General features: G+C 46.6%; 1 protein-coding gene across 1 annotated transcript; it reads left to right on the top strand.

Annotated features, from left to right (window-relative positions):
• Positions 1–13,635: 13,635 nt before the first annotated feature.
• On the top strand, positions 13,636–62,585 carry LOC135568760 (MICOS complex subunit MIC19-like). The gene is made up of 7 exons (XM_065015462.1): positions 13,636–13,674; positions 13,857–13,871; positions 15,441–15,524; positions 35,687–35,757; positions 55,907–56,042; positions 56,260–56,312; positions 62,000–62,585. The coding sequence occupies exons 1-7, from the start codon at positions 13,636–13,638 to the stop codon at positions 62,007–62,009; spliced, it is 408 nt and encodes a 135-aa protein (XP_064871534.1). The 3' UTR covers positions 62,010–62,585.
• Positions 62,586–72,089: the final 9,504 nt, after the last annotated feature.

Genomic DNA, 72,089 nt, shown 5'->3' with positions numbered 1-72,089 from the left:
TTATGTGGAGGTTGCAGGGTGTACACCAGAGGTATTGGAACCATATGGAGAGGGTGAAGAAGTGCTGAGGTATTGAGTGATGGATGGGAGAAGAATGGACAGGTGTAGAAGGGAGGGAAACCAGAGGAGGTGAGTAAGTAACGTGGATGAACACACAGCAAGCGAGTAAGAAGAAAGTGGAGGTCTATTGAAGCGGTCAGCCAGCCAGTGGAGGTCTATTGAAGCAGTCAGTCAGTGGAAGTCTATTGAAGCAGTCAGCCAGTCAGTCAGTGGAGGTCTATTGAAGCAGTCAGCCAGTCAGTCAGTGGAGGTTTATTGAAGCAGCCAGTCAGTGGAGGTTTATTGAAGCAGTCAGCCAGCCAGTGGAGGTCTATTGAAGCAGCCAGCCAGTCAGTGGAGGTCTATTGAAGCAGCCAGCCAGTCAGTGGAGGTCTATTGAAGCAGCCAGCCAGTCAGTGGAGGTCTATTGAAGCGGACAGACAGCCAGCCAGTGGAGGTCTATTGAAGCAGTCAGCCAGTCAGTGGAGGTCTATTGAAGCAGCCAGCCAGTCAGTGGAGGTCTATTGAAGCAGCCAGCCAGTCAGTGGAGGTCTATTGAAGCGGACAGCCAGTCAGTGGAGGTCTATTGAAGCGGACAGCCAGCCAGTGGAGGTCTATTGAAGTGGACAGACAGCCAGCCAGTGGAGGTCTATTGAAGCGGACAGCCAGCCAGCCAGTGGAGGTCTATTGAAGCGGACAGCCAGTCAGTGGAGGTCTATTGAAGCAGACAGCCAGCCAGTGGAGGTATATTGAAGCGGACAGCCAGCCAGTGGAGGTCTATTGAAGCGGACAGACAGCCAGTGGAGGTCTATTGAAGTGGACAGACAGCCAGCCAGTGGAGGTCTATTGAAGCGGACAGACAGCCAGCCAGTGGAGGTCTATTGAAGCGGACAGACAGCCAGTCAGTGGAGGTTTATTGAAGCGGACAGCCAGTCAGTGGAGGTTTATTGAAGTGGACAGCCAGCCAGTGGAGGTCTATTGAAGCGGACAGCCAGCCAGCCAGTGGAGGTCTATTGAAGCGGACAGCCAGCCAGCCAGTGGAGGTCTATAGAAGCAGTCAGCCAGTCAGTGGAGGTCTATTGAAGTGGATAGCCAGCCAGTGGAGGTCTATTGAAGCGGACAGCCAGCCAGTGGAGGTCTATTGAAGTGGACAGACAGCCAGTCAGTGGAGGTCTATTGAAGCAGTCAGTCAGCCAGTGGAGGTCTATTGAAGCAGTCAGCCAGCCAGTGGAGGTCTATTGAAGCGGTCAGCCAGCCAGCCAGTGGAGGTCTATTGAAGCAGTCAGCCAGTCAGTCAGTGGAGGTGTATTGAAGCAGTCAGCCAGTCAGTGGAGGTCTATTGAAGCGGCCAGCCAGCCAGTGGAGGTCTATTGAAGCGGTCAGCCAGCCAGTCAGTGGAGGTCTATTGAAGCAGTCAGCCAGTCAGTGGAGGTCTATTGAAGCAGTCAGCCAGTCAGTGGAGGTGTATTGAAGCAGTCAGCCAGTCAGTGGAGGTCTATTGAAGCGGCCAGCCAGCCAGTGGAGGTCTATTGACGCGGACAGCCAGCCAGTCAGTGGAGGTCTATTGAAGCGGACAGCCAGCCAGTCAGTGGAGGTCTATTGAAGCGGACAGCCAGCCAGTCAGTGGAGGTCTATTGAAGCAGTCAGCCAGCCAGAGTTGTGGAGGTCTATTGAAGCAGTCAGCCAGCCAGTGGAGGTCTATTGACGCGGACAGCCAGCCAGTCAGTGGAGGTCTATTGACGCGGACAGCCAGCCAGTGGAGGTCTATTGAAGCAGTCAGCCAGCCAGTGGAGGTCTATTGAAGCAGTCAGTATGGTGTTTTTTTCAGTAGCATATTGTGAAATAATGATGTAATGAAACAGAATCATTAAAAGTTTTAAAGGAACCTGTAACCACACCTGTATAGCATAAAAAGGCCAATATACAAAAGAAATAGACACCCATTGTAATCCAGATGCATGCATGGATAAGAAATGTCATAATCAAAAAATGAATGTACTTATGACTATAGCCTGGTGGGTGCTGATATAATCTATATAATGAATTTCCTTGTGACTGCAGCCTGGTAGAGGCCCCTATAATTTTTTAAACCAAACTGTCAGTTGCGCCACAAATATAATTGGTTCAGTGATTTGTTGAGGCGGGAAAAAGCCTGCCTCAAAGAAGAATTTAGGGTGTGGGAACAATAGTGGCGAGAAGGAAAAAAGAATTGATCATTAACATAAAGAGGAGTAACTATGTGATTTAAGGATGAAAACTGTATAAAAGGAGTGTGCCGAGCCTGGGAAGACAGTTGATCCATGAACCAGCTCGGCTTGTTACTTTGTAATAAAGTCTCTTTTGAATTCACAAGTTCCGGTATCTGAGAAATATTATTGGACCAATATTTCTACGACATCAGCCAGTGGAGGTCTATTGAAGCAGTCAGCCAGCCAGCGGAGTTCTGTTGTAGGGGCCGGCCGGCCAGCGGAGGTCTGTTGTAGGGGCCGGTCGGGCCGGCCAGCGGAGGTCTGTTGTAGCGGCCGGCCGGCCAGCGGAGGTCTGTTGTAGCGGCCGGCCGGCTGCTACATCGGCAGCACCAGCGTGAGGTCCCAATGTCACCAAATCAAATCAAATATATTTATATAGCCCTTCGTACATCAGCTGATATCTCAAAGTGCTGTACAGAAACCCAGCCTAAAACCCCAAACAGCAAGCAATGCAGGTGTAGAAGCACGGTGGCTAGGAAAAACTCCCTAGAAAGGCCAAAACCTAGGAAGAAACCTAGAGAGGAACCAGGCTATGTGGGGTGGCCAGTCCTCTTCTGGCTGTGCCGGGTGGAGATTATAACAGAACATGGCCAAGATGTTCAAATGTTCATAAATGACCAGCATGGTCGAATAATAATAAGGCAGAACAGTTGTAACTGGAGCAGCAGCACAGTCAGGTGGAAGTTGAAACTGGAACAGCAGCATGGCCAGGTGGACTGGGGACAGCAAGGAGTCATCATGTCAGGTAGTCCTGGGGCATGGTCCTAGGGCTCAGGTCAGTTGAAACTGGAACAGCAGCATGGCCAGGTGGACTGGGGACAGCAAGGAGTCATCATGTCAGGTGGTCCTGGGGCATGGTCCTAGGGCTCAGGTCCTCCGAGAGAGAGAAAGAAAGAGAGAAGGAGAGAATTAGAGAACGCACACTTAGATTCACACAGGACACCGAATAGGACAGGAGAAGTACTCCAGATATAACAAACTGACCCCAGCCCCCGACACATAAACTACTGCAGCATAAATACTGGAGGCTGAGACAGGAGGGGTCAGGAGACACTGTGGCCCCATCCGAGGACACCCCCGGACAGGGCCAAACAGGAAGGATATAACCCCACCCACTTTGCCAAAGCACAGCCCCCACACCACTAGAGGGATATCTTCAACCACCAACTTACCATCCTGAGACAGGGCTGAGTATAGCCCACAAATATCTCCACCATGGCACAACCCAAGGGGGGGCGCTAAACCCAGACAGGATGGCCACAACAGTGAATCAACCCACTCAGGTGACGCACCCCCTCCAGGGACGGCATGAGAGAGCCCCAGTAAGCCAGTGACTCAGCCCCTGTAATAGGGTTAGAGGCAGAGAATCCCAGTGGAAAGAGGGGAACCGGCCAGGCAGAGACGGCAAGGGCGGTTCGTTGCTCCAGAGCCTTTCCGTTCACCTTCCCACTCCTGGGCCAGACTACACTCAATCATATGACCCACTGAAGAGATGAGTCTTCAGTAAAGACTTAAAGGTTGAGACCGAGTTTGCGTCTCTGACATGGGTAGGCAGACCGTTCCATAAAAATGGAGCTCTATAGGAGAAAGCCCTGCCTCCAGCTGTTTGCTTAGAAATTCTAGGGACAATTAGGAGGCCTGCGTCTTGTGACCGTAGCGTACGTGTAGGTATGTACGGCAGGACCAAATCAGAGAGATAGGTAGGAGCAAGCCCATGTAATGCTTTGTAGGTTAGCAGTAAAACCTTGAAATCAGCCCTTGCTTTGAAAGGAAGCCAGTGTAGAGAGGCTAGCACTGGAGTAATATGATCAAATTTTTGGTTCTAGTCAGGATTCTAGCAGCCGTATTTAGCACTAACTGAAGTTTATTTAGTGCTTTATCCGGGTAGCCGGAAAATAGAGCATTGCAGTAGTCTAACCTAGAAGTGACAAAAGCATGGATTAATTTTTTTGCATCATTTTTGGACGGAAAGTTTCTGATTTTTGCAATGTTACGTAGATGGAAAAAAGCTGTCCTCGAAATGGTCTTGATATGTTCTTCAAAAGAGAGATCAGGGTCCAGAGTAACGCCGAGGTCCTTCACAGTTTTATTTGAGATGACTGTACAAGCATTAAGATTAATTGTCAGATTCAACAGAAGATCTCTTTGTTTCTTGGGACCTAGAACAAGCATCTCTGTTTTGTCCGAGTTTAATAGTAGAAAGTTTGCAGCCATCCACTTCCTTATGTCTGAAACACATGCTTCTAGCGAGGGCAATTTTGGGGCTTCACCATGTTTCATTGAAATGTACAGCTGTGTGTCATCCGCATAGCAGTGAAAGTTTACATTATGTTTTCGAATAACATCCCCAAGAGGTAAAATATATAGTGAAAACAATAGTGGTCCTAAAACAGAACCTTGAGGAACACCGAAATTTACAGTTGATTTGTCAGAGGACAAGCCATTCACAGAGACAAACTGATATCTTTCCGACAGATAAGATCTAAACCAGGCCAGAACATGTCCGTGTAGACCAATTTGGGTTTCCAATCTCTCCAAAAGAATGTGGTGATCGATGGTATCAAAAGCAGCACTAAGGTCTAGGAGCACGAGGACAGATGCAGAGCCTCGGTCCGATGCCATTAAAATGTCATTTACCACCTTCACAAGTGCCGTCTCAGTGCTATGATGGGGTCTAAAACCAGACTGAAGCATTTCGTATACATTGTTTGTCTTCAGGAAGGCAGTGAGTTGCTGCGCAACAGCCCTCCTAAAATTTTGAGAGGAATGGAAGATTCGATATAGGCCGATAGTTTTTTATATTTTCTGGGTCAAGGTTTGGCTTTTTCAAGAGAGGCTTTATTACTGCCACTTTTAGTGAGTTTGGTACACATCCAGTGGATAGAGAGCCGTTTATTATGTTCAACATAGGAGGGCCAAGCACAGGAAGCAGCTCTTTCAGTAGTTTAGTTGGAATAGGGTCCAGTATGCAGCTTGAAGGTTTAGAGGCCATGATTATTTTCATCATTGTGTCAAGAGATCTAGTACTAAAACACTTGAGCGTCTCTCTTGATCCTAGGTCCTGGCAGAGTTGTGCAGACTCAGGACAACTGAGGTTTGGAGGAATACGCAGGTTTAAAGAGGAGTCCGTAATTTGCTTTCTAATAATCATAATCTTTTCCTCAAAGAAGTTCATGAATTTATCACTGCTAAAGTGAAAGTCATCCTCTCTTGGGGAATGCTGCTTTTTAGTTAGCTTTGCGACAGTATCAAAAAGGAATTTCGGATTGTTCTTATTTTCCTCAATTAAGTTAGAAAAATAGGATGATCGAGCAGCAGTAAGGGCTCTTCGGTACTGCACGGTACCGTCCTTCCAAGCTAGTCGGAAGACTTCCAGTTTGGTGTGGCGCCATTTCCGTTCCAATTTTCTGGAAGCTTGCTTCAGAGCTCGGGTATTTTCTGTGTACCAGGGAGCTAGTTTCTTATGAGACATTTTTTTTAGTTTTTAGGGGTGCAACTGCATCTAGGGTATTGCGCAAGGTTAAATTGAGATCCTCAGTTAGGTGGTTAACTGATTTTTGTCCTTTGGCGTCCTTGGGTAGGCAGAGGGAGTCTGGAAGGGCATCAAGGAATCTTTGTGTTGTCTGTGAATTTATAGCACGACTTTTGATGTTCCTTGGTTGGGGTCTGAGCAGATTATTTGTTGCAATTGCAAACGTAATAAAATGGTGGTCCGATAGTCCAGGATTATGAGGAAAAACATTAAGATCCACAATATTTATTCCATGGGACAAAACTAGGTCCAGCGTATGACTGTGACAGTGAGTGGGTCCAGAGACATGTTGGACAAAACCCACTGAGTCGACGATGGCTCCGAAAGCCTTTTGGAGTGGGTCTGTGGACTTTTCCATGTGAATATTAAAGTCACCAAAGATTAGAATATTATCTGCTATGACTACAAGGTCCGATAGGAATTCAGGGAACTCAGTGAGAAATGTTGTATATGGCCCAGGAGGCCTGTAAACAGTAGCTATAAAAAGTGATTGAGTAGGCTGCATAGATTTCATGACTAGAAGCTCAAAAGACGAAAACGTCATTTTTTTTTTTGTAAATTGAAGTTTGCTATCGTAAATGTTAGCAACACCTCCGCCTTTGCGGGATGCACGGGGGATATGGTCACTAGTGTAGCCAGGAGGTGAGGCCTCATTTAAAACAGTAAATTCATCAGGCTTAAGCCATGTTTCAGTCAGGCCAATCACATCAAGATTATGATCAGTGATTAGTTCATTGACTATAATTGCCTTTGAAGTAAGGGATCTAACATTAAGTAGCCCTATTTTGAGATGTGAGGTATCATGATCTCTTTCAGTAATGACAGGAATGGAGGTGGTCTTTATCCTAGTGAGATTGCTAAGGCGAACACCGCCATGTTTAGTTTTGCCCAACCTAGGTCGAGGCACAGACACGGTCTCAATGGTGATAGCTGAGCTGACTACACTGACTGTGCTAGTGGCAGACTCCACTATGCTGGCAGGCTGGCTAACAGCCTGCTGCCTGGCCTGCACCCTATTTCATTGTGGAGCTAGAGGAGTTAGAGCCCTGTCTATGTTGGTAGATAAGATGAGAGCACCCCTCCAGCTAGGATGGAGTCCGTCACTCCTCAGCAGGTCAGGCTTGGTCCTGTTTGTGGGTGAGTCCCAGAAAGAGGGCCAATTATCTACAAATTCTATCTTTTGGGAGGGGCAGAAAACAGTTTTCAACCAGCGATTGAGTTGTGAGACTCTGCTGTAGAGCTCATCACTCCCCTAACTGGGAGGGGGCCAGAGACAATTACTCGATGCCGACACATCTTTCTAGCTGATATGCACGCAGAAGCTATGTTGCGCTTGGTGATCTCTGACTGTTTCATCCTAACATCGTTGGTGCCGACGTGGATAACAATATCTCTATACTCTCTACACTCGCCAGTTTTAGCTTTAGCCAGCACCATCTTCAGATTAGCTTTAACGTCGGTAGCCCTGCCCCCGGGTAAACAGTGTATGATCGCTGGATGATTCGCTTTAAGTCTAATACTGCGGGTAATGGATTTGCCAATGACTAGAGTTTTCAATTTGTCAGAGCTAATGGTGGGAAGCTTCGGCGTCTCAGACCCCGTAACGGGAGGAGAAGAGACCAGAGAAGACTCGGCCTCTGACACCGACCCGCTGCTTAATGGGGAAAACCGGTTGAAAGTTTCTGTCGGCTGAATGAGCGACACCGGTTGAGCGTTCCTACAGCATTTCCTTCCAGAAACCGTGAGAAAGTTGTCCGGCTGCGGGGACTATGCCAGGGGATTTATACTACTATCTGTACTTACTGGTGGCACAGACGCTGTTTCATCCTTTCCTACACTGAAATTACCCTTGCCTAACGATTGCGTCTGAAGCCGGGCTTGCAGCACAGCTATCCTCGCCGTAAGGCGAGTACAGCGGCTGCAATTAGAAGGCATCATGTTAATGTTACTACTTAGCTTCGGCTGTTGGAGGTCCTGACGAATCGTGTCCAGATAAAGCGTCCGGAGTGAAAAAGTTGAGGAAAAAATAAATAAATATATGAACGGTAATTAAAAAGTGAAAACCGTAAAGTTGTCAGGTAGCAAAATAGGTTGGCAACAAAACGCACAGCAACTCGAAAACAAGCCTGCAAATTGTGACCGGAAATCACACATCCGGGTTTGTCCTCTCCCTCACCAGCAGATTCTCCACATCCATCTCTTTTGCCATTTGCTTTTCTCTTTCTCTCTTTTTTTCTTTCCCTGTCAACCCCTTCCATTGTCTTCCCTCCCTGCATCACTTTGACCCTCTCCGGATTGTTTTCCCCTCTTTCTTTCTGTTGTTCCCAGTCCCCCAGGGGAGTCTGTCCTCTGAAGGCAGTAAACCTGTTCCTTCACGTCACACAGTGTGTCCTCTACACTCAGGTCAAGGCCTGCGTCCCAAATGGCACCCTATACCCTACATTTTCCACGAGGGCTCAGGCCCAAAGTAGTGTACTTTTTGGTGGATGTGCTGCCATTTGAGACGTAACCGGGGAGTTTTCTGCCTCCCACCACTCTGTATCCTCGTGTCTTTTTCTCCCCATTGTTGTAGATGGCTCCATAGAGCCCTGGCTCTAGTTTGGTCTTTGTGTGGTTGTTGTCCACACTTCAGGACCATGGAGGTAATGAACGACCAGGGCCTCCTCAGACACTAGCGCCTGCTGAAAGTGACAGATGGGTAGGATCCTCCTGAGGTTCTCCCCCCCCCTTTCCACAAGCCCCAGGGGAGCCGAGACGGAGATGAAGGCAACTCAAACACAGGATTATCAATCAGCCAGGATTATCAATCAGCCAGGATTTTCAATCAGTCGGTTTACAACACGAGCTGCTGATCAGCTAATGAATCAATGTAATATTGATCATTTTACCAAGCATGAGCAGTTCAGTGATATTCCTTAAATGATTCCAAATGGATGGAAATGAATTGAGTTATGTTCCTAACTAGCCTAGACGTTTTAGTGGAATGTTTTAGTTCTGGTGTTCATTAGGAACACGGCACCTTGCTGAAAAGCAGTCCTCTATCAATACCAAGGCACATATTTCTCTTTAAAAATGTCTTTATTTTTACCATGTTTTGCATTGTGGAATAATAGTGAAGACATGAACACTATCAAATAACACTAATAGTGTTAAAAAATAAGTGTTAAACAAATCCAAATATATTTTAATACTTCAAAGTAGCCACCCTTTGCCTTGACAGCTTTGTCTTCACTATTATTCTCCAATGTAGAAAATAGTCAAAGTAAAGACAAACCCTTGAGAGTGTGTCCAAACTTTTGTCTGTCACTGTGTGTCAAACATATTCCATTTGCTCCATTGCTATCTTTTATTATGATCCGTTCTCCCCTCCGCAGCCTCCTGTGGTCTGTATTGATCTTAATGTCACATAGACACTAGGGGCAGCAGGGTCTAGGTGAGACCAGGGGTGGGGGGGTAACATCTTTCATCAGTGATTTAAGGACAGCTGCTGTAGACCAGGCCTAATGTGAGCTCTACTCACAGCCATTGAGCTAGTGACTTATGAGTGATGAGCGTCTTTAAACAAGCACACACACAAAAGCACACACGCCCTCTGTCCTGCCCAGGTCTGCCCTTTGACCTCCAGAGGCATCCTTATCCATTAATCACTGCTCCAGACAGACACACACGGTGGGACAGACACTTAGGCCTGTGGGTCTCTGCCACACCTCGATGACGTTCAAGTGTGTGTTCGTGTGTGTGTGTGTGTGTGTGTGTGCGCGCGCATCCGTGGCGTGCTTGCATATATCGAGAAAGTTGAATGAATTAAATGTAACTCTCCTTTGTGTGTGTGTGAGAGGGGCAAAGGGAGTTTCCGCTGATTACTGGCTATCGTATACCTGCCATCATTATAGGTGTCCTATATAACCTGTCCTAGAGAGAGTAATAGCTGGTGATGAACTTCACTGCTCCTCTGTAGAACTCTGCCTCTTAAGTCTAATTAGCAAGGTGGTAGAATGACTAGTGGGGAGAGCCAATGGACTCCTAACAGAAGGGCTGCTCTCTCCTGATGTTTAAGAGCCACTCAGTGTAATATGTTGCTGTAATGCTGCCAGTAAGAGAGACATCGTATCCTCTGCCATCATTTTGATTTGATCTGTGGATGATACCATTAAAGATAGTGGTGGGTGATGTGGCGTATTGGGTTTAGGAGGTGGTTTGTGTGTGTGTGTGTGGGTGGGTGGATTTATGTCTAGTGAATGGCGTGTGGGAAGTGTGTGTGTGTGTGTGTATGCATGTCTCTGCATGGTGAATGAAGTGTGTGTGTATGCATGTCTGTGCATGGTGAATGAAGTGTGTGTGTGTGTGTGCATGTCTGTGCATGGTGAATAAAGTGTGTGTGTGTATGCATGTCTGTGCATGGTGAATGAAGTGTGTGTGTGGTAGTGAAGTTGTTTGCCGGCACTGCTTGTTTGTTATTGATTGACTAGTCTTCAAATATTCACCTCGTCCAAATTTGACAACACAAATTCACCTCTCTTTCTGCCATGTTCATCCATATTCATTTACCTGCACTGGACACCCTCTCTCTCTCTCTCCCTTAATCTCTCTCTGTCCCTCTCCTCCCTCCATCTCTCACTTCCCTCACACCACCTCTGTTCCTCAGCCATTTGACACCAGCCAGCGGTCACATTGGCCTGACCCCTGACCCTTTGCCTGCTGGAGCGGACAGTGCACCGCATCAGAATGAGTTTGTCACCTGGCCCTGTCAAGCAGCTCTGTGATGTATGGGCCCCACCGTGCAACTCTGACCTGTGTGTTGTACCGGCCATTTAGATGGGCTGCCTGAGTGAGAGAGCATTGATTATGATGTAGTGAGGGATGGGGCCAGTCATAGACAGGCTCAGGTAGGGTCAAAGACTGAGAGAAGGTTGTGGAAGAAGTGGTTCCAATTTAGTGTGCTTTGTTTGCAATGCCATCATATGCAAGGATGTCATCAAAGCGATATGTTAATTAGTTCTGTAATTGTAGCTAAACCGAGTGAGTTATCTTTCAGGGTGTGCAAAAGTTGGGAGAGCGTATGAATCCTGACTAGAAATTGTGTGTACATGCGTATGAGGTAATGCAGTTCTCCATCATCACATTCCCCAACACTCTGAGCTCTCACAATGCTGCAGTTATTTTTATTTCTGCTCTTTACCTTCCGTTTGAAGTCTTTAAAGAGTGAGGGAGTTGGAATGAAAGTCTGCTCCTGACACAGCACATTGTGCTTGTGTCACACACACACACACACACACACACACTGTTTGCATTTTTGCTCCCTTCACACAGCGGCCAAACTGCAGCACTCTGCTAATTAAAAAACATGGCTGCCGCTTATTTATTCGCCGGCAGCTAATTGATATTCAGCGAGACGTTCAGCCCCCTAAACGATGTGTTTAATCTGACGGTAGGGTCTCGAAGGCCTGCTCTGTCAGCCAGATGCAGACAGTATGAGAAAAGTTTGTGTAACTACAGTACTTTTACTTTGGTGTAATGTCCAGGGCTGGTTTCCCAAACGCATCGTAGCACCTAGATCACCTTTCATCCATTTAGATTAGTAATTAAGAGGATCTTAGTGCTACGAGGCTTTTGGGAAACCAGCCCTGGACATGGTCCCAAACATGAGAGGATTTGTCTATTTTAGTGCCTCTTGGTCTTTACTTTTCTCTCTCTTTATTTCTTTCTCTCTCTTGCTCTCTTTGTTCTCACAACTTCCTCTCTGTCCCTCCTGAGGGCCACATGTCAGAGGAACGGTGGCCTGCCTGACTGCTCACTATGAGGGCCACGTGTCAGAGGAACGTTGGCCTGCCTGACTGCTCACTGAGGGCCACATGTCAGAGGAACGTTGGCCTGCCTGACTGCTCACTATGAGGGCCACATGTCAGAGGAACGTTGGCCTGCCTGACTGCTCACTATGACTGCTCACTATGAGGGCCACATGTCAAGCCTGACTGCTCACTATGAGGGCCACGTCAGAGGAATGGTGGCCAGCCTGACTGCACATCACTGCCTGACTGCTCACTATGGGGCCACGTCAGAGTGGCCAGCCTGACGGCTCACTATGAGCCAGCCTGAGCCTGACTGCTCACTATGAGGGTCACATGTCAGAGGAACGGTGGCCTGCCTGACTGCTCACTATGAGGGCCACGACATGGCAGAGGAACGGTGGCCAGCCTGACGGCTCACTATGAGGGTCACATGTCAGAGGAACGGTGGCCAGCCTGACTGCTCACTGAGGGCCACATGTCAGAGGAACGTTGGCCTGCCTGACTGCTCACTATGAGGGTCACATGAGGGTCCAGCCTGATCACTGAGTCACATGAGAGAACGGCCTGGCCAGCCTGACAGCTCACTATGAGGGCCATGTCAGAGGAACGGTGGCCAGCCTGACGGCTCACTGAGGGCCACATGTCAGAGGAACGTTAGCCTGCCTGACTGCTCACTATGAGGGTCACATGTCAGAGGAACGGTGGCCAGCCTGACGGCTCACTATGATAAATCACTTTTTATCCACCCTTTTCATTCTCTCTCTCTTCCCTTTTTCAAGTTCGCTTCCCTTTTCTTTTTGTCTCCACTTTCACCCCCTCTCTCCCCCCTACAGCCTCTTCATTAGGGGAACAAAAGTGGGTCGGTGGTCATGGAAGGCTGTCCCATTGTTTGGGCTTTAGTATGATTAGATTATCTTTAGGGCCACTGAATGGGGTTAATCAGTGGGAAGAAATCCTGACAGTGTGCAGTGTGTGTGTGTTGTCTGAATTAGACCATATGAACTACTGTAGTCCAAAGAGAAACTCTTAACACCTGCTACACGATCAGACACACAGAGAAGAAAAACAAAATCCCTGGACACATTTGTGTCACTGCCTCCCTTTCTTAATGTCCCTTTAGGTTCCCTTTTACTACACAGTTCTGTCTCCCCACTCTGTGAGTACAGCTGCTCTGCTGTGTGTGTGTTTGGGATCAGTGTGTGTGTTGACGTGTCTGAGCCATGTTTGTGTCTGGGCGTGTGTTTCTTTTGTCTTTCTCCATCTGTAATCATGGTGATACAAAGTCCTACCCGCCCCTGTCAGAGATGTTCTGTTTCAAGCTTGATTGAGCTGTGGAAGGGAGACAGTTTTTTGGCACACAGGGTCACCGTTTGGGCTGCCCAGTACACTATTAGATTTCATGGAGCCAGTCTTCTAACAGTCACGCATAGCACAGCTCAGTCAGTCAGTCAATTTAGTTCAGTTCAGTTAGTCCATATGTCTTTCAATGCGTACATAGATGTAGGATCTTAATTGAATGACTTTTGTTGCTGAGAATTTGCAGGAAATGCAGATGAGTTTCGTGATTACCATAAATGAAAGATGCTCCATGCAGAAATTGTTCCGCCATTTCCTGGTGTCTACATTTCTCATAGAACGTCCAAGTTCAGTTAATGTGACAAAACGAGCAAGTATAGTATACAGGCCTCAAACTCAACTCTGGAAGTCAGTTCCATTGCATGTTTTAATTGTTTCCCTCTAATCAGGGACTGCTTTTAGACCTGGGACACCAGTAGTGTGGAGTTAATGACCAGATAGAATAGAAAACCAGCAGGCTCCAACTCTCCTAGGGTGAGATGAATACCCCTGGTGAAGACAGGAACAGTTACTTATTGCAGCTTTAACTGAAAACTCACACTAACACACGGTTATATTATTGCACTTTTCATGTAGCCTACTTTTGTCCAGCTAATAGCCTAACCACCAATCAAGCAACGTCATGGACTAAACGTTCACAGGGATGATTTTAGCTGTGACTATAGATCAAATGAAGATCCTACATCTATGTGTGAAAGATGGAGAGCGAGTGAGTAAACATGAGTTTGTGTTTGCTCAAGCATAAAGTGTTGTGGCGGTCAGTCACTCCCAGCTTTTGAATACTTAACCAGTTGAAATGTCATTTTGAAGATGTTCAACGTTTTCTCAGCACTCTGCTCTGTCTTTCTTTCTCTCTTCCTCTTGTTCTCTTTGAATGCTTTCTGTCTTCAGGAGATTACACGGAAGGTAAGACTGGAGCGCTGAGCTCCCCATCTCTCGCTCTTTCTCTCTCTCTCGCTCTCTCTCTCTCGCACCCCATCTCTCTCTCTCTCGCACCCCATCTCTCTCTCTCTCGCACCCCATCTCTCTCTCTCTCGCACCCCATCTCTCTCTCTCTCTCGCACCCCATCTCTCTCTCTCTCTCGCACCCCATCTCTCTCTCTCTCTCTCGCACCCCATCTCTCTCTCTCTCGCACCCCATCTCTCTCTCTCTCGCACCCCATCTCTCTCTCTCTCGCACCCCATCTCTCTCTCTCTCGCACCCCATCTCTCTCTCTCTCGCACCCCATCTCTCTCTCTCTCTCGCACCCCATCTCTCTCTCTCTCTCTCACCCCATCTCTCTCTCTCTCTCTCTCACCCCATCATCTCTCTCTCTCTCTCTCGCACCCCATCTCTCTCTCTCTCTCTCGCACCCCATCTCTCTCTCTCTCTCGCACCCCATCTCTCTCTCTCTCGCACCCCATCTCTCTCTCTCTCTCGCACCCCATCTCTCTCTCTCTCTCGCACCCCATCTCTCTCTCTCTCTCGCACCCCATCTCTCTCTCTCTCTCGCACCCCATCTCTCTCTCTCTCTCGCACCCCATCTCTCTCTCTCTCTCGCACCCCATCTCTCTCTCTCTCTCTCTCGCACCCCATCTCTCTCTCTCTCTCGCACCCCATCTCTCTCTCTCTCTCATTCCTCTGGCAGTTTAGTGTATAGGGTCTTGTGTAGGCTCTGAAGTTGATTTCCTCAGAGCTGACAGTCTTGTATCATAGGGGAGATCAGCTGGAGTCAGATGGGTGTTTATTGAAGGTCACTGTAGAAAAGAGTAGTACTGGTATCACAGGGTCATAAATAAAGAGAGCAGGCCTTCCATTGTCCTGGTCTGATGCTATCTCCCCTGTCAGACTGCAGTGTGGCTACACACACGCGCACACACACACACGCACACATTTCTGCAGATACACACACACATTTCTGCAGATGCACACACACACATACCGATGTCCTTGAAAGTAGCAGAAGGCAATGAGTGAGAGGGCTGTCTCTTGGCATCCCCCATCACTTCCCAATAACCCATGCCCCAATACCCCACGTCCACATCCACTCATGGCTCTGGTAATGGAAAGTGTGTTGTCCATTTTTTGTGTTCTCTATCCCCTGTAACTGCTGTTGACTGAGTTATCCCGAGTGTGTCCTGTGTCTCTTCTGTGTCCATGGTTGACTGAATGCTCTAGTAATGTGTCCTCTCTTCTCTCTCCTCCTCTCTCCTTTCTCTCCTCCTCCTCTTCTCTCTCCTCTCTCCTCCTCTCTCCTTTCTCTCCTCCTCCTCTTCTCTCTCCTCTCTCCTCCTCTCTCCTTTCTCTCCTCCTCCTTTTCTCTCTCCTCTCCCCTCTCTCTCCTTTCCCCTCTCTCTCCTTTCTCTCCTCCCCTCTCCTTTCTCTCCTCCTCCTCTTCTCTCTCCTCTCCTTTCTCTCCCCTCTCTCTCCTTTCTCTCCTCCTCTCTCCTCTGATCTCTCTTCTCTCCCCTCTCCTCTCTCTTTCGTGTGTGTAGGCCAAGCAGCTGGAGCTCAGAGACCAGGAACTGAAGAAACAGGATGCCTTCTACAGGGAACAGGTTGCCAGGCTGGAGGACAGGGTAAGGGAACACTATCAACCAGCATACTACTTAGTACACTACACAGCATCCAGTAGTGCTCTATACAACCCACTACACAGCACATTATCCAGTAGTGCTCTATACAGCCCACTACACAGCACATTATCCAGTAGGGCTCTATACAGCCCACTACACAGCACATTATCCAGTAGTGCTCTATACAGCCCACTACACAGCACATTATCCTGTAGTGCTCTATACAACCCACTACACAGCACATTATCCAGTAGTGCTCTATACAGCCCACTACACAGCACATTATCCAGTAGTGCTCTATACAGCCCACTATATTAGCCCACTACACAGCACATTATCCAGTGCTCTATACAACCCACTACACAGCACATCCAGTAGTGCTCTATACAGCCCACTACACAGCACATTATCCTGTAGTGCTCTATACAACCCACTACACAGCACATTATCCAGTAGTGCTCTATACAGCCCACTACACAGCACATTATCCAGTAGTGCTCTATACAGCCCACTACACAGCACATTATCCAGTAGTGCTCTATACAGCCCACTACACAGCACATTATCCTGTAGTGCTCTATACAGCCCACTACACAGCACATTATCCAGTAGTGCTCTATACAGCCCACTACACAGCACATTATCCAGTAGGGCTCTATACAGCCCACTACACAGCACATTATCCAGTAGTGCTCTATACAGCCCACTACACAGCACATTATATCTCATCAGCATACACCCTACTTAAAACAGCTTGTTTCACTCCACTCAGCCTTACACTGTAACACAGACTCCATACGGAGTCTGCATCACACCTCACACTATCTCTGCTGCCTGAGGGAACTTTTGATAGAGAAACAGTTTTCTCTGCAGCTCTGCGTCCTCGCTCCCTCCTCGCTCCCTCCTCGCTTCCTCGCTCCCTCCTCGCTTCCTCCCTCCCTCCCTCCCTCCCTCCCTCCCCTCCCTCCCTCCTCCCTCCCTCCCTCCCCCCTCGCTCCTCCCTCCCTCCCTCGCCTCCCTCCCTCCTCCCCCCTCCCTCCCTCCCTCCCTCCTCCCTCCCTCCCTCCCCCCCCTCCCTCTTCGCTCCCTCCCTCCCCTCCCTCGCTTCCTCCCCTCCCTCCCTCCCTCCCTCGCTCGCTCGCTCCCTTCCCTCCCCCTTCTCGCTCTACACCATAAGCCCCTACGGTGTTATCAGACTAAAGATGAGGGGAAACATCTTAAGACTTTCTCTCCCTTTTTCTCTGCCACTGCTGTCAAACTGGCCTTGGTATCCATCCTCCAAGTGGAAACCTCACGCTGCTGCCAGTGTGATCTTTTGCACTCTTTTTCCCCCTCCTGCTAAAGATGAGAGGTCAAATCACACACACAGAGAGAGAGAGACACACCGTACACACAGTGTGAGATCTGGCCTGTACAGACAGACTATGCTGCTGTTCTCAGTCAGATATGTCCCCTAGGGAGGGTACGAGGGGTCAAATACCTTGTTTAGTCCACTTAAACTGACACCCCCAAGCTGTTTCCCAATGTGTTGTCCCCTCTAGATAGGGAGGAGAGGTTTAATACTTAGATTTTAGGGGACAAACTTATACAAAGCAATCTGACAATTATTCTTCACACTTTTCCCAGTTGGGTTAGTGTCTTTAATGAAGGGAATAGGGGTCCAACCGGTTTGTCTCCTTCTGTACAATGTCATAGTGGAATAAGTCAGATATGCACTCTAATGAATAAGGAAGCCCACACATGCACGCACATTCACAATCTGCATCGTAGTGGTGGGAACCGGGGTCAAACACTTTGTCTGCTAAAAAGATTTGTCTCCCTACCGACAAGCTCACTCAACTCCATAAGACATCTCTTCAAGCTGGGAAAGAATAGAGCAACAATTTGGATGTACCAACACCTTCACAGCAGCCAAAGACGACCCTAAAGGAGTTGGTGGTCAAACTATTTGTTTACCAAATGCTAGAGCCAGGTGTTGTTCCTGGTCGCATCACGTACATATGACAAGTCCTGGTCCGATGGACAGTTGGAACAGTTGACAGTTACTTGGAGTATGTTAGTGTCTCTGTGAAGTAGTGAAGTGGAGAGGTCTTATTTAATGACGCTTGACAAGTCTGGCCATCAATAAATCATTAAAAAAGAATAGCAGATCAATATCAACACTGTTTTCACTTGCAACCTCTCTCTCCCTTGGAAACACTATAGTAACAGAATAATAAACCTGTAGTTAGATATACTATAACAACAACATAATAAACCTGTAGTTAGAAATACTATAGCAACAACATAATAAACCTGTATTTAGATATACTATAGCAACAACATAATAAACCTGTAGTTAGATATACTATAGCAACAACATAATAAACCTGTAGTTAGATATACTATAGCAACAACATAATAAACCTGTAGTTAGATATACTATAGCAATAACATAATAAACCTGTAGTTAGAAATACTATAGCAACAACATAATAAACCTGTAGTTAGAAATACTATAGCAACAACATAATAAACCACTAGTTAGATATACTATAGCAACAACATAATAAACCACTAGTTGAAATACTATAACAACAACATAATAAACCTGTAGTTAGAAATACTATAGCAACAACATAATAAACCTGTAGTTAGATATACTATAGCAACAACATAATACACCACTAGTTGAAATACTATAACAACAACATAATAAACCTGTAGTTAGAAATACTATAGCAACAACATAATAAACCTGTAGTTAGATATACTATAGCAACAACATAATAAACCTGTAGTTAGAAATACTATAGTAACAGAATAATAAACCTGTAGTTAGAAATACTATAGCAACAACATAATAAACCTGTAGGTAGATATACTATAGCAACAACATAATAAACCTGTAGTTAGAAATACTATAGCAACAACATAATAAACCACTAGTTAGAAATACTATAGCAACAACATAATAAACCTGTAGTTAGAAATACTATAGCAACAACATAATAAACCTGTAGTTAGATATACTATAGCAACAACATAATAAACCTGTAGTTAGAAATACTATAGCAACAACATAATAAACCTGTAGTTAGAAATACTATAGCAACAACATAATAAACCTGTAGTTAGAAATACTATAGCAACAACATAATAAACCACTAGTTAGATATACTATAGCAACAACATAATAAACATGTAGTTAGAAATATACTATAGGCCCATGTCCATGTGATGATACTCGTAGGAATAAGAGAAACCTGAATTAAACTGTTAGGGGGAAGACATTTTCTCACAGTGACTACAGAAGAATTTGTTTTAGCTTTATTTTAAGGCCATTGTGGACTTTCCTTATCTGGTACAATGTTTGAAAACATTGTAATAATGTTGGTTAGATTGGTTGTTAGATTACTACAAGACTAGTACACAGTAAAGGCTGCAATGCTGATGGCACGAAGACATGAGCAGAGATGAGTTGATGAAAGTCATGAGAAATCCAGCTGACTGGAGAACAGTTGGTGCCATGCTGCTGTGTGTGGGATCCAGTGGGAGCTGTCATCATAGAACTGATCTGAGACTAGTGCTACTACTAACGTAAGCTCTTATTGACCCGACAGGTGGTCATCCATCAGCTATATGGTCCCAGCTCAATATCCCCACGCTGTGACAACAAATCACCTTCACACATCATGAGGAGAGGGAGACAGAGAGAGGGATGAGGGGGGAGAGAGGGGAAAAGAGGTAGGGAGAGGGTGGATATAGGGTTGAGCGAGAGGGAGGGAGGGATAGGGAGTGAAAGGGGGCTGGAGGGATAGGGAGTGAAAGGGGGCTGGAGGGAGAAGAGGGGACAGGGGACTGGAAGGAGAAGAGGGGACAGGGGACTGGAAGGAGAAGAGGGGACTGGAAGGAGAAGAGGGGACTGGAAGGAGAAGAGGGGGACAGGGGACTGGAAGGAGAAGAGAAGGGACAGGGGACTGGAGGAGAAGAGGGGACAGGGGACTGGAGGGAGAAGAGGGGACAGGGGACTGGAGGGAGAAGAGGGGACAGGGACTGGAGGGAGAAGAGGGGACTGGAGGGGACTGGAGGGAGAAGAGGGGACAGGGGACTGGAGGGAGAAGAGGGGACAGGGGACTGGAGGGAGAAGAGGGGACAGGGGACTGGAGGGAGAAGAGGGGACAGGGGACTGGAGGGAGAAGAGGGGACAGGGGACTGGAGGAGAAGAGGGGACAGGGGACTGGAGGAGAAGAGGGGACTGGAGGGAGAAGAGGGGACAGGGGACTGGAGGGAGAAGAGGACAGGTGACTGGAGGGAGAAGAGGACAGGTGACTGGAGGGAGAAGAGGGGACAGGGGACTGGAGGGAGAAGAGGAGACAGGGGACTGGAGGGAGAAGAGGAGACAGGGGACTGGAGGGAGAAGAGGGGACAGGGGACTGGAGGGAGAAGAGGGGACAGGGGACTGGGGGAGAAGGGGACAGGGGACTGGAGGGAGAAGAGGGGACAGGGACTGGAGGGAGAAGAGGGGACAACTGGAGGGAGGACAGGGACTGGAGGGAGAAGAGGGGACAGGGGACTGGAGGGAGAAGAGGGGACAGGGGACTGGAGGGAGAAGAGGGACAGGGGACTGGAGGGAGAAGACTGGAGGGACAAGGGGGACTGGAGGGAGAAGAGGGGACAGGGGACTGGGGGACAGGGGACTGGACTGGAGGGAAGAGGGGACTGGAGGGAGAAGAGGGGACTGGAGGGAGAAGAGGGACAGGACTGGAGGGAGAAGAGGGGACAGGGACTGGAGGGAGAAGAGGGGACTGGAGGGAGAAGAGGGGACTGGAGGGACTGGAGGGAGAAGAGGGGACTGGAGGACTGGGAGGGAGAAGAGAAGAGGGGACTGGAGGGGACTGGAGGGAGAAGAGGGACAGGGGACTGGAGGGGACTGGAGGGACAGGGGACTGGAGGGAGAAGAGGGGACAGGGGACTGGAGGGGAAGAGGGGACAGGGGACTGGAGGGAGAAGAGGGGGGACAGGGGACTGGAGGGAGAAGGGGGACTGACTGGAGGGAGAAGAGGGGACAGGGGACTGGAGGGAGAAGAGGGACTGGAGGGAGAAGAGGGGACTGGAGGGAGGGAGGGAGAAGAGGGGACTGGAGGGAGAAGAGGGGACTGGAGGGGAGGGAGAAGAGGGGACTGGAGGGACTGGAGGGAGAAGAGGGGACTGGGGACTGGAGGGAGAAGAGGGGACTGGGGGGACTGGAGGGAGAAAGAGGGGGGACTGGAGGGAGAAGAGAGGGGACTGGAGGGAGAAGAGGGGACTGGAGGGAGAAGAGGGACTGGAGGGAGAAGAGGGGACAGGGGACTGGAGGGAGAAGAGGGGACAGGGACTGGAGGAGAAGAGGGGACAGGGGACTGGGGGAGAAGAGGAGGGGACTGGAGGGAGACTGGAGGAGAAGAGGGGACTGGAGGGAGAAGAGGGGACTGGAGGGAGAAGAGGGGACTGAGGGAGAAGAGGGGACTGGGGACTGGAGGGAGAAGAGGGGACTGGAGGGGAAGGGAGGGGACTGGAGGGAGAAGAGGGGACTGGAGGGAGAAGAGGGGACTGGAGGGAGAAGAGGGGACTGGAGGGACTGGAGGGAGAAGAGGGGACTGGGGGACTGGAGGGAGAAGAGGGGACTGGGGGGACTGGAGGGAGAAGAAGGGGGACTGGACTGGGGAGAAGAGGGGGACTGGAGGGAGAAGAGGGGACAGGGGACTGGAGGGAGAAGGGACTGGGGACTGGAGGGAGAAGAGGGGACTGGGGACTGGAGGGAGAAGAGGGGACTGGAGGGAGAAGAGGGGGGACTGGAGGGAGAAGAGGGGACTGGGGAGGAGGGAGAAGAGGGGGACTGGAGGGAGAAGAGGGGACAGGGGACTGGAGGGAGAAGAGGGGACAGGGGCTGGAGGGAGAAGAGGGGACTGGAGGGAGAAGAGGGGACTGGAGGGAGGCTGAGAAGGGGGACTGGGGACTGGGGGAGACTGGAGGGACTGGAGGGGACTGGAGGGGGAGAAGAGGGGACAGGGGACAGGGGACTGGAGGGAGAAGAGGGGACTGGAGGGAGAAGAGGGGACTGGAGGGAGAAGAGGGGACTGGAGGGAGAAGAGGGGACAGGGGACTGGAGGGAGAGGGGAAGGGGACAGGGGACTGGAGGGAGAAGAGGGGACTGGGGACTGGAGGGAGAAGAGGGGACAGGGGACTGGAGGGAGAAGGGGGACTGGGGGAAGAGGGGACTGGAGGGAGAAGAGGGGACTGGAGGGAGAAGAGGGGGAGGGACTGGAGGGAGAAGAGGGGACTGGAGGGGAGGGGACTGGGGACTGGAGGGAGAAGAGGGGACTGGAGGGGACTGGAGGGAGAAGGGACAGGGGACTGGAGGGGACAGGGGACTGGAGGGAGAGGGGACAGGGGGCTGGAGGGGACAGGGGACTGGAGGGAAGAGGGGACAGGGGACTGGAGGGAGAAGAGGGGACAGGGGACTGGAGGGGACAGGGGACTGGAGGGAGGGGGGACTGGAGGGGAAGGGGACTGGAGGAGGAGGGAGAAGAGGGGACTGGAGGGAGAAGAGGGGACTGGGGACTGGAGGGAGAAGAGGGGACTGGAGGGAGAAGAGGGGACTGGGGACTGGAGGGGAAGAGGGGACTGGAGGGGAAGAGGGAGACAGGACAGGGGACTGGAGGGGACAGGGGACTGGAGGGAGAAGAGGGGACAGGGGGCTGGAGGGACTGGAGGGAGGGGGGGACTGGAGGGGACAGGGGACTGGAGGGGACAGGGGACTGGGGAGGGGGACTGGAGGGAGAAGAGGGGACTGGAGGGAGAAGAGGGGACTGGAGGGAGAAGAGGGGACTGGACTGGAGGGAGAAGAGGGACAGGGGACTGGAGGGAGAAGAGGGGGGGACTGGAGGGAAGAGGGGACTGGGGACTGGAGGGAGAAGAGGGGACTGGGGACTGGAGGGAGAAGAGGGGACTGGGGACTGGAGGGAGAAGAGGGGACTGGGGACTGAGGGAGAGGGGGACTGTGGACTGGAGGGAGAAGAGGGACTGGGGAGGGGGAGAAGAGGGGACTGGGGACTGGAGGGAGAAGAGGGACTGGGGACTGGAGGGAGAAGAGGGACTGGAGGGAGAAGAGGGGACTGGAGGGAGAAGAGGGGACTGGGGACTGGAGGGAGAAGAGGGGACTGGGGGCTGGAGGGAGAAGAGGGGACTGGGGACTGGAGGGGACTGGAGGGGAGGGAGAAGAGGGGACTGGAGGGAGAAGAGGGGACAGGGGACTGGACAAGGGGACTGGAGGAGGGAGAAGAGGGGGGACTGGAGGGAGAAGAGGGGACAGGGGACTGGAGGGGACAGGGGACTGGAGGGAGAAGAGGGGACAGGGGACTGGAGGGAGAAGAGGGGACAGGGGGAGGGAGAAGGGACAGGGGACTGGAGGGAGAAGGGGACTGGAGGGGACAGGGGACTGGAGGGAGAAGAGGGGACTGGAGGGAGAAGAGGGGACTGGAGGGAGAAGGGGGACTGGAGGAGAAGAGGGGACTGGGGACTGGAGGGAGAAGAGGGGACTGGGGAGGAGGACTGGAGGAGGGAGAAGAGGGACTGGAGGGGAAGGACTGGAGGGAGAAGAGGGGACAGGGGACTGGAGGGGACAGGGGACTGGAGGGAGAAGAGGGGACAGGGGACTGGAGGGAGAAGAGGGGACAGGGGACTGGGGACAGGGGACTGGAGGGAGGGAAGAGGGGGACTGGAGGGAGAAGAGGGGACAGGGACTGAGGGACAGGGGACTGGGGACTGGAGGGAGAAGAGGGGACAGGGGACTGGAGGGAGAAGAGGGGACTGGGGAGGAGGGAAAGAGGGGGGACTGGAGGGGACTGGAGGGAGAAGAGGGGACTGGAGGGAGAAGGGGAGGAGGAGAAGAGGGGACTGGGGAGGAGGGAGAAGAGGGGACTGGAGGGAGAAGAGGGACTGGAGGGAGGGGACTGGGGGAGAAGAGGGGACAGGGGACTGGAGGGAGAAGGGGACAGGGGACTGGAGGGGACAGGGACTGGAGGGGGACAGGGGACTGGAGGGAGAAGACTGGGGACTGGAGGGAGAAGAGGGGACTGGAGGGGAGGGGAGAGGGGACTGGAGGGAGAAGAGGGGACTGGGGACTGGGGGACTGGAGGAAGAGGGGACTGGAGGGAGAAGAGGGGACTGGAGGGAGAAGAGGGGACTGGAGGGAGAAGAGGGAGAGGGAGAAGAGGGGACTGGAGGAGAAGAGGGGACAGGGGACTGGAGGGGAGGGGACTGGAGGGAGAAGAGGGGACAGGGGGAGGAGGGAGAAGAGGGGACAGGGGACTGGAGGGAGAAGAGGGGACAGGGGACTGGAGGGAGAAGAGGGGACAGGGGACTGGAGGGAGAAGAGGGGACAGGGGGCTGGAGGGAGAAGAGGGGACTGGGGACTGGAGGGAGAAGAGGGGACAGGGGACTGGAGGGAGAAGAGGGGACAGGGGACTGGAGGGAGAAGAGGGGACAGGGACTGGAGGGGACAGGGACTGGAGGGAGAAGAGGGGACAGGGGACTGGAGGGAGAAGAGGGGACTGGAGGGAGAAGAGGGGACAGAGGACTGGAGGGAGAAGAGGGGACAGGGGACTGGAGGGAGAAGAGGGGACAGGGGACTGGAGGGAGAAGAGGGGACAGGGGACTGGAGGGAGAAGAGGGGACTGGAGGGAGAAGAGGGGACAAGGGACTGGATGTGCTGAACACCAGTGAGCTTCAGTCCTATACATTTATAGAACGGTATTAATATGATCAATGCCACCGGCCCCAAATGCTTGCTTCCATTTCACAGACCTGTCACATACAGAGCCTTCAGAAAGAATTCTCACTCCTTGACTTATTATGTTTCGTTGTTTCAAATTGGGATTTAATTGTCGTTTTCTTTATAATACAAGAATAATTGTAACATTTGTAAAACATTTATGAAAAATGAAACACCATCTTCATTAGATAAGTATTCAACCCACTGAGTCAATGCATGTTAGCATGACCTTTGGCAGTGATTACAGCTGTGAGTCTTGCTGGGTATGTCAAAGAGCTTTGCACACCTTGATTGTACAATATTTACACATTTATTCTTTAAAACATTCTTGAAGCTCTGTCAAGTTAGTTGTTGATTTGAGTCATTTTAGCGGACAGTCTGTCCCAGAGAGACTTACAGTAGTGAGTGCAGACATTTCCTTCCTTTTTCATACTGGTCCCCCGTGGGAATCAAACCCACAGCTGGCGTCGTCAGTGCCATGCTCTACCAGCTGAGCCATGTTCATGTCTTGCCATAGATTTTCAAGCTGGTTTAAGCTACAACTGTAACTAGGCCACTCAGGAACATTCAATGTCGTCTTGGTAAGCAACTCCAGTGTATATTTGGCCTTGTGTTTTAGGTTATTGACCTGCTGAAAGGTGAATTTGTCTCCCAGTGTCTGTTGGAAAACTCCCTAGTTCTTGCCGAGGACGGGCATACCCATAATATGAAGCAGTCACCACCATGCTTGAAAATATGAAGAGTGGTGCTCAGTGATGTGTTGGATTTGCCCCAAACGTAACACTTTGTATTCAGCACATAAAGTTCATTTCTTTAGTTTTACTTTAGTGCCTTATTGCCAACAGGACAAATGGTTTGGAGTATTTCTATTCTGTACAGGCTTCCTCCTTTTCACTCTCATTTAGGTTAGTATTGTGGAGTAACTACAATGTTGTTGATCCATCCTCAGTTTTCTCCTATCACAGCCGTTTAACTGTTTTAAAGTCACCATTGGCTTCGTGGTGAAATCCCTGAGCGGTTTCCTTCCTTTCCTGAAGGGTGTATTGATACACCATCCAAAGTGTAATTAATAACTTCACCATGCTCAAAGTGATATTCAATGTCTGATTATTATTCTTTTTTTTACCCATCTACCAATAGGTCTCCTTCTTTACGAGGCATTGGAAAACCTCCCTGGTGTTTGTGGTTGAATCTGTGTTTGAAATTCACTGCTCAACTGAGGTACAGAGATGAAGTCATTCAAATATTATGTTCAACACTGTTTTTGCACACGCAGTGATTCCATGCAACTTATTATGTGACTTGTTAAGCAAATTTTTACTCCTGAACTTATTTAGGTTTGCCATAACAAAGGGGTTGAATACTTATTGACTCAAGACATTTCACCTTTTTTAAATTAATTTATAATAAATTTAAAAAAGCATGTTTCTACTTTGACATTATGGGGTACTGTGAGGGGAAAAAAATCTAAATTAAATCATTTTTAAATTTGGGCTGTAACACAACAGAATGTTGTCAAGTCAAACAAGTCAAGGGGTGTGAATACTTCCTGAAGGCACTGCACAAGCAGCATACATGCTTGTTTTGGGTCATTTATTGAATAGCTTCATTGGGGGTATTTTATTTCAAGGTCACTGAAATGGTGGCACACTAGACTAGAACTGTCAGAAAAACAAAGGTGAATGTATTATGTGTTTGTGTGTGTGTCGTTATGAGAGTTTGTGTTATTCTGTGTGTGACTTGTGGATCAATGGCGTATTGCATGTTGTCATGCTGTGAATCGCTCAGGGAAACTGCTGGAGTTGCTGTTGGTTAGAATCTTCTTAACAGCCTCTCTATTCTTCCTTTCTCATCTCTGTCTTGGTCTCCTACCTCTTTCATCTCCCTCTCTCCTGCTGTCTCTGTCACTCGCTCATATTCTTCTGTCATAACCTTTAGCCCCCTCTCTCTCTCGCCCTCTCCTCCTCACATCTCTCTCGCTCTATTCTCACAACATCTCTCTCTCTCTCTCCCGTACACACACACACCCTCCGAACCAAACGCACACAGAGAGAATAAAAGTCTGATATATATTACATGTCTCTTTCAATTCAACACAGCCATTCATCAGAGGGTTCCTAGTGACAGGCCATCACTAGGGCCTGGACAGCTCAGCGCACCATGGCTGTGCTCATTGGCCACAGCGGCCAAATTGACTCTGAAAACAATATATATATAGATTACATTTTCACTCAATATCTGCTGTAAAACAATCTCATATTTAACAATCTGCACTCTGTTTTTTTTCTCTTTGTCTTTCCCTGTTTTTCAGTTCCCCGTGTTGAGAATGAGCCTCTCATTCCTTTTCCTTTGTCTCTCTCTTGCTCATCTCACGTTTTTCTTCTTCATTTTCATCTCTTTTGCCCGCTCTAGTCCATGTCTATTGATGGAATTGGATTTTCCTCTCGCCCCGCGTTGGGGGGACAATCACCGTTACAATTGCCATCTCACAGTCCTTGAAGTAAAGTAAAACTCCTGTATGAAAGAGATACAGAGATGGAGTGTTTAGTCTCAGTAATAGCTCCTATTCACCGCCTGATCAATACTTTGTCTAACTGGGAGCAGAAGCATTGCAGTCATGGCATGACAATGTGTCTTTTACTTTTCAACGACGCCCAGCCTTCTGTGAGTCTGAATCATACTGAGACTCAGGCAGTGGAAAGACTAGACCAAATGATTGAAAGGACTTTTAAAATGTATGTGGAACGAACAACAACAGAGCAACTAGGTGTGTTACCTGCTGGAATCGGTGGTGTGGTCTTAAACGCTGGTCTGGTCCGTTGGCTGGTCCTTCTCAGCAACAGGAGCTCTTGTTACTTTTTACCCTCCAAAGCCAAATGTATGATGTCCCCATTCCCCTAACTAAACCATTTTAGATGTGAACACATTGCATATTAGTTAAATAGCAGCTGCTCTGATCCAAAACTCAAGTGGATCTGAATAACTTGTCTAAAACCATCACATAATAGGAGCTTCTTCCAAGTCAACAAGATCACACAGTAGGCCAGGACGATCCCTTAACCGGTCAAGTCAACAAGATCACAGAGTAGGCCAGGACATACCCTTAACCAGTCAAGTCAACAAGATCACAGAGTAGGCCAGGACGTTCCCTTAACCGGTCAAGTCAACAAGATCACACAGTAGGCCAGGACGTTCCCTTAACCGGTCAAGTCAACAAGATCACACAGTAGGCCAGGACGTTCCCTTAACAAGATCACACAGGGCCAGGACGTCAAGTCAAGTCAAGATCACACAGTAGGCCAGGACGTTCCCTTAACCGGTCAAGTCAACAAGATCACACAGTAGGCCAGGACGTTCCCTTAACCGGTCAAGTCAACAAGATCACACAGTAGGCCAGGACGTTCCCTTAACCGGTCAAGTCAACAAGATCACACAGTAGGCCAGGACGTTCCCTTAACCGGTCAAGTCAACAAGATCACACAGTAGGCCAGGACGTTCCCTTAACCGGTCAAGTCAACAAGATCACACAGTAGGCCAGTAACCGGTCAACAGATCACACAGTAGGCCAGGACGCGTCCCTTAACCGGTCAAGTCAACAAGATCACACAGTAGGCCAGGACGTTCCCTTAACCGGTCAAGTCAACAAGATCACACAGTAGGCCAGGACGTTCCCTTAACCGGTCAAGTCAACAAGATCACACAGTAGGCCAGGACGTTCCCTTAACCGGTCAAGTCAACAAGATCACACAGTAGGCCAGGACGTTCCCTTAACCGGTCAAGTCAACAAGATCACACAGTAGGCCAGGACGTTCCCTTAACCGGTCAAGTCAACAAGATCACACAGTAGGCCAGGACGTTCCCTTAACCGGTCAAGTCAACAAGATCACACAGTAGGCCAGGACGTTCCCTTAACCGGTCAAGTCAACAAGATCACACAGTAGGCCAGGACGTTCCCTTAACCGGTCAAGTCAACAAGATCACACAGTAGGCCAGGACGTTCCCTTAACCGGTCAAGTCAACAAGATCACACAGTAGGCCAGGACGTTCCCTTAACCGGTCAAGTCAACAAGATCACACAGTAGGCCAGGACGTTCCCTTAACCGGTCAAGTCAACAAGATCACACAGTAGGCCAGGACGTTCCCTTAACCGGCCACGTCAACATGTTCACACAGTAGGCCAGGACGTTCCCTTAACCGGTCACGTCAACAAGTTCACACAGTAGGCCAGGACGTTCCCTTAACCGGCCACGTCAACAAGATCACACAGTAGGCCAGCTCCAGTTGATGGGGGTGTTGGCAGCCATAAGTCACAGTAAGAGAAGTGACATTATTGGGGGACTGCAGTAGAAGTGCAGTGAGGACATTATCAGTCAGGTCCTTCAGTCACGTTGTGTAGCAGCGGGAGCCAGGTGTGTGTGTGTTTCTCTCTCTCGCTCTCCTTTCTCTCTCATTTAATTACTGTTGCATTATCAGCGGATAGGACGACGCAGCAGGAGCTGTCCCCACTCTCTCTCACTCACTCACTCACTCACTCACTCACTCACACACACTGACCCTCAGAGAGTGTGAGAGATACAAGTATTGTAGTCTAACACATGCATGCCTACACATACATGCAAAGGGCCTAACCTGACATAGAGAAAAGTTCTGCATTCAGATCAACCTGGGAGCCAACTTCCATAAACATGTCCCTGATGTATCCCTTTTGATGTGAAATGGCTAACAGTGTAACAATCAGTGGCTGACGGCGTTACAGCAGGCTGACGGCGTTACAGCGGCTGACGGCGTTACAGAGGCTGACGGCGTTACAGAGGCTGACGGCGTTACAGAGGCTGACGGCGTTACAGCGGCTGACGGCGTTACAGCGGCTGACGGCGTTACAGCGGCTGACGGCGTTACAGAGGCTGACGGCGTTACAGAGGCTGACGGCGTAACAAGCTCATCAACTTGTGAACTTTTCTCTCTGAGTCCTTAATTCACCGTAGCAGAGCTAGCCGTCTCATGTCTCCGCGGTGCCTCCCGCCGTCCCTAGGATGTTAGAGGGATGGACTCAACAGGCCGCCGTCCCCCTGTTTCCCCATGTCAGTCCCCATGTTGGCCAGTCTCAGGGTTTTATATGGTGGCGCTCCCTCGAGTCATTCCTTTAGTAACAAGCCGCTGGGCCGTCCAACGCAGCGGGGTCTTCCCCTCACCTCCCTGCCAGGGAACAGATAGCCATTAACCAAGCGCTTTTGTTTTGCTCATTAAAAATGTTGGAGAGGGCTTTTTAATTGGACACGCCAGTTCTGTTCCTTACTCTTCTCTATCCTCTCTGTATCACCCGAGTGCATTAGCCATAATGACTTCATTTGTCTCTGACACCCCCACCGGCCTTATTTACCACCAGACAAGGTAAAGCTCTCCCAGGCATGTAAATAGAAATCAAAAGGATGAGGGTGCTCTGTGAACAGTCCAGGTAGTCTGTTTTGCAGACCAAAAAGGACCGATTTATAGCTTAGAAACCACGAGAAGCAGGCTATTCTAAAATAGACTGCTTATTTCTGTTTAGTGTGACACCAATCAAGCCCAATTGGCCCTGAATCATAATAGAAGTATTTTTCTCCCAAAATAGTAGATTTTTGGGTTGGTGAAGTGTTGCACCCAAATCAACCCGAGGGTGGTCAGGTCCTATCGTTCCTACTGATTGAGGGGCTCTGCTGCACTCTAAATCAGTTAGGAGGACAGCAGGAAATCACAATTTGAGCCCCACTCGTTAATCACACACAACAGCCTCACAAATTACACTGTCTGCTACTCTGTCTCCCACTCTGTCTCCCTGCACAGGCTGTAGGCGTGTAGGTGCTTTTTTTCTGTCTTTCTGTATGTATGTGTGTGTGTGTGTGTGTGTGTGTGTGTGTGTGCACCCGCTGGCCCTGCAATCACTGGCCGTTTGTGCTTCCTGATGGATTAGGGTTCTGATTAGTGGCAGCGCTGCGATTTATTTAGTTATTATTATTATTATTATTAGTCACTTAGTATTCAGCACAGAGACCAACACCACATTCTAGCAACCGCTGTTACACACACACACAGACAAACACACGGGTTAAATCCTAGTGTTAATGTCAGTGACATTGAGGAAACTGCCACTGATGGTTCCCTGACTGGATAGTCTGCACTAACGTTGGTTAAATCTCAAACACACTGGTTAAGTTCTAGTCATGCCATTCACATTGAACTCTTACCCGGTCTGACACAACTCAGTTGGTTACTTTAATTGGAAGATTTGCTAGTAAAGTGAGAGATTATTGGTGAGAGATGGTTGGCCGGGGCGTCAGTAAATGGAGAGTTGGTTGGACGGGGCGTCAGTAAATGGAGAGGTGGTTGGACGGGGCGTCAGTAAATGGAGAGGTGGTTGGCCGGGGCGTCAGTAAATGGAGAGGTGGTTGGACGTCAGTAAATGGAGAGGTGGTTGGACGGGGCGTCAGTAAATGGAGAGGTGGTTGGACGGGGCGTCAGTAAATGGAGAGGTGGTTGGCCGGGGCGTCAGTAAATGGAGAGGTGGTTGGCCGGGGCGTCAGTAAATGGAGAGGTGGTTGGCCGGGGCGTCAGTAAATGGAGAGGTGGTTGGACGGGGCGTCAGTAAAGGGAGAGGTGGTTGGACGGGGCGTCAGTAAATGGAGAGGTGGTTGGACGGGGCGTCAGTAAATGGAGAGGTGGTTGGACGGGCGTCAGTAAATGGGCGTCAGTAGGTGGTTGGAGTAAATGGAGAGGTGGTTGGCGGGGCGTCAGTAAAGGAGAGGTGGTTGGCCGGGGGTGTAAATGGAGAGGTGGTTGGACGGGGCGTCAGTAAATGGAAGGTGGAGAGGTGGTTGGACGGGGCGTCAGTAAAGGAGAGGTGGTTGGACGGGGCGTCAGTAAAGGGAGAGGTGGTTGGACGGGGCGTCAGTAAAGGGAGAGGTGGTTGGACGGGGCGTCAGTAAATGGAGAGGTGGTTGGACGGGGCGTCAGTAAAGGGAGAGGTGGTTGGACGGGGCGTCAGTAAAGGGAGAGGTGGTTGGACGGGGCGTCAGTAAAGGGAGAGGTGGTTGGACGGGGCGTCAGTAAAGGGAGAGGTGGTTGGACGGGGTAGTGGTTAGTGTTGGGCCAGTAACCAGCAGGTAACCAGCAGGTAGCCTAGTGGTTAGAGTGTTGGGCCAGTAACCAGCAGGTAGCCTAGTGGTTAGTGTTGGGCCAGTAACCAGCAGGTAGCCTAGTGGTTAGAGTGTTGGGCCAGTAACCAGCAGGTAGCCTAGTGGTTAGAGTGTTGGGCCAGTAACCAGCAGGTAGCCTAGTGGTTAGAGTGTTGGGCCAGTAACCAGCAGGTAGCCTAGTGGTTAGAGTTTGGCCAGTAACCAGCAGGTAGCCTAGTGGTTAGAGTGTTGGGCCAGTAACCAGCAGGTAGCCTAGTGGTTAGTGTTTGGCCAGTAACCAGCAGGTAGCCTAGTGGTTAGTGTTTGGCCAGTAACCAGCAGGTAGCCTAGTGGTTAGAGTGTTGGGCCAGTAACTGAAAGGTTGCTAGAATCCCCAGCTGACAAGGTCAAATCTGTCGTTCTGCCCCTGTACAAGGCAGTTAACCCCACTGTTCCTAAGCCGTCATTGTAATTAAGAGTTTGTTCTTAACTGACTTGCCTTGTTAAATAAAAAATATATATGGTAAGAAGTGATTATCAACCTTGTGGGAGGTGCTTCAGGAAGCATGGGGTGAAATCTCTTCAGATTACTTCAACAAATTGACAACTAGAATGCCAAAGGTCTGCAAGGCTGGAATTGCTGCAAATGTAGGTTTCTTTGATGAAAGCAAAGTTTGAAGGACACAATTATTATTTCAATTAAAAATCATTATTTATATCCTTATCCTCATCTTGACTATATTTCCTATTCATTTTGCAACTCATTTCATGTATGTTTTCATGGAAAATAAGGACATTTCTAAGTGACCCCAAACTTTTGAACGGTAGTGTATATTAGAGCAAAATATTTGTTTTATGATAAGAATACATTTTTCTTTCAATTATTTTACTTTAATTAAAGGTTACGTTTTTGTGAATATTTTTAATAAAATACCAAGAGGATAAACAGACATTTTTTTCACAGCCGTTTTGCTCATATTTACCAAGTTTGCCAATATTAGTGGAGGGCACTTTACAAATCAAATCAAATATATTTGTCACATGCACATGGTTAGCAGATGTTAATGCGAGTGTAGCGAAATGCTTGTGCTTCTAGTTCCGACAATGCAGTAATAACCAACGAGTAATCTAACCTAACAATTCCAAAACTACTACCTTATACACACAAGTGTAAAGGGATAAAGAATATGTACATAAAGATATATGAGTGATGGTACAGAACGGCATGGGCAAGATGCAGTAGATGGTATCGAGTACAGTATATACATATGAGATGAGTAATGTAGGGTATGTAAACATATGAAGTGGCATTGTTTAAAGTGGCTAGTGATACATTTATTAGATAAATTTTTCCATTTTTAAAGTGGCTGGAGTTGAGTCAGTGTGTTGGCAGCAGCCACTCAATGTTAGTGGTGGCTGTTTAACAGTCTGATGGCCTTGAGATAGAAGCTGTTTTTCAGTCTCTCGCTCCCTGCTTTGATGCACCTGTACTGACCTCGCCTTCTGGATGATAGCGGGGTGAACAGGCAGTGGCTCGGGTGGTTGTTGTCCTTGATGATCTTTATGGTGTTCCTGTGACATCGGGTGGTGTAGTTGTCCTGAAGGGCAGGCAGTTTGCCCCCGGTGATACATTGTGCAGACCTCACTACCCTCTGGAGAGCCTTACGGTTATGGGCGGAGCAGTTGCCGTACCAGGCGGTGATACAGCCTGACAGGATGCTCTCGATTGTGCATCTGTAAAAGTTTGTGTTTTTGGTGACAAGCCCAATTTCTTCAGCCACCTGAGGTTGAAGAGGCGCTCCTGCGCCTTCTTCACCACGCTGTCTGTGTGGTTGGACCATTTCAGTTTGTCCGTGATGTGTACGCCGAGGAACGTAACTTTCTACCATCTCCACTACTGTCCCGTCGATGTGGATAGGGGGCTGCTCCCTCTGCAGTACCAGTCAAAAGTTTGCACACACTTAATTCAAGGGTTTTCTTTGTGTTTACTATTGTAGAATAATAGTGAAAACATCAAAACTCTGAAATATCACATATTGGGAATTATGTAGTAACCAAAAAAAATCAATTTTAGATTCTTCAAAGTAGCCCACCTTTGCCTTGATGACAGCTTTACGCACTCTTGGTATTCTCTCCACCAGCTTCACCTGGAATGCTTTTCTAACAGTTTTGAAGGACTTCCCACATATGCTGAGCACTTTTTGGCTGCTTTTCCTTCACTCTGCGGTCCAACTCATCCCAAACCATCTCAATTGGGATGAGGTTGGGTGATCTGATGCAGCAGTCCATCACTCTCCATCTTGGGAAAATAGCCCTTACACAGCCTGGAGGTGTGTTGTGTCATTGTCCTGTTGAAAAATAAATGATCGTCCCACTATGCGCAAACCAGATGGGATGGCGTATCGCTGCAGAATGCTGCAGCCATGCTGGTTAAGTGTGCCTGAAATTCTAAATAAATTACTGCCAGTGTCACCAGCAAAGCACCATCACACCATCTCCATGCTTTACGGTGGGAACCCCACATACAGAGATCATCCATTCACCTACTCTGCGTCTCACAAAGACACGGCGGTTTCCACCAGTCTAATATCCATTGCTTGTGTTTCTTGGACCAAGCATGTCTCTTCTTATTGGTTTCCTTTTATTAGTTTATTGGTTTAAGGACCAGCTGTCAGAGCAGCTTACAGATCACTGCACCTGTACATAGATGGGCTGTTTACAGATGGGCTATCTACCTACCTCATCCCCATACTGGTATTTATTTATTTAGCTCATTTGCACTCCAGTATCTCTACCTGCACATTCATCTTCTGCCGATCTACCATTCCAGTGTTTAATTGCTAAATTGTAATTTCTTCGCCACCATGGCCTATTTTATTTCCTTAACTTACCTAATTTGCACTCACTGTATATATAATTTTTGTTTTATTTTTGTTCTACTGTATTATTGACTGTATGTTCTGTTTATTACATGTGTAACTCTGCATTGTTGTATGTGTCGAATTGCTATGCTTTATCTTGGCCAGGTCACAGTTGCAAATGAGAACTTGTTCTCAACTAGCCTACCTGGTTAAATAAAGGTGAAATAAAAATAAATAAAATAGTAATGGTTTCTTTGCTGAAATTTGACCATATAGGTTTCCTCTGAACAGTTGATGTTGAGATGTCTATTACTTGAACTCTGAAGCGTTTATTTGGGCTGCAGTTTCTGAGGCTGGTAACTAATGAACTTATCCTCTGCAGCAGAGGTAACTCTGGGTCTTCCTTTCCTGTGGTGTTCCTTGTGAGAGCCAGTTTCATCATAATGCTTGATGGTTTTTGCGACTGCACTTGAAGAAACTTTTAAAATTCTTAAAATGTTCAGTATTGACTTATTTGAGCTGTTCTTGCCATAATATGGACTTGGTCTTTTACCAAATAGGGCTATCTTCTGTATACCAACCCCACCTTGTCACAACACAACTGATTGGCTATAACGCATTAAGATAGGAATTCCACAAATGAACTTTTAACAAGGCATACCTGTTAATTGAAATGCATTCCAGGTGACTACCTCATGAAGCTGCTTGTGAGAATGCCAGGAGTGTGCCAAGCTGTCATCAAGGCAAAGGGTGGCTACTTTTGAAGAATTTCAAATAAAAAATATTTGGATTTGTTTAACACTTTTTACAATGTAGAAAATAGTAAAAATAAAGGAACTCTCAAATGAGTAGATGTGTCTTTTGACTGGTACTGTACAGACACATTCTCGAACACACACGTCAAACTGAACGATCACACCGCTCACTCCCTCAGATTATAAAAATATACCCCTGCACAACTACTTAATGGTGTTGCTCCCTCAATATCCCCATCCATCAAGTTTTAATGGGCTATTGTAGTAGTGGAGGGTACATGCCTATCAGATGTGTGTCACAAATACCACCCTATTTCCTATATAGTGCGCTAAATTGTACCAGGGCGTATCGGGGGCACTATATGTGGAATAGGGTGCCGTTTGGTGTGTGTGTGTGAGGGGGAAAAGGCCTGTCTCAGCTGGAGTGTTTCCTTTTGGCAAATAAAGGCCACCTGAAAGGCCCAGGGACGTTGGGAATAAACTGTTTTATGTAAGAGGCCCTGATTCTAACTTGGCATGTATTTGTCTTTCTCTCATTCTCTCTCTTCCCATCTCTCTCTTCCCATCTCTCCCTTTATATCTCTATCTCCCCCCCTCCCTCCAGAGTGCTCAGTTCTACAAGCTGTCCACAGAGAACTACCACAAGGCTGCCGACGGAATCAACGCAAAGTTCAAGTAAGTTAAAATCACGTCATTGTGTTTAATTACCAGAAGTAATTACCCCCCCCCCCATCGACAATATCTCCATTCACTGCAGAGTGAACAGGCTTTCATCTCAAATGCTTCCTCCTCAAGGCCAATGTTGGCAATGAAGAGCTCAATACCTGATGTTGGCTGTTAAGGTTTTAACAGTGTACCGCTTTCCTTCCAAGATCTCCAGAGTTATTCTGTCAGTTTAAAAGTAGGCCACGCTGCAAGCACATGTAACCAACTTCCAAAAGGTCACGCTGCAAGGCCACGCTGCAAGGCCGCGCTGCAAGGCCACGCTGCAAGGCCACGCTGCAAGGCCACGCTGCAAGCACATGTAACCAACTTCCAAAAGGGTCCAAAGAACCCCACAGAATTCTAAGAATTGTATTTGTGATGTGTCCAGAGGATGTTGGTCATCCTTGTGTCCAGTTTCGATATTAGGGTCCTGTTCATTAGAGCATACTGTGACGAAACATTTTGCATCAGAAAATTAGAATGAGCCGTTCAGGTTGTCCCTCCCTGTTTTTTTTCTCCATTTGGTGCGTACACGACCCTTCAGTGTTATTAGTGACCATTAAAAGCCCCGTCAGTCCACTGAGAGTACTGCCGTTAGCCACATGCTAACTAACCCATGTCTTTCAACCAGCTCCAGATTAGCCTACCCTATTAGCTCATGTTGATGATGCGGCTCACTGATAGCTACAGGTCAAATGGAGCCGTCTCTGGTGTACACTGATGTGTCATGGCTGCAGTGGTGGCCATGGTGTGTGTCTGTGTGTGCGCGTGTGTCTGTTACAGAGTATGTGTTGTCCCTGTGAACCAATCATTGGTAGTTTACCTGATTTATCAGACTATAACCAGTTTACAGTCATTCCAACAACAGAGGTGCTTACAGCACCCTGAGGCAGGCGCTGTGTGATGAAACATTGGTTAAATACCCATTAAATGTTTGGGAGTATAATTCGTGTGCGACTGTCTTTTTATCGTTTGTTAGTCAGCACCTCTACAACATATTTTGGGTGTGCGTCAGCTTATGCTTTTTGCTAGCATCTAATCTTTTAAAATATTTCAACAAACATGCCTTGGTATGTGTCAGGCAACTTTGTTCATCAATGCTGTTAGCAATTTGCCCTCCTGTATGTTAGGTTGTCCGTGAGATTCACAGAGACCCTATTAACCATCACGGACATGTAACTAAAGAACATCTCATTTCCAGTCCATCGCTGTTCCATAACTCCTAATAAGGGACCATTAGGCTCCATAGTAATGTAACAAAGTGGATGAGGAGTCCACAGGAGGTGGGGCGAACGGGGCCCAGAGTTCATGGCTCTGTCTGGGAAGGGGGCGCTAATCGTGTTAGCCTGTCATTAGCCGGCGCTAACGCCAGGATCATTGTCTCCCTGCAAAATGCTAGAAACTGATTAGCCATCCGCTGGGGTTAGTTTAGGGTAGAGCTGGGGTTGAGGCTTCCCAAATCACATTAAGGAAATGCATTGCTGGAATATCATTAGAGCGACACAACGCGCTAACTGCTAACACATGTCTAGCGAGGTCACGTGATGGTGGAGTCTCAGTGGCAAGCGCCCTGATTGGTTGATTGGATTTCGGGAGGTGCATTACCAGGGCTGTGATTGGATTAGAGGGGCTGGGGAGGGAGGATGTGAGTGTGTGTGTCTGGTTTAATGAAATGGCGGGAGGGTCTGGTGTTACAGGAGGACAGGGAGAGGGAGGACAGGGTTACTGCTAGTAGACACTAATCACGTTTCATTGGGTGTGTTTGGTGCCATCGTGTGTGTGTGTGTGTGTGTGTGTGTGTGTGTGTGTACATGATCTGTATTAGTGTGAAAAGACCTTGTTTAGTATTGTGCAGCGCAGCGTACAGAGGTCTCTATGAGTTGTCCCTATGGACGTTATTGCGATTCGACAGAGAGAGTGCATGAACGAGGGAGATAAGATGGTATCTGGCGTTCAGTGGAATAATAAGGCAAGATGTTTAGTCTCGGAGCCTTTTGATTTCCTGAAAGTTGAAACTGCCCTGGAGATAAATGGGGAAAGAGTAGGAATATACATAATTGATTGAATTAACATGGGTTTGATATGATAATCGGGCTTATGAAGTTAAAAATGTCTTTCTGCCCAACATCTTAATTTCCCCGCTGGTCCCACAGACTTTATTAATAGAATGTTTGATAACATTTGAGGCTCTGGTCAACAGTAGTTTGATATCCTGCTAATACTGTAGTAATGTATTTCCCTATAGATTCTGTACTGATAGCCTAGCACTGTTGCCTCCTGCATGAAAGCGTTTGGCCTCTATTGGTATCAAATTCATTGACAATAGTGCCTGAAGGCTTGGATGTCACTTTTGGGGTATTTGAACCCTGCTGAAGGAGTAGAAACAGTAGTAGGAGTAGACTGGTACTAGTAGAAACATTAGTAGTAGTAGAAACATTAGTAATAGTAGGCTAGTAGTAGTAGTTGTTGTTACATTAGTAATAGTAGGCTAGTAGTAGGCTAGTAGTAGTAGTAGTAGTAGTAGTAGTTACATTAGTAACAGTAGGCTAGTAGTAGTAGTAACAGTGGGCTAGTAGTAGTAGTAGTAGAAACATTAGTAACAGTAGGGTAGTAGTAGTAGTAGAAACATTAGTAACAGTAGGCTAGTAGTAGTAGAAACATTAGTAACAGTAGGCTAGTGGTAGTAGAAACATTAGTAATACTAGGCTAGTGGTAGTAGAAACATTTAGTAATACTAGGCTAGTGGTAGTAGAAACATTAGTAATACTAGGCTAGTGGTAGTAGAAACATTAGTAATACTAGGCTAGTGGTAGTAGAAACATTAGTAATACTAGGCTAGTAGTAGTAGTAGAAACATTAGTAATTCCAGAGTAGTATTAATAGTAGAAACATTAGAATTACTAGGCTAGTAGTCGTGGAAACATTAGTACATTGGTAATCGTAGGCTAATAGTAGTAGAAAAAATTTGTAACAGTAGACTTGTAGTAGAAACATTACTAATAGTAGGCTAGTAGAATAAGTAGTACGAGTAGACTAGTAGAAGAAGTAGTAATAGTAGGCTAGTCTAGTAGAAGTAGTGCAAGTAGAAGTTGTAATAGTAGGCTAGTAGAATAGGTAGTACTAGTAGGCTAGTAGAATAGGTAGTACTAGTAGGCTAGTAGAATAGGTAGTACTAGTACGCTAGTAGGAGATGTAGTAATAGTAGGCTAGTCTAGTAGAAGTAGTGCTAGTAGAAGAAGTAGTAATAGTAGGCTAGTAGAAGACGTAGTAATAGTAGACTAGTAGAAGTAGTAGTACTAGTAGAAATAGTAGACTAGTAGAAGTAGTAGTACTAGTAGAAATAGTAGGCTAGTAGAAGTAGTGCAAGTAGAAGAAGTAGTTATAGTAGGCTAGTAGAAGAAGTAGTGCTAGTAGAAGTAGTTATAGTAGGCTAGTAGAAGTAGTAGTAGTAGGCTAGTAGAAGAAGTAGTGCTAGTAGAAGTAGTTATAGTAGGTTAGTAGAAGAAGTAGTCCTAGTAGAAGTAGTTATAGTAGGCTAGTAGAAGTAGTAGGCTAGTAGAAGAAGTAGTAATAGTAGGCTAGTAGAATATGTAGTTATAGTAGGCTAGTAGAAGAAGTAGTACTAGTAGAAGTAGTAATAGTAGTCTAGTAGAAGTAGTAATAGTAGTCTAGTAGAAGTAGTAGTAGTAGGCTAGTAGAAGTAGTGCTAGTAGAAGTAGTTATAGTAGGCTAGTAGAAGAAGTAGTCCTAGTAGAAGTAGTTATAGTAGGCTAGTAGAAGTAGTAGTAGTAGGCTAGTAGAAGAAGTAGTGCTAGTAGAAGTAGTTATAGTAGGCTAGTAGAAGATGTAGTTATAGTAGGCTAGTAAAAGTAGTAATAGTTGGCTAGTAGTAGTAGACTAGTAGTATTCATGGTGATAATAATAGTATTTGTGGTAGTAGGGTAGTAGTAGTTGTTGGCTGGAAGTAGTAGTAGGCTAGTAGAATAAGTAGTGCTAGTAGTAGTAGTAGGCTAGTAGAAGTAGTTATAGTAGGGAAGTAGTAGTAGTAGGCTAGTAGAAGTAGTTATAGTAGGCTAGTAGAAGTAGTTATAGTAGGCTAGTAGTAGTAGGCTAGTAGAAGTAGTAGTAGTAGTAGTAGTAGGCTAGTAGAAGTAGTTATAGTAGGCTAGTAGTAGTAGTAGGCTAGTAGAAGTAGTTATAGTAGGCTAGTAGTAGTAGTAGGCTAGTAGAAGTAGTTATAGTAGGCTAGTAGTAGTAGTTGGCTAGTAGAAGTAGTTATAGTAGGCTAGTAGTAGTAGTTATAGTAGGCTAGTAGTAGTAGTAGTAGGCTAGTAGTAGTAGTAGTAGGCTAGTAGTAGTAGTAGGCTAGTAGAAGTAGTAGTAGTAGTAGGCTAGTATAAGTAGTTATAGTAGGCTAGTAGTAGTAGTAGGCTAGTAGAAGTAGTTATAGTAGGCTAGTAGTAGTAGTAGGCTAGTAGAAGTAGTTATAGTAGGCTAGTAGTAGTAGGCTAGTAGAAGTAGTTATAGTAGGCTAGTAGTAGTAGGCTAGTAGTAGTAGGCTAGTAGAAGTAGTTATAGTAGGCTAGTATAAGTAGTTATAGTAGGCTAGTATAAGTAGTTATAGTAGGCTAGTATAAGTAGTTATAGTAGGCTAGTAGTAGTAGTAGTAGTAGTAGTAGTAGTAGGCTAGTAGTAGTAGTAGGCTAGTAGAAGTAGTTATAGTAGGCTAGTAGTAGTAGTTATAGTAGGCTAGTAGTAGTAGTAGTAGTAGTAGTAGTAGGCTAGTAGAAGTAGTTATAGTAGGCTAGTAGTAGTAGAAGTAGTTATAGTAGGCTAGTAGTAGTAGTAGTAGTAGTAGTAGTAGTAGTAGTAGGCTAGTATAAGTAGTTATAGTAGGCTAGTAGTAGTAGTATGCTAGTAGAAGTAGTTATAGTAGGCTAGTAGAAGTAGTTATAGTAGGCTAGTAGTAGTAGTAGTATGCTAGTAGAAGTAGTTATAGTAGGCTAGTAGTAGTAGTAGTAGTGCTAGAAGAAGTAGTGCTAGTAGAAGTAGTTATAGTAGGCTAGTAGAAGTAGTAGTAGGCTAGTAGAAGTAGTAGTAATAGCAGGCTAGTAGAAGTAGTAATCGTCGGCTAGTATATAAAGTATTGCTAGGAGTAGTACTAGTAAGCTAGTAGAATAAGTAGTACTAGTGTGTAGGGGTAGTGCAGCTGTTTCCTGCAGATCCAGTGGTATTCCTGGCAGAGCATGATGGAGCTCTCCCAACCGGAACGCCGCTACCTAAGAGTGACCTCATTTTGCATACACACACACACCTGGCTCCCACTAATACTTTCTCAGTTTTCATCATCCTCTCCCCAGCTTCTATGAATCTGCCCTGAGGTCCTGACACACATCATCACAATTCATGTTAATAGCCCTTGCCTGTGGTAAACACATAATGAATCACACACACACACACACACACAAGTATCAAAAATCTAATCAAATGTATTTATAAATCCCTTTTTTACATCAGCTGATATCTCAAAGTGCTGTACAGAAACCCAGCCTAAAACCCCAAACAGCAAGCAATGCAGATGTAGAAGCACGGTGGCAAGGAAAACTCCCTAGAAAGGCAGGAACCTAGGAAGAAACCTAGAGAGGAACCAGGCTCTGAGGGGTGGCCAGTCCTCTTCTGGCTGTGCTGGGTGGAGACTATAAGAGTACATGGCCATTTAAGGCCAGATTGTTCTTCAAGATGTTCAAAGGTATCATAGATGACCAGCAGGGTCAAATAATAATCACAGTGGTTGAAGAGTGTGCAACAGGTCAGTACCTCAGGAGTAAATGTCAGTTGGCTTTTCATAGTAGAGCATTCAGAGGTTGAGAAGAAACACCACCCTTTAGGGTATTGCAATCTACAGGTTGAGATAACACACTTCAGGGTATTGCTATCTACAGGTTGAGATAACACCCTTTAGGGTATTGCTATCTACAGGTTGAGATAACACCCTTTAGGGTATTGTAATCTACAGGTTGAGATAACACCCTTTAGGGTATTGTAATCTACAGGTTGAGATAACACCCTTTAGGGTATTGTAATCTACAGGTTGAGATAACACCCTTTAGGGTATTGCTATCTACAGGTTGAGATAACACCCTTCAGGGTATTGCTATCTACAGGTTGAGATAACACCCTTTAGGGTATTGCTATCTACAGGTTGAGATAACACCCTTTAGGGTATTGTAATCTACAGGTTGAGATAACACCCTTTAGGGTATTGTAATCTACAGGTTGAGATAACACCCTTTAGGGTATTGCTATCTACAGGTTGAGATAACACCCTTCAGGGTATTGTAATCTACAGGTTGAGATAACACCCTTCAGGGTATTGTAATCTACAGGTTGAGATAACACACTTCAGGGTATTGTAATCTACAGGTTGAGATAACACCCTTTAGGGTATTGTAATCTACAGGTTGAGATAACACCCTTTAGGGTATTGTAATCTACAGGTTGAGATAACACCCTTTAGGGTATTGTAATCTACAGGTTGAGATAACACCCTTTAGGGTATTGTAATCTACAGGTTGAGATAACACCCTTTAGGGTATTGTAATCTACAGGTTGAGATAACACCCTTTAGGGTATTGTAATCTACAGGTTGAGATAACACCCTTTAGGGTATTGTAATCTACAGGTTGAGATAACACCCTTCAGGGTATTGTAATCTACAGGTTGAGATAACACCCTTCAGGGTATTGCAATCTACAGGTTGAGATAACACCCTTCAGGGTATTGTAATCTACAGGTTGAGATAACACCCTTCAGGGTATTGTAATCTACAGGTTGAGATAACACCCTTCAGGGTATTGTAATCTACAGGTTGAGATAACACCCTTTAGGGTATTGCTATCTACAGGTTGAGATAACACCCTTCAGGGTATTGCTATCTACAGGTTGAGATAACACCCTTCAGGGTTGATAACACCCTTCAGTAAATCTACAGGTTGAGATAACACCCTTCAGGGTATTGTAATCTACAGGTTGAGATAACACCCTTTAGGGTATTGCTATCTACAGGTTGAGATAACACCCTTCAGGGTATTGCTATCTACAGGTTGAGATAACACCCTTCAGGGTATTGCTATCTACAGGTTGAGATAACACCCTTCAGGGTATTGTAATCTACAGGTTGAGATAACACCCTTTAGGGTATTGCTATCTACAGGTTGAGATAACACCCTTCAGGGTATTGCTATCTACAGGTTGAGATAACACCCTTCAGGGTATTGCTATCTACAGGTTGAGATAACACCCTTTAGGGTATTGTAATCTACAGGTTGAGATAACACCCTTTAGGGTATTGTAATCTACAGGTTGAGATAACACCCTTCAGGGTATTGCTATCTACAGGTTGAGATAACACCCTTTAGGGTATTGTAATCTACAGGTTGAGATAACACCCTTCAGGGTATTGCTATCTACAGGTTGAGATAACACCCTTTAGGGTATTGCTATCTACAGGTTGAGATAACACCCTTTAGGGTATTGCAATCTACAGGTTGAGATAACACCCTTCAGGGTATTGTAATCTACAGGTTGAGATAACACCCTTTAGGGTATTGCAATCTACAGGTTGAGATAACACCCTTCAGGGTATTGTAATCTACAGGTTGAGATAACACCCTTTAGGGTATTGTAATCTACAGGTTGAGATAACACCCTTCAGGGTATTGCTATCTACAGGTTGAGATAACACCCTTTAGGGTATTGCTATCTACAGGTTGAGATAACACCCTTCAGGGTATTGTAATCTACAGGTTGAGATAACACCCTTTAGGGTATTGTAATCTACAGGTTGAGATAACACCCTTTAGGGTATTGCTATCTACAGGTTGAGATAACACCCTTCAGGGTATTGCTATCTACAGGTTGAGATAACACCCTTTAGGGTATTGCTATCTACAGGTTGAGATAACACCCTTTAGGGTATTGTAATCTACAGGTTGAGATAACACCCTTTAGGGTATTGTAATCTACAGGTTGAGATAACACCCTTTAGGGTATTGCTATCTACAGGTTGAGATAACACCCTTCAGGGTATTGTAATCTACAGTTTGAGATAACACCCTTCAGGGTATTGCTATCTACAGGTTGAGATAACACCCTTCAGGGTATTGCTATCTACAGGTTGAGATAACACCCTTCAGGGTATTGTAATCTACAGGTTGAGATAACACCCTTTAGGGTATTGCTATCTACAGGTTGAGATAACACCCTTCAGGGTATTGCTATCTACAGGTTGAGATAACACCCTTCAGGGTATTGCTATCTACAGGTTGAGATAACACCCTTTAGGGTATTGTAATCTACAGGTTGAGATAACACCCTTTAGGGTATTGTAATCTACAGGTTGAGATAACACCCTTCAGGGTATTGCTATCTACAGGTTGAGATAACACCCTTTAGGGTATTGTAATCTACAGGTTGAGATAACACACTTCAGGGTATTGCTATCTACAGGTTGAGATAACACCCTTTAGGGTATTGCTATCTACAGGTTGAGATAACACCCTTTAGGGTATTGCAATCTACAGGTTGAGATAACACCCTTCAGGGTATTGTAATCTACAGGTTGAGATAACACCCTTTAGGGTATTGCAATCTACAGGTTGAGATAACACCCTTCAGGGTATTGTAATCTACAGGTTGAGATAACACCCTTTAGGGTATTGCAATCTACAGGTTGAGATAACACCCTTTAGGGTATTGTAATCTACAGGTTGAGATAACACCCTTTAGGGTATTGCTATCTACAGGTTGAGATAACACCCTTCAGGGTATTGCTATCTACAGGTTGAGATAACACCCTTTAGGGTATTGCTATCTACAGGTTGAGATAACACCCTTCAGGGTATTGCTATCTACAGGTTGAGATAACACCCTTCAGGGTATTGCTATCTACAGGTTGAGATAACACCCTTCAGGGTATTGTAATCTACAGGTTGAGATAACACCCTTTAGGGTATTGCTATCTACAGGTTGAGATAACACCCTTCAGGGTATTGCTATCTACAGGTTGAGATAACACCCTTCAGGGTATTGCTATCTACAGGTTGAGATAACACCCTTTAGGGTATTGTAATCTACAGGTTGAGATAACACCCTTTAGGGTATTGTAATCTACAGGTTGAGATAACACCCTTCAGGGTATTGCTATCTACAGGTTGAGATAACACCCTTTAGGGTATTGTAATCTACAGGTTGAGATAACACACTTCAGGGTATTGCTATCTACAGGTTGAGATAACACCCTTTAGGGTATTGCTATCTACAGGTTGAGATAACACCCTTTAGGGTATTGCAATCTACAGGTTGAGATAACACCCTTCAGGGTATTGCAATCTACAGGTTGAGATAACACCCTTCAGGGTATTGCAATCTACAGGTTGAGATAACACCCTTCAGGGTATTGTAATCTACAGGTTGAGATAACACCCTTCAGGGTATTGTAATCTACAGGTTGAGATAACACCCTTTAGGGTATTGTAATCTACAGGTTGAGATAACACCCTTCAGGGTATTGCTATCTACAGGTTGAGATAACACCCTTCAGGGTATTGTAATCTACAGGTTGAGATAACACCCTTCAGGGTATTGTAATCTACAGGTTGAGATAACACCCTTTAGGGTATTGCTATCTACAGGTTGAGATAACACCCTTCAGGGTATTGCTATCTACAGGTTGAGATAACACCCTTCAGGGTATTGCTATCTACAGGTTGAGATAACACCCTTTAGGGTATTGTAATCTACAGGTTGAGATAACACCCTTCAGGGTATTGCTATCTACAGGTTGAGATAACACCCTTCAGGGTATTGCTATCTACAGGTTGAGATAACACACTTCAGGGTATTGTAATCTACAGGTTGAATGACAACAATAATACTGAGTATGTATTTGAATTAATTCTGATGAGCTTTCCTTGTTGTCATTCAGCCTGTAATTATCAATACCCCAGAGGACTGTGTCTCATCTACCTGTAGTTATCAATACCCTAGAGGACTGTGTCTTCTCTACCTGTAGTTATCAATACCCCAGAGGACTGTGTCTCATCTACCTGTAGTTATCAATACCCTAGAGGACTGTGTCTTCTCTACCTGTAGTTATCAATACCCCAGAGGACTGTGTCTTCTCTACCTGTAGTTATCAACACCCTAGAGGACTGTGTCTTCTCTACCTGTAGTTATCAATACCCTAGAGGACTGTGTCTTCTCTACCTGTAGTTATCAATACCCTAGAGGACTGTGTCTTCTCTACCTGTAGTTATCAATACCCTAGAGGACTGTGTCTTCTCTACCTGTAGTTATCAACATCCTAGAGGACTGTGTATTCTCTACCTGTAGTTATCAACACCCTAGAGGACTGTGTCTTCTCTACCTGTAGTTATCAATACCCTCGAGGACTGTGTCTTCTCTACCTGTAGTTATCAACATCCTAGAGGACTGTGTCTTCTCTACCTGTAGTTATCAATACCCTAGAGGACTGTGTCTTCTCTACCTGTAGTTATCAATACCCCAGAGGACTGTGTCTTCTCTACCTGTAGTTATCAACACCCTAGAGGACTGTGTCTTCTCTACCTGTAGTTATCAACACCCTAGAGGACTGTGTTTTCTCTACCTGTAGTTATCAACACCCTAGAGGACTGTGTCTTCTCTACCTGTAGTTATCAACACCCTAGAGGACTGTGTCTTCTCTACCTGTAGTTATCAACATCCTAGAGGACTGTGTCTTCTCTACCTGTAGTTATCAATACCCTAGAGGACTGTGTCTTCTCTACCTGTAGTTATCAATACCCCAGAGGACTGTGTCTTCTCTACCTGTAGTTATCAACACCCTAGAGGACTGTGTCTTCTCTACCTGTAGTTATCAATACCCTAGAGGACTGTGTCTTCTCTACCTGTAGTTATCAACACCCTAGAGGACTGTGTTTTCTCTACCTGTAGTTATCAACACCCTAGAGGACTGTGTCTTCTCTACCTGTAGTTATCAACACCCTAGAGGACTGTGTCTTCTCTACCTGTAGTTATCAATAACCTAGAGGACTGTGTCTTCTCTACCTGTAGTTATCAATACCCTAGAGGACTGTCTTCTCTACCTGTAGTTATCAATACCCCAGAGGACTGTGTCTTCTCTACCTGTAGTTATCAACACCCTAGAGGACTGTGTCTTCTCTACCTGTAGTTATCAATACCCTAGAGGACTGTGTCTTCTCTACCTGTAGTTATCAATACCCTAGAGGACTGTGTCTTCTCTACCTGTAGTTATCAATACCCTAGAGGACTGTGTCTTCTCTACCTGTAGTTATCAATACCCTAGAGGACTGTGTCTTCTCTACCTGTAGTTATCAATACCCTAGAGGACTGTGTCTTCTCTACCTGTAGTTATCAATACCCTAGAGGACTGTGTTTTCTCTACCTGTAGTTATCAACACCCCAGAGGACTGTGTCTTCTCCTAACTGCTCTGTATGCCGTCCTTCTAACCACTTATCCAACACAGTCTATATGGACTATCATGCGGTCCGGTCCAGATGGACTGTCATACGGTCCGGTCCAGTCTATATGGACTATCATGCGGTCCGGTCCAGATGGACTGTCATACGGTCCGGCCCGGTCCAGATGGACTGTCATACGGTCCGGCCCAGTCCAGCTGGACTGTCATACGGTCCGGCCCAGTCCAGATGGACTGTCATACGGTCCGGCCCAGTCCAGATGGACTGTCATATGATCCAGTCAAGATGGACTGTCATACGGTCCGGTCCAGTCCAGATGGACTGTCATATGATCCAGTCCAGATGGACTGTCATACGGTCCGGTCCAGTCCAGATGGACTGTCATATGTTCCGGTCCAGTCCAGATGGACTGTCATATGTTCCGGTCCAGTCCAGATGGACTGTCATATGTTCCGGTCCAGTCCAGATGGACTGTCATATGGTCCAGTCCAGATGGACTGTACGTGAAACCTTTACCAACACACTGGCTCTTAGTGTCTGGGCACAATGTTGCACTGTGCAGGTTACAGCTGAATGACAGCTGTGTGTGTAAAACAGGTTTTTATTTAAACTATGTTTATACTGTTTGTAATGTTCAGCTCCATGCAGACAGGTCAACAGGTCGATTTTCACCTCTCCGTCTACTCCTCCCATCCCTGCTAGAGAAAGAGAAACACTCATCCCTCCCTCCATCCCTCTATCACCACATACATATTCAACAGCCAGACAGTCCTAGAGCAGAGTTTTGGCCTGGGTGATTAAAGCCTAACACAACTCTGCATTTTGATAGTCATTAAATGAGGAAATGGGAACAGAACAAACCTGAGAGTCTATTGAATATTCTTCCAGCCACCCCTAACAATACAAATGTGGGATGTGGAGAGAAAGCTAACCTGTCTGTATTTAAAGGCTCTGTTATCTGTGAGGCACAGAGGGGTGTGTGTGTGTGTAAGCGTGTGTGCGGTCTCGCTGAGGTAAGACTTGACCCGCCTGACGAGTGCACATCAACCCGCTGCCATTACAGGAGACCGTAGGTCCGTAACTAGGCAACTTGGACCCCCAGTACAAGATGGTGGTCAATGCAGTCAGACATCAGTCAATAACCTTAGCTTAAACCCCCCCCCACACACACACACACGTAAAAGCCTTTATGTACTGGCTGTAAAATGGTCCTTGCTCGGACACACACACACACTCTCATATAAACACATTTAAAAGCCTAAGTACTGGCTGTAAAGCCTCCCTCTCTGCTCTCTGATCTCACACACCTTTTAGTGACTGAATAACTGACTAGAACACATTGTAAAAGGACTGTTGGGCAGACTGTGGCACATCATAAAATCTGTAGATTCCTGTGTGGACTACAAATGATGCTTTAACAGTAAATTCTCTTAGGAATACAATAGTTCTACTTTAACAGTAAATTATCTTATGAATACAATAGTTCTACTTTAACAGTAAATTCTCTTAGAATACAATAGTTCTACTTTAACAGTAAATTATCTTAGAAATACAATAGTTCTACTTTAACAGTAAATTCTCTTAGGAATACAATAGTTCTACTTTAAGTTGTTCTTCGATGCCATGATTAAGAGTTCTGTTTTGTTGCTGATGTTCTGTACAGTTTCATCTTCACTGGTTTGGACAGGGCTGGACATCTTGACTAAGTTTCAGTTTTCCCAAAACCTTTTTGTAGTTTTCCCTCAACAACCCATCCCCTGAACAGCGAGAGAGTAGGAACAATTGAAACTCTATTTTTTGACAGTTAATCTTCTGTGCGTGAAGTGAATGAAATTCACATGACATGAAGCCCTTTCCTGCTATGAGTGGTCTGAGGAGTCGAGAGAACTAAACTACAATGCAGTCTTCTCTGTCGTGTTGATTGTCATACCGAACATTAGTTAGTGTGTGTTGGCAAGGGATGACTAAGGTACAGCCATAGTATGGAAGTGATAGTGAATGGTGAAAACAGAGCAAAACTCCATTCCAAGAGCTCTCAGGAGATTGTCAGTAGGGGGGCCCAGCCCTCAGGAGATGCCCGCCGGGTTGAGTGTCAGTGGGGGGGGCCCAGCCCTCAGGAGATGCCTGCCGGGTTGAGTGTCAGTGGGGGGGCCCAGCCCTCAGGAGATGCCTGACGGGACCAGTGTCAGTGGGGGGCCCAGCCCTCAGGAGATGCCTGCCGGGACCAGTGTCAGTGGGGGGCCCAGCTCTCAGGAGATGCCTGCCGGGTTGAGTGTCAGTGGGGGGGCCCAGCCCTCAGGAGATGCCTGCCGGGTTGAGTGTCAGTGGGGAGGTCCAGCCCTCAGGAGATGCCTGCCGGGTTGAGTGTCAGTGGGGGGGCCCAGACCTCAGGAGATGCCTGCCGGGTTGAGTGTCAGTGGGGAGGTCCAGCCCTCAGGAGATGCCTGCCGGGTTGAGTGTAAGTGGGGGGGCCCAGCCCTCAGGAGATGCCTGCCGGGTTGAGTGTCAGTGGGGGGCCCAGCCCTCAGGAGATGCCTGCCGGGTTGAGTGTCAGTGGGGGGGGCCCAGCCCTCAGGAGATGCCTGCCGGGTTGAGTGTCAGTGGGGGGGGCCCAGCCCTCAGGAGATGCCTGCCAGGTTGAGTGTCAGTGGGGGGGCCCAGCCCTCAGGAGATGCCTGCCGGGTTGAGTGTCAGTGGGTGGGGGCCAGCCCTCAGGAGATGCCTGCCGGGTTGAGTGTCAGTGGGTGGGGGCCCAGCCCTCAGGAGATGCCTGCCGGGTTGAGTGTCAGTGGGGGGGCCCAGCCATCAGGAGATGCCTGCCAGGTTGAGTGTCAGTGGGGGGGCCCAGCCCTCCTTTCTTCTGTTCCTTCTCATTATCTCACTCTTATTTATTTCTCTCTGGTGCTAATTTATTTTTCTCTCCTTTCTTTGTCTCACTCTTTCTCAATCTCTACTTTTTGTATCTCCCCCCCCCTCTCCCTGATGGATATCACCATGGGGGGTCAGTCAGGTCTTCTTTAAAAAGCGATGAGAGTTAAGTGTGTCATTTTTCTCTCTAAATGGATCATTTGTATTTATTTGCCTGACTGTCACAGAGCCGGTCTTAACCAGAGAGAACATGAAGGCTTTTTAAGAGGCCCCAGCTTCACCTCCTAACCCTATTATAGCCCAAGTGCTTGTAAATGATGATAAATGGACCTTGTACCTTTTGAGAACTTAATCTGGGCCCTGTAATCCATACTCATGGACATAGGGAAGATAGATCCTACTGTGGGTGTCAGTTTAGGGTCAACATATGGTTTTGGATAAATGGATGGAGAAATATTGCACCCATACGTGTAACATATGTGTGACACAATACTGTACAGTGAAAGTCACTTAGATATCAGTATGCCTCTGGGTTTTATTTTCTTGACAAAATTAAGCAACGATTTGCTATAACTGCTGTCCATGCATATTTAGAGAAGACATTAGTACGATTTGGTCAAGATAGTTTTTGTCTGGCTAGAGAGACTACCGTACTCAGTACAGTGGAATAGCTATGCCTTTTCAATGAGCCGACTGGTGTCGGGGAAGGAGAGAGGAAAGGATGGTTTTCTATGAGCCGACTGGTGTCGGGGAAGGAGAGAGGAAAGGATGGTTTTCTATGAGCTGACTGTTTCTGTTTCTACGCCCTATAGAGGGACGGATCTAGTTAGTCTGTTTCTACGCTCTATAGAGGGACGGATCTAGTTTGTCTGTTTCTACGCTCTATAGAGGGACGGATCTAGTTAGTCTGTTTCTAGAAGTAACACAGCATAGCTAACCAACTAGTCGCTTAGTATACAATCTCTTGCCCTCTTCCTCTTTTTCCTTCTCTCTTTCATTCGCCTTTCTGTTCATCCCTCAAACCTACGTGCTTCATTATCCTTTTATCTCCCCCTCCTTCACCCTCTTCCCCATGCTACATCTTTCTTCTACTGGCTTTATTTAGTGCATCTCTCTGCCCTGTCCCCTCCTCTCCTTCACCCTCGTCCCCAAGCTACATCTTTCTTCTACTAGCTTTATTTAGTGTATCTCTCTGCCCTGTCCCCTCCTCTCCTTCACCCTCTTCCCCATGCTACATCTTTCTTCTACTGGCTTTATTTAGTGTATCTCTCTGCCCTGTCCCCTCCTGTCCTTCACCCTCTTCCCCATGCTACATCTTTCTTCTACTGGCTTTATTTAGTGTATCTCTCTGCCCTGTCCCCTCCTCTCCTTCACCCTCTCTCCCATGCTACATCTTTCTTCTACTGGCTTTATTTAGTGTGTCTCTCTGCCCTGTCCCCTCCTCTCCTTCACCCTCTTCCCCATGCTACATCTTTCTTCTACTGGCTTTATTTAGTGTGTCTCTCTGCCCTGTCCCCTCCTCTCCTTCACCCTCTCTCCCATGCTACATCTTTCTTCTACTGGCTTTATTTAGTGTATCTCTCTGCCCTGTCCTCTCCTCTCCTTCACCCTCTTCCCCATGCTACATCTTTCTTCTACTGGCTTTATTTAGTGTATCTCTCTGCCTGTCCCCTCCTCTCCTTCACCCTCTCCCCATGCTACATCTTTCTTCTACTGGCTTTATTTAGTGTATCTCTCTGCCCTGTCCCCTCCTCTCCTTCCACCCTCTCTCCCATGCTACATCTTTCTTCTACTGGCTTTATTTAGTGTATCTCTCTGCCTGTCCCCTCCTCTCCGGCCACCCTCTCTCCCATGCTACATCTTTCTTCTACTGGCTTTATTTAGTGTATCTCTCTGCCCTGTCCCCTCCTCTCCTTCACCCTCTCCTGTGTGCTTTCGCTTTTTACATGTTCATATTCTTCAGCCTCTCTCTCTCTCTCTCTTGCCCACCTCTCTCTCGTTCTTTCTCCCCATCTCTGATAAAGCATCTCATCTCAATGCGGCTCCCTGCGGTCTGTCATATGTCTCCCCTCTCCAGCTTGATTTATGTGGCTGTGGTGTATAAACCATAGTGTAGCTATATGAAACAAACCCTAAGCGCCCCCTCTCTCCTGCTCTATCTATGGATCAAGGGGGGGAGAGAGGGAGGAAAGGAGGGAGAGGAGGATGGAGGGGAAACGCATCTCGTATCAATAGAGCTATGTTGGCATGGAGACCTTTACTGATGGCCTCCTATATAAGCAGAGAGATGTATTGTCCCCCCACTCTGTAGGTACAGTACACACACCTCCCCCTCTCGCCCCGCTCAGCTACACGTCTCCATTTGTTTCAATCTCTCCCCCTCTGAAGTTTTATTCAATATCCCAGGCTCCTCGGAGGGGGGTGGGATGGCCATGCAGTGAGAGGGGATTTTTGATTGACAGCAGATGGATTTGACCTGCGAATGAATCTTCTGGTTGTTTGTGTTAGAGAAGGGGAATGAGAGAGAGGAAGAGGGATAGGAACTGCGAGACAAAGAGAGAAAAACGGAAAGGGAGAGAGAAACCGTGAGGGAGAGAAACCGAGAAGGAGAGAAACCGAGAAGGAGAGAGGCAGAGATCAGACAAATCTATATGTCTGACAGTTCAGAGGAGCCATTCGGTCTCTCCCCAACCCTGAACAAAGAGCATTGTAAAAACAAATATGAACCATGGTCCCCCTCAGATTTCTGACCCATTACGTCAGAACATATTAGCTACAGGTCTGATCTTAGACCACAACCAACTGTTTCCTCCTCAAAGGTCACAGCATTGAAAACATTTTTGTGCTTTTGATTCCTGTGGGGTCGAGAAACCGATAGAGGGGGGAGAAGGGGGATGTTTACAGATGCCCCAGTGTTCAGGTTTCATGGGAACAGGATGAATCACTGCTGTTTCTGACTACATGTAAATATATCATAGACAGTTCCCTGTGAATGGTATTCACTATGTGGTGCTACAGTACCTTGCCCTTGACTACTCCACTAACAAAACTACAAAACCTTTCTCTGAGGCTGTATTGGGAAGATACAGTTGCTGTGCTGTGGCTATGCAGCACACAGGCCGACTGTATTACAGGTGATAGTAACTGATGAGGGAGAGCCTAATGTAATATTGAGAAGGCAGAAATTCTCTTTCTCGGTCTCTTTCTCTTCACTCTCCTCTACCAGTGGCTGTGAGAATGAGTTAATATTCATCTTAATGATGGATGATGAATGACCCTGCGTGAGCCAGAGTGTGTGTGTGTGACAGTGTTATTGTCCTGATTAACTAAACACTGGCTCAGGTCTCTCTATGGAGTAGGGAAAGAGAAGGAAGGAATGAGAGAACTGTGGTTTATCTCTCATTTCCTCTCGCTCTCTTACCCTCTTCCTCGCTAGGTGTTCTACCCCCCCCACCCCCCCTCTCTCTCTCTGTCATCTGTAATGGTTTCTAAGAGAAACAAACACTTGTGTTGTATCAGCAGGCTGCACCTGGCATTAACGCAAACGCTTAAGAAAATAATTAGCGTGTGTGTGTGGCTGCCTGGTCCCTGAAGATGCCCAAAGGCAGTGGAATGAATGCTACGGTATAGGAGCTGCAGGAGGAGAATTCTGCTGTCTGTGTATGTGAGACACAATGTCATCCTTCACCGCAGAGACTTGGAGAAATGGGCATGTCACTCCGAAGGCAATGAGTGGATTCTCTCGGTGCTTGAAGAGCTTCTATGTATATGAGATGGCGCGTTATGTTCGATCACTGCTCAAATGTGAAGAATAGTGACAGCCTACAGTACCATCAGAAATATCCATTAAATGGAAAGTTAACAACGTTAAGAATATATTTCTGATCATCCAGTACTTTGCTGCCTCGTATCAATAGGTGCCTTACTCGCCTACTTGCTGTTAAATGCAGTGGCGGCTGGTGACATCCCTTTGGCCATAATACCGTGGCCATGTATTAGCGGCCATACTCAGAGGTCCCATGCAACCAGCCCTCCTGCATTGCATCCTGGGTAATGAACCATGTAGCCGTTGTGTCCTTTCAATCCCAACAGGAGGGTGAATTCTCACTACAGGCAGTAAGTCCAACACCTGATTGGAACTGGAGGGGCTCAGCTGTGCCCCTAATGCCCCTCCAAGGATCAGAAAGGTGCTGACAGGCGAAATCAGCACTTTTGTGTGCTAACTGCTAAAGGATGATGATGCCAACATTAGCATAATGGCCCTAACATGTGCAGGTGTATCTTTTATGTATGGGTGGTTTATGGGGTGTGCTAACTGTCAAGAGACAGATCCTGCTAGCTGTTAGCATGAGATCATTGGTGCAGTTGATAGTCATTGCTGCTGAGATTAGCGAAAAGGCACTAACGCTTTGAGACCCATATGGCATTGCAGTGGTGATGAAAGACCATTTGTGGACTGAAGCTAGTCTTTAGCTTAAGATAAGCATTGAGATGTACAACTAGCACGAAAGTGGAACAATTTGGTGGCTCAACAGTACTGAACTATGCAGACTGTTTTGGTTAGCATTAGCGCACTTGTGATGTTTGATACACTGACACCTCAGTGTCAATAGTTGTTTCCACGGTGTCAGTAGTTTCCGCGGTGTCAGTAGCTGTTTCCGCGGTGTCAGTAGTTTCCGCGTGTCAGTAGTTGTTTCCGCGGTGTCAGTAGTTGTTGCCGCGGTGTCAGTAGTTGTTGCCGCGGTGTCAGTAGCTGTTTCCACGGTGTCAGTAGTTCTTGCCGCGGTGTCAGTAGTTCTTGCCGCGGTGTCAGTAGCTGTTTTCGCGGTGTCAATGGCTATTTGGTGTCAGAAGTAAGGACTAGCCATTTGGGTGCTGTATTCCTCAAATAAATGTTTTTGTGGAGTACACAGTTTACAGGTGTAAAAGGTGCAGTGAAAATGCTTGTGTGCCATTTCCCTTTAACATTGCAGTACAATAATCAATCATCAGTCAATAAATGTCCACTTAGCACGACCAAGGGACAGCTAGCTATAGGAGAGGGTGTGTCAATGCAATCAGAAACCTAAAGTCATGCAGGCTCTATCAATCAATACTGATACTCCGTTCTCAGGTCTGTGGTCAATAAACCCACGAGAGTCATCATCTTCATCACTATGATGAAGGGTTTCCTATCTCAGTACTTTTTGTTGTGGATTTTCTTTCTCCTTTTTGTCCTCCTGTTGATTTTCTGGGGTTGTCCGTATTAGACATTGTTTGGCCAGTGGGTTTTCTGAGGAGAAAAGAGAACACAATTAGCCATAGAAAATAAACCCTGCATAGATCTCCTGTTTCCAGAGGGACGGGTATAGAACCTTTCTCCTGGTGACAGGATGGCACGGCTCGCCAATATTCACACGTCCTCTGGCCCTTCCATTGACGTGGGGAGCCTCTAATGAATGGATTGGCATGCCCGTCACTGTTGCGCTGACGATTGCTTCCATTGGCTGGATCAACCTTTGGCCCCATCTCTTCTACAGCCTGACTGATCCCAGATGAACCACTGCTGTGGGATGAGGAATGGGCCGAATGGGCCGGACAATTTCATGTTTTTGTGTGTCTCTCGCTCTCTTCTCTCTCCTGCTGTCAGTAAATGGGGAATGTTAGTAGTTGTTTTTTAGGTGTGTATGTGAGGGCTGATGTGATTGATTTGAATGTGTAATGTGTGTAGTGTATGATATTGATTGTAAATACTAAAGTCTGTCTCCTCCAGGCGGTTTGAGGTGAGTCCAGTGTGTGCTGATGTGCAGGGTCAGATCCTGAAGTGCTACCAGGAACACAGTGGGAAGACGCTGCTCTGCTCCACCATCGCCTCCCGCTACCTGCAGTGTGTCAACCAAGCTAAACAGGTGGGCCCACGGGGTGGAGGGGTGTGTGTGTGTGTGTGTACCTTGGGATACGTATGAATAACTTGTTGGTGTCTATCCCCATCTACTGTCATTTATAAGACATGTTGTTTTGTTTACAAATCTCTACTGTCTCAAAAGGAAAGCATGAATGAGTTCTACGTCTAATGAAAGTGTCTGTTTATTCCCATATTGCTGCATGATTTTGTTGTCTGAAAAGAATGGCAATAATGATCTTGCCCCGCTATGGGCAACCGCTACAGATATTAGAAAGTAAGTTGTACTGTTCCAGGATCTGTCTCTCCCAGTAGAGTAGCTATGGGCAACCGCTACAGATATTAGAAAGTAAGTTGTACTGTTCCAGGATCTGTCTCTCCCAGTAGAGTAGCTATGGGCAACCGCTACAGACATTAGAAAGTAAGTTGTACTGTTCCAGGATCTGTCTCTCCCAGTAGAGTAGCTATGGGCAACCGCTACAGACATTAGAAAGTAAGTTGTACTGTTCCAGGATCTGTCTCTCCCAGTAGAGTAGCTATGGGCAACCGCTACAGACATTAGAAAGTAAGTTGTACTGTTCCAGGATCTGTCTCTCCCAGTAGAGTAGCTATGGGCAACCGCTACAGACATTAGAAAGTAAGTTGTACTGTTCCAGGATCTGTCTCTCCCAGTAGAGTAGCTATGGGCAACCGCTACAGACATTAGAAAGTAAGTTGTACTGTTCCAGGATCTGTCTCTCCCAGTAGAGTAGCTATGGGCAACCGCTACAGACATTAGAAAGTAAGTTGTACTGTTCCAGGATCTGTCTCTCCCAGTAGAGTAGCTATGGGCAACCGCTACAGACATTAGAAAGTAAGTTGTACTGTTCCAGGATCTGTCTCTCCCAGTAGTTGTCATGTAGCTTCATCAAACCCCAGATGTACTTAGGTCACTGTGTGTAGTACCACTAGTACAGTTCATTTCCTTCCTACATGACTTCATGGTTGTTGCCGACCAAACAGACACGTCTTTCTCTCTGCATCCCTCTCATTGAAAAATGTGCATCTTAAAGCACTGTCAATAAACACACACTCTCATAGCTCGACTGGTCACACACACACACACACACACACACACACATACTCACACACACACACACACACACACACACACACACATACTCACACACACACATACTCACACACACACATATACACACACACACACACACTAATAAAGAGTCTTGGTTGTCCCTGCGTTTGAGACCATAGTGTTTCTCGCTTGCTAAAACTCACTCTAAACTGTAGGTTCAGAGGAAAGGTCTATTTCCATAATACCTGCTGACGCTGGCTGCTTTCTTTCACTGCTTAAGTGTGTGTTTGATTGAATAAGGTCCAGGCCAGACGACCAGGTCAGACGGTGCCGTTCTGATACCATTGTCCTCTCATTCTTCTTTATTTCTCTCAAGTCATTGGAAAGTGGACGTGTTTTAGGCCCTCTAAGAAACGCATATGGTAATGGTATTATCTCAACGTTGATATTAATGGCACACACACACACACACACACACAAAATACACAAGGATAGACGTAAACACACACACACACACTCTCCTCTGGCACTTTTCAATATACAGTGGTAGAGTCAGACAAAACCCAATTTATATTCAGATAGGTTTTCTATTAGATTTTTTCTTTTACAATTTGACAGTTTCTAGAGAACTGTGTTCCGCTACTCTCCCTCGGGTATTAGTAATACATCTAGGCCTCTTTGAAGAGGTGATCCCCACTGCAGAGGGTGTTCGAATAGCTACCCACTTTTGTTAAAAGCTATACATCATGTAAATAACACTATGTATTATTCATTTGTACGAGTGCTACCTACCTGTAGCCTCTTTGGAATCCCACAAGGCTATGTGTTCCCTGCCGCACACATTCACTGCTCTGATCTTGTAAATGTGGAAATCAGCCTGGAATATTAAAAGAATGGGAAGGGATACCGCAGAGTTAACCTAGATCAGCTTCCCTAGTTAAATCAAAATACACTAACCTAGTAGTAGAGAGTTATCTGCCCACTGCAGAGGACAATGTAAAAGAAAGCTGTTACAATCAAAGAATAGGAGACAGGTGAGAGATGAAAAGAATAGGAGACAGGTGATACAGCCCACTGCAGAGGGACAATATAACCTAGTTAAAAGAATAGGAGAAGAGGTGATACAGCCCACTGCAGAGGGACAATATAACCTAGTTAAAAGAATAGGAGAAGAGGTGATACAGCCCACTGCAGAGGGACAATATAACCTAGTTAAAAGAATAGGAGAAGAGGTGATACAGCCCACTGCAGAGGGACAATATAACCTAGTTAAAAGAATAGGAGAAGAGGTGATACAGCCCACTGTTAAAAGAATAGGAGAAGAGGTGATACAGAGAGGACAATATAACCTAGTTAAAAGAATAGAATAGCCCACTGCAGAGGGACAATATAACCTAGTTAAAAGAATAGGAGAAGAGGTGATACAGCCCACTGCAGAGGGACAATATAACCTAGTTAAAAGAATAGGAGAAGGGATACAGCCCACTGCAGAGGGACAATATAACCTAGTTAAAAGAATAGGAGAAGAGGTGATACAGCCCACTGCAGAGGGACAATATAACCTAGTTAAAAGAATAGGAGAAGAGGTGATACAGCCCACTGCAGAGGGACAATATAACCTAGTTAAAAGAATAGGAGAAGAGGTGATACAGCCCACTGCAGAGGGACAATATAACCTAGAAAAGAATAGGACAATATAGAGGGACCCTAGTTAAAAGAATAGGAGAAGAGGTGATACAGCCCACTGCAGAGGGACAATATAACCTAGTTAAAAGAATAGGAGAAGAGGTGATACAGCCCACTGTTAAAAGAATAGGAGACAGAGGCCCACTGCAGAGGGACAATATAACCTAGTTAAAAGAATAGGAGACGAGGGGATACAGCCCACTGCAGAGGGACAATATAACCTAGTTAAAAGAATAGGAGAAGAGGTGATACAGCCCACTGCAGAGGGACAATATAACCTAGTTAAAAGAATAGGAGACGAGGTGATACAGCCCACTGCAGAGGGACAATATAACCTAGTTAAAAGAATAGGAGACGAGGTGATACAGCCCACTGCAGAGGGACAATATAACCTAGTTAAAAGAATAGGAGACGAGGTGATACAGCCCACTGCAGAGGGACAATATAACCTAGTTAAAAGAATAGGAAACGAGGTGATACAGCCCACTGCAGAGGGACAATATAACCTAGTTAAAAGAATAGGAGAAGAGGTGATACAGCCCACTGCAGAGGGACAATATAACCTAGTTAAAAATAGAATAGCCCACTGCAGAGGACAATATAACCTAGTTAAAAGAATAGGAGAAGAGGTGAAAGCCCACTGCAGAGGGACAATATAACCTAGTTAAAAGAATAGGAGACGAGGTAATGAAAGTGGGGTCGTAATGGTTTATTATTTTTGCAGATGTGATACAGTAGCTACACAGTAACCGAGCAGGAAGCTATGTGGAGGGGTCAAATTTATCAAGCACCAGATAAGACCTAGATGGGGTCAAATCTCTGCCTCTCAACCTGCGTTCCTACTCTTATCTGTGTCTCAATTCATCTTTCTGTGATTCATTGCATCCCTCCCCTTTGACCTTCTCCAACGTGTTTTGGGAAGGAGGCAAGGAGAGGGAGTAGGCTAATCGACGAAAGATGATGAATTGAGAAATAGCCCCAGTTGCTATAAAAGACACTTCACACTCCACACAAAACCCCAACCTCCTTCAAGGTTCAAACGGCCCACTAAACCACTAAACAAGCCCGTAATGAATTACCCCTAGATAGGATTGTCCACTCCATCACCATTGAACACATAATAGTAATAATAATAGTAATAATAATATGACATCATCTGTCTTAGTATTGACTGGGCCAAGAGAGGGGAAAGACTACAGGGTTGTCATCAGACAGGCCTTTGTGACTGATAATTACTAGTATTCCTTATCATCAGCCCGCGATAATATTTAGACCTTGATGGCCTCTCTTGCACGCACACACACACACACACACACACACACACACACACACACACACACACTCCCTGTCACTTTATAATACACACAATGCTAAACGGGTCCAGATAGCGACTGACTGGGGTTATTTTATAGAAAGAGGGGGAATAGAGCGACTGGAAGGACTGATAAAGAGAAAGAAGAGTCTTTTGAGAGGCCCATGAATAGAACGTTTATCACGGGGGCCGATCTCTCTCACTCTCTCTCTTCATTGCATATTCACGCCGCATGACCACTTCTTGCCTGGTTGCCTCCCCCAGTCATCTTGGATCTGAGGTCTTACTAGCTGCTATAGCTTTTTGGGATGTAAATATCTCAAATCTTCCTTGTTGACGGTATTTGCACAGAGTTGAAACAGGGTTTAAAACAGCTTGTTCTATGTTTGACGTGATCCTGCTGTAAACCAGTTAGCATGTCTCTGACCATATCTATTCAGTTCAGCTACCTCCGTTCTGTCACTTCACAGCATTAGACAAGGTCCCAGCCTTCAGAAATGTGTCTGTTAGGTTGGACAGAGTAAATGTTGTTCATCTGTAATGACTGGTATCATGGTAGTATAGAGTGTGTTGTCTGTTAGGTTAGGCAGAGTAAATGTTGTTCATCTGTAATGACTGGTATCATGGTAGTATAGAGTGTGTTGTCTGTTAGGTTGGGCAGAGTAAATGTTGTTCATCTGTAATGACTGGTATCATGGTAGTATAGAGTGTGTTGTCTGTTAGGTTGGGCAGAGTAAATGTTGTTCTTCTGTAATGACTGGTATCATGGTAGTATAGAGTGTGTTGTCTGTTAGGTTGGACAGAGTAAATGTTGTTCATCTGTAATGACTGGTGTCATGGTAGTATAGAGTGTAGTCTAGTGTGTAGAATGAATTGATCCGCTTGCTGTTGGACAGCTATAGGGAGGCACCGACATGGATGAATCTAATCTAGAACACAAATCAATCTACTGCTCCCTCCCCCTCCCTCTCTCCCTCCCTCCCTCCCCCTCTCCCTCTGTTGGTGATTGACCGGGAGGGTGATGTGTTGGGGATTGACCGGGAGGGTGATGTGTTGGGGATTGACCGGGAGGGTGATGTGTTGGGGATTGACCGGGAGGGTGATGTGTTGGGGATTGACCGGGAGGGTGATGTGTTGGGGATTGACCGGGAGGGTGATGTGTTGGGGATTGACCGGGAGGGTGATGTGTTGGGGATTTGTGGCAAGAGTTATTGCTAATATGAAATCCCCTCCTTCCCTCTCTCTCTACCTCCCTCCTCCCCTCTCTCTCTACCTCCCTCCTCCCCTCTCTCTCTACCTCCCCTCCTCCCCTCTCTCTACTACCTCCCTCCCCTCCCTCTCCTCCCTCCCTCTCTCCTCCTCTCTCTCTACCTCCCTCCTCCCCTCTCTCTCTACCTCCCCTCCCTCCTTCCCTCTCTCTCTACCTCCCTCCTCTCCTCTCTACCTCCCTCCTCCCCTCTCTCTCTACCTCCCTCCTCTCCTCTCTCTCTCCCTCCTTCCCTCCTCCCCTCTCTCTACCCCTCCCTCCTCCCTCCTCTCTCTACCTCCCTCCTCCCCTCTCTCTCTACCTCCCTCCTCCCTCTCTCTCTACCTCCCTCCTTCCCTCTCTCTCTACCTCCCTCCTCCCCTCTCTCTCTACCTCCCTCCTCCCCTCTCTCTCTACCTCCCTCCTCCCCTCTCCTCTCTACCTCCCTCCTCCCCTCTCCTCCCTCCTCCTTCCCTCCTCTCTACCTCCCTCCTCCCTCTCCTCCCTCCTTCCCTCTCTCTCTACCTCCCTCCTTCCCTCTCTCTCTACCTCCCTCCTTCCCTCTCTCTCTACCTCCCTCCTCCCCTCTCTCTCTACCTCCCTCCTCCCCTCTCTCACATTCTCTCTTGTTTTATCCTGTTTTTCCAGAACAAGTTGAGGACTGGGGGCTAAGAGTGAGGTGCTGTGGCATTACGGTTTATAAACCCTTTATCGACTGCAAATGAGAGGAGAGGAGAGGAAGCACCAGAGATCGCAACCCCGACTCGAGGTAGAAACAGAACCGCAACCTGACCAGAACCAGGAACACAAGACAACCAGACAACCCTGAGAGAGATGGACACCCCTTAGCCCAACACCCTTCTCCCCCACCCCCACTGACCCCCAAACCCGTTACTCCTTCGTAAGATCCCACCTACAGTACCTACACCCCTTCTCCAAACCCCACTCCACTGCATGTCTATCTCTACTACCAAGAGGGAGGAGGACAACGGTAGCACTTCCTAAAGAGTACAGTGCAGTAGCTCCATCACGCAGCAGCAGTAGGAGCAGTGCAACTGTCCGCCATGTTGGAGATGCATGAATACATGCAGAGACAGAGAGTTTAAGCCTAGGCGGAGTCCACCAGAACCAATGCAGGCCCAGAGCTGAAAATATCCTCACGGTCTGAACCACTATCATTACCAACACCCATCACCACCCAACCAGCTCACCCCTCTTATAAAGCCACTAGTCTGAACCACTAACCAGCTCATTACCAAACCCCTCTTATAAAGCATAGTCTGCCCCATCACCACCCAACCAGCTCACCCCTCTTATAAAGCCACTAGTCACCACCCAACCAGCTCTTATAAAGCCACTAGTCTGCCCCATCACCACCCAACCAGCTCACCCCTCTTATAAAGCCACTAGTCCGCCCCATCACCACCCAACCAGCTCACCCCTCTTATAAAGCCACTAGTCCGCCCCATCACCACCCAACCAGCTCACCCCTCTTATAAAGCCACTAGTCCGCCCCATCACCACCCAACCAGCTCACCCCTCTTACAAAGCCACTAGTCCGCCCCATCACCACCCAACCAGCTCACCCCTCTTATAAAGCCACTAGTCCACCCCATCACCACCCAACCAGCTCACCCCTCTTATAAAGCCACTAGTCCGCCCCATCACCACCCAACCAGCTCACCCCTCTTATAAAGCCACTAGCCGCCCCATCACCACCCAACCAGCTCACCCTCTTATAAAGCCACTATCATCACCACCCAACCAGCTCACCCCTCTTATAAAGCCACTAGTCCGCCCCATCACCACCCAACCAGCTCACCCCTCTTATAAAGCCACTAGTCCGCCCCATCACCACCCAACCAGCTCACCCCTCTTATAAAGCCACTAGTCCGCCCCATCACCACCCAACCAGCTCACCCTCTTATAAAGCCCTAGTCTGCCCCATCACCACCCAACCAGCTCACCCTCTATCCACCAGGCTTCACCACCCAACTGTATCCCTCTATCCACTATATAAACCTACATGATCACATGACTTCTATCCACCAGGCTTCATCCTACTGTATCCCTCTATCCACTATATAAACCTACATGATCACATGACTTCTATCCACCCTACTGTATCCCTCTATCCACTATATAAACCTACATGATCACATGACTTCTATCCTCCAGGCTTCATCCTACTGTATCCCTCTATCCACTATATAAACCTACATGATCACATGACTTCTATCCTCCAGGCTTCATCCTACTGTATCCCTCTATCCACTATATAAACCTACATGATCACATGACTTCTATCCTCCAGGCTTCATCCTACTGTATCCCTCTATCCACTATATAAACCTACATGATCACATGACTTCTATCCACCCTGCTGTATCCCTCTATCCACTATATAAACCTACATGATCACATGACTTCTATCCACCAGGCTTCATCCTACTGTATCCCTCTATCCACTATATAAACCTACATGATCACATGACTTCTATCCACCCTACTGTATCCCTCTATCCCTGTGCACTGTCCTGCACACACACCATTGTGTCTGAGCGTTGCGTGTGTTCCAGTGTGTTAGTAATGCATCTACTTGTTTTGTTTTCATGCCAACCGTGTCACAATCACTTCTGACATGTCTGATCAGAGGAAATTAAAGAATGAATCCGGAATTTACCTTGTTGTCGTTGAATGTGTCTCTCAATATTAAATGTGAAGGAGAGGGTGTGTGTGTGTGAAAGAGACTTCCTATTGTGTAGTCTCTGCGTTGTGTATTTCTATGTAAGTGACATCAGAAGAACGACTGTTCTTCAGCGACGGAGCCACAGTCATCTTGTCTCCCTGGCGACAACGCACCTGGCAGACGAAGAGATGGCGAAACCCACCCAGAGAGAGGGATGGAAAGGAAGAGAGGGAACACTCCTCACACTTGTATCCTCCTCTCTTCCCTTCCTCTCAGACATGTCATCAGTCCGCTGTGCTGCTCCAGTTCAGTGGAGGACTACAAATCTAATACTACCAGTAACGAGACTGCTTCACAATGCCGTCTGCACTCTATACCTGTGTGTGTGTGTGTGTGATCCGTGGTCTGTTGGGATGTCAGGTTCATCATCCCAGCTGGAGATGTTGAGAAGAAACCTGATCTCAACTCCGTGTCAGACACACACACAGTCTACAGAATGGAGTGTGCGCGCATTAGTAAGTCTCTGTCTGATCCCTCCATGTCAGTCACTGTGTGACTTGGTGGTTAGGGCTGAGGGACCTTTGGGGTGGGGGGTGACTGGGGTTCAGAGGTGGTGGGAGTTCAGGCCAGAGCAGGTGTTACCCGGCGTCTAGACCTCTAGGCTTCTGTCTCCTCACTCTCCCCGTCTTAATCATAGACAAAATATCAGGTTAAATGTACCAGGGTTCTACACTGAGTATACCCAACACCTTCCTCACATTGAGTTGGGTGGTGGACCATTCTTGATACACAAGGGAAACTGTTAACCCGGGAGCGTTGTAATTCTTGTCATGAACCGGTGCGCCTGGCACCTACTACCAGTCCCCGTTCAAAGGCAGTCATCCTCTGAATGGCACACATACACACACACACACACACATACACAATCCATGTCTCAATTGTCTCCAGGCTTAAAAATCATCTACACAAGTGACATCAATAAGGGATCATAGCTTTCACCTGGTCAGTCTATGTCATGGAAAGAGCAGGTGTTAATATTTGATTTACTCAGTGTATATCTGTGGACCAACTCCTCTCGGTCTTCACTGCTCCTTAGTACAGTTCTGCGCCACTATTCCTCACTAATGTACACAGAGCTAGGCTCAGTCTATTTTCTTTCTGTCCACGGTCAATTGTTCTATCTGGCTCTCGTTCTCTTTTTCTCTCCATTTCTATCTCCCAACTGTATTTCTCTCTTGTTCTATCTGGCTCTCTCTCTTGTTCTATCTGGCTCTCTCTCTTGTTCTATCTGGCTCTCTCTCTTGTTCTGTCTGGCTCTCTCTCTCTTGTTCTGTCTGGCTCTCTCTCTCTTGTTCTGTCTGGCTCTCTCTCTCTTGTTCTATCTGGCTCTCTCTCTCTTGTTCTATCTGGCTCTCTCTCTGGCTTGTTCTATCTGGCTCTCTCTCTCTTGTTCTTGTTCTATCTGGCTCTCTCTCTCTTGTTCTATCTGGTTCTATCTGGCTCTCTCTCTTGTTCTATCTGGCTCTCTCTCTTTCTGTTCTATCTGGCTCTCTCTCTTGTTCTATCTGGCTCTCTCTCTTGTTCTATCTGGCTCTCTCTCTCTTGTTCTATCTGGCTCTCTCTCTCTTGTTCTATCTGGCTCTCTCTCTCTTGTTCTATCTGGCTCTCTCTCTCTTGTTCTATCTGGCTCTCTCTCTCTTGTTCTATCTGGCTCTCTCTCTCTTGTTCTATCTGGCTCTCTCTCTTGTTCTATCTGGCTCTCTCTCTCTTGTTCTATCTGGCTCTCTCTCTCTTGTTCTATCTGGCTCTCTCTCTTGTTCTATCTGGCATCAGTCACTGGCTTCATCAATCTGTGTTCATCTGGCTGTTCTATCTGGCTCTCTCTCTCTTGTTCTATCTGGCTCTCTCTCTCTTGTTCTATCTGGCTCTCTCTCTCTTGTTCTATCTGGCTCTCTTTCTGGCTCTTTCTCTTCGTCACTCTCTCGTTCTAACACATCAGTCACTGGCTTCATCAATAAGTGCATCATGGATTACAGGTGACCGTATGTTCATCCACCACCATGGATTACAGGCAACATCCACACTGAGCTAAATGGTAGAGCTGCCACTTTCAAGGAGCGGGACTCTAACCCGGAAGCTTATAAGAAATCCTGCTATGCCCTCCGATTAACCATTAAACAGGCAAATCGTCAATAGAGGGCTAAGATTGAATCGTACTACACCGGCTACGACGCTCGTCAGATGTGGCAGGACTTGCAGACTACAAAGTGAGGCAAAGCTACGTGACACGAACATACCAGATTAGCTAAATTACTTCTATGCTCGCTTCGAGGCAAGTAACACTGAAACATGCATGAGAGCACCAGCTGTACCCGCACGACTGTGTTATCATGCTCTCCGTAGCCTTTAAAACCTTTGAAAAGGTCAACATTCACAAAGCCGCAGGACCAGACGGATTACCAGGACGTATACTCCGAGCATGCGCTGACCAACTGGCAAGTGTCTTCACTGACATTTTCAACCTCTCCCTGACTAAGTCTGTAATACCAACATGTTTTAAGCAGACCACCATAGTCCCTATGCCCAAGAACACTAAGGCAACCTGCCTAAATGACTACCGACTCGTAGCACTCATGTCTGAAGCCATGAAGTGCTTTGAAAGGCTGGTCATGGCTCACATCGACACCATTATCCCAGAAACACTAGACCCAATGCAATTTGAATACTGCCCCAACAGATCCACAGATGATGCAATCGCTATTGCACTCAACACTGCCCCTTCCCACCTAGACAAAGTAACACTCTTTTTCAAAATTCCTGACATTTAATCCTAGTAAAAATTCCCTGATTTAGGTCAATTAAGATTACCACTTAATTTGAAGAATGTGAAATGTCAGAATAATAGTAGAGAGAATTATTTATTTCAGCTTTTATTTATTTTATCACATTCCCAGTGGGTCAGAAGTTTACATACACTCAATTAGTATTTGGTAGCATTGGCTATAAATTGTTAACTTGGGTCAAACGTTTCGGGTAGCCTTCCACAAGCTTCCCACAATAAGTTGGGTGAATTTTGGCCCATTCCTCCTGACAGAGCTGGTGCAACTGAGTCAGGTTTGTAGGCCTCCTTGCTCGCACACGCTATTTCAGTTCTGCCCACAAATGTTCTATAGGATTGAGGTCAGGGCTTTGTGATTGCCACTCCAATACCTTGACTTGTCCTTAAGCTATTTTGCCACAACTTTGGAAGTATGCTTGGGGTCATTGTCCATTTGGAAGACCCATTTGCGACCAAGCTTTAACTTCCTGACTGATGTCTTGAGATGTTGCTTCAATATATCCATATAATTGTCCATCCTCATGATGCCATCTATTTTGTGAAGTGCACCAGTCCCTCCTGCAGCAAAGCACCTCCACAACATGATGCTGCCACCCCCGTGCTTCACGGTTGGGATGGTGTTCTTCGGCTTGCAAGCTTCCCCCTTTTCCCAACAAACATAATGATGGTCATTATAGACAAACAGTTCTATTTTGTTTCATCAGACTAGAGGACATTTCTCCAAAAAGTGCGATCTTTGTCCCCATGTGCAGTTGCAAACCGTAGTCTGGCTTTTTTATGGCAGTTTTGGAGCAGTTGCTTCTGTCTTGCTGAGCGGCCTTTCAGGTTATGTCGATATAGGACTCGTTTTACTGTGAATATAGATACTTTTGTACCGGTTTCCTCCAGCATCTTCACAAGGTCCTTTGCTGTTGTTCTGGGATTGATTTGCACTTTTCACACCAAAGTACGTTCATCTCTAGGAGACAGAACGCGTCTCCTTCCTGAGTGGTATGACGGCTGCGTCATGGTCCCATGGTGTTTATACTTGTGTACTATTGTTTGTACAAATGGACGTGGTACGTTCAAGCATTTAGAAATTGCTCCCAAGGATGAACCAGACTTGAGGTCTACACTTTTATTCTGAGGTCTTGGCTGATTTCTTATTAGCCTATCAGAAGCTTCTAAAGCCATGACATAATTTTCTGGAATTTTCCAAGCTGTTTAAAGGCACAGTCAACTTAGTGTATGTAAACTTCTGACCACTGGAATTGTGACCACTGGAACTTCTAAACTTCTGACCACTGGAACTCTCTCTCTCACACTCTCTCTCTCTCTCTCACTCTCTCTCTCTCTGTCTCTCTCTCTCTCACTCTCTCTCTCTCTCTCTCTCTCTCTCTCTCTCTCTCTCTCTCTCTCTCTCTCTCTCTCTCTCTCTCTCTCTCTCTCTCTCTCTCACACTCTCTCTCTCTCCCATCTGTCTTTCTCTGTGGTCTCTCTCACTAAGTTTCTCTCTCTCTTTGTCTCTCTCTCTCTGTCTCTCTCTCTCTCATCCATCAATCTCTCTCTCTCTGGGAAGCTGGCAGCTTTTGAGAGTCAGTGGACTCTCTCTCTCTCTCTCTCCCACTCTTTAGTCTCTCTCTCTCTCTCTCTCTCACTAGGCTGTATGTTCACACTCTCTCTCATTAGCCTATTGCTTAACCTCTGGCCAACTCAGTGCTAGTTTGTTGGTTCAGATCCAGAGCAACACTCTCAACAACAGCTCTCAAAATGACTCACCAATCACATGTCTCCTCTCCCAGCTGCCAACTCTCTCTTCTTCCCATTCTCTCTCTCTCTTTCTCTCTCTCTCTTTTCTTCTCTCTCTTCTTTCCCTCTCTCTCTCACTCTTCCCTTCTCTCTCTCTCCCATCTGTCTTTCTCTCTGTGGTTCTATCTGGCTCTCTAAGTTTCTCCCTCTTTCTCTTTGTCTCTCGCTCCATGTCTCTCTCTCTGTGTAGCTTTATCCATCAATCAATCTTGAGGCTTTTATTCCGTGATCAAATGGGAAGCTGGCAGCTTTTGAGAGTCAGTGGACTCTTGGTCATGTTATATCTTTCTTTCCCACATTTTTAGTTTGGCCACCTCTCTTCTGTGGTTGCTGTCTTTCCCTACACTAGGCTGTATGTTCACTGCCCTATGATCTGCCACACACTTTAGCTCAATAGCTGTGGCATTAGCCTATTGCCTTTTGACACTAACCTGTGCCTGGCCAACTTCAGTGCTAGTTTAAGTTGGTTCAGATCCAGAGCAACACTTTGCCGAGCCTCCAAACAGAAAGCAACAACAGCATCCTCAAAAATGACTCACCAATCACATGTCCATTAGTGAATGTCCTGTTAGAGATGTTTCCCTTTAACCCTCCCCAGCTGCCAACTCTCTCTTTCTTCCCCATTCTCTCACTCTCTCTTTCCCTCTCTCTCTCTTTCTTCCCCCTTCTCTCACTCTCTCTTTCCCTCTCTCTCTCTCTCTCCTTCTTCCCCCTTCTCTCACTCTCTCTCTTTCCCTCTCTCTCTCTCTTTCTTCCCCCTTCTCTCACTCTCTCTCTTTCCCTCTCTCTCTCTCTCTTCTTCCCCCCATTCTCTCACTCTCTCTACTCTTTCCCTATCTCTCCATCTCTTCTTCCCCCTTCTCTTCCCACTCTTTCACCATTCTACTCTCTTTCTTCCCCCAATTCTCTCACTCTCTCTTTCCCTTCTCTCTCTCTTTCTTCCCACTCTCTCACTCTCTCTCTTTCCCTCTCTCCTTTATTCCCATTCTCTCACTCTCTCTTTGTATCCCATCTCTCTCTCTCCCCACCAATTTATTTCCCCATTCTCTCCCACTCTCTCACCATTTCTACTCCCACTATTATGTATCACCATTTCTTCCCACCAATTCTCTCATCTCACCATTCTCTCTTTATGTATCCCTCTCTCCCCACTCTTATGTATCACCATTCTTCCCCAATATTATTAATCACCATTCTTTCTCTCACTTCTACATCCCCACTATTCCATTCTCTCATCTCTCTATTATTCACCTTCTACATCCCTCCAATATTATGTATCACCATTCTACATCCCTCTATTATTAATCTTCTCTCACCATTCTTTCCCCACCAATATTATGTATCACCATTCTCATCCCACCAATATTATGTATCACCATTCTCATCTATTATGTCACCATCTCTCCCACCAATCACCTCTCTCTCCAATATTTGTAAATCACTGCTCAGGGTTGTGAGTGGCACCATTCGGGCTGAGAGGTTGACCATTCTACATGGTGATTGGCGCTCCTATTATGCAAGCCAATGAGGTGTATCACCATTCGTCATCCCACACCATTCTACATCCCACCAATATTATTACCACCATCTGCTTGGATTAAGCCTCATCTCATCGTTACACACACACACCCCACCAATATTATTTCTCACTCAATCACACACCCACATAAGAATATTATGTTCTGGTGTGGCCCACCGGTATTATTAATCACCATGGCTCCTTGTGTTTGGGGCGTTCAGGCAGTCCCACAGAGAGAGAGGCAGCCAGTTCATTATTGTAATGGCAGGCAGATGGCAGCCTGCTCTAAAGGCTCTTTCTAGCCTGATGGTGATATTTATCATCCACACAACAACCACCATTCCCCAAATATTATTTTCTACATCACCAATATCCCATTCTACATCCCACCAATATTATTTATCACAACATCACACCAACATCTCTACCAATATTATTTATCACAACATCACACCAACATCCCTACCAATATTATTTATCACAACATCACACCAACATCTCTACCAATATTATTTATCACATTCTACATCAACATCTCCAATATTATTTATCACATCATTCTACATCCCTACCAATATTATTTATCACCATTCACCAACATCTCTACCAATATTATTTATCACAACGTCACACCAACATCCCCACCAATATTATTTATCACCATTCTACATCCCACCAATATTATGTATCACCATTCTACATCCCACCAATATTATTAATCACCATTCTACATCCCACCAATATTATGTATCACCATTCTACATCCCACCAATATTATGTATCACCATTCTACATCCCACCAATATTATGTATCACCATTCTACATCCCACCAATATTATGTATCACCATTCTACATCCCACCAATATTATGTATCACCATTCTACATCCCACCAATATTATGTATCACCATTCTACATCCCATTCTACCAATATTATGTATCACCATTCTACATCCCACCAATATTATGTATCACCATTCTACATCCCACCAATATTATGTATCACCATTCTACATCCCACCAATATTATGTATCACCATTCTACATCCCACCAATATTATGTATCACCATTCTACATCCCACCAATATTATGTATCACCATTCTACATCCCACCAATATTATTATCACCATTCTACATCCCACCAATATTATTAATCACCATTCTACATCCCACCAATATTATTAATCACCATTCTACATCCCACCAATATTATGTATCACCATTCTACATCCCACCAATATTATGTATCACCATTCTACATCCCACCAATATTATGTATCACCATTCTACATCCCACCAATATTATGTATCACCATTCTACATCCCACCAATATTATTAATCACCATTCTACATCCCACCAATATTATTAATCACCATTCTACATCCCACCAATATTATTAATCACCATTCTACATCCCATATTATCACCATTCTACATCCCCCAATATTATTATCACCATTCTCCCACATCCCACCAATATTATGTATCACCATTCTACATCCCACCAATATTATTATCACCATTCTACATCCCACCAATATTATGTATCACCATTCTACATCCCACCAATATTATGTATCACCATTCTACATCCCACCAATATTATGTATCACCATTCTACATCCCCACCAATATTATGTATCACCATTCTACATCCCCACCAATATTATGTATCACCATTCTACATCCCCACCAATATTATGTATCACCATTCTACATCCCCACCAATATTATGTATCACCATTCTACATCCCACCAATATTATGTATCACCATTCTACATCCCACCAATATTATGTATCACCATTCTACATCCCACCAATATTATGTATCACCATTCTACATCCCACCAATATTATGTATCACCATTCTACATCCCACCAATATTATGTATCACCA

The sequence above is a fragment of the Oncorhynchus nerka genome, unplaced genomic scaffold (assembly GCF_034236695.1).
Source record: "Oncorhynchus nerka isolate Pitt River unplaced genomic scaffold, Oner_Uvic_2.0 unplaced_scaffold_1428, whole genome shotgun sequence".
Classification (NCBI taxonomy): domain Eukaryota; kingdom Metazoa; phylum Chordata; class Actinopteri; order Salmoniformes; family Salmonidae; genus Oncorhynchus; species Oncorhynchus nerka.
Note: the sequence above shows the minus strand (reverse complement) of the source record. Positions and strands in the feature narration are given on the sequence as shown.

Excerpts from the sequence above, each read along its gene's own strand:
- LOC135568760 (XM_065015462.1), top strand. The coding sequence starts at position 13,636 with ATGAAGATCCTACATCTATGTGTGAAAGATGGAGAGCGA. Across the intron at positions 15,525-35,686 it reads TTGCCAGGCTGGAGGACAGG|AGTGCTCAGTTCTACAAGCT; the intron begins GTAAGGGAACAC and ends CCCTCCCTCCAG. Across the intron at positions 56,043-56,259 it reads GTGTCAACCAAGCTAAACAG|AATGGCAATAATGATCTTGC; the intron begins GTGGGCCCACGG and ends TTGTCTGAAAAG.